Raw genomic sequence first — 72089 nt, forward strand, 5'->3', positions numbered from 1 at the left:
TCATTTTCATTCAATTCAAAATATTTTAAACTACCCTGTTATATCCTCTTTGGCCTTCATTACCCATAGGAATTGTATTAGTTTCAAAATATTTGGGTAATTTCTTCCTATTTTTTGCTCTTGACTTATAATAATTAATTATAATTATTATAATTATTAATTAATAGATTAATTATTAATTAATCTATTATTGCATATTTTGCATAAATCAACTCTTTACTGTTGTTATTGAGGGACTTTTTTGGCTTAGACTATGGTTTCTCTGGGAAAGTCTTTCCTATGCATTTGAAAATAATATATATTCTGCTGTTTGTTAGTAGATTGCTCTAAAATAAGTCGAGTTGATTAATAACGTTGTTCAGGGCTTCTTTGTCGTTACTGAATTTCCGCTACTCATTCAATCAGTTACTGAGAGAATAGTGTCGAAGTCTCCAACTGTAGAATTTCTATTTCTCCTTTTTAGTTTCATCAATTTTGCCTCATGGATTATAAGGCTCTGTTTTTAGATCTGTATATATTTGGGACTATTTCATCTTCTTGGATATTTTTGTCTTATAAATATGACCATTTCATCTTCATTTTGATGTGTTTGCATGACATATCATTTCCCATACTTTCATTGTGTTATCAATGTGGTTGGATTAAACTCTACCATTCTTTCAACAATTTTCTATTAGTTTTGTCTGAATACTTGTTTCTTTCCTGGCTTCTTTTGGGTTAAATATTTTTATGATTCCATTTTACTGTATTATTATCTTACTTTTCATATGTCTTTTATGTTTTCCCAGAGGTTACCTTCAAATTAACAGCAGGCATCATTTATCAAATTCTATCTTCAAATAGTACACCACTTCATATGTAGTATAAGGACAACAAAAGAGGCTACTCTAAATTTCTTCCTCTTTCCATTATGCTATAATTGTAGGAAATTGTACTTAAGTTATAATGCAAAATACAGTGCTCTTGTTTTCACTTTGGTTAGTAATTTATATTTTAGAACAATTAAACAAAAAAGTGTATATTTAATAGCTTTATTTATGACAGTTCCAATATGTATATCCAATATATGTTTATGACATTCTAGTATGTATGTGTATATATATATAACATTTCCAGCATATGTGTGTGTGTCTATATATAAATATATTTTATACTGTTTATATATATGCATATTTATATAAATATATAAGTATTTTTATATAAACAGTATAAAATATATTTATATTATATATACATATATATATATATGTATATATATATAAAATCTCCTCACCCAGGGATGTGTTCATTGATTTGAGAGAGAAGGAAATGAGAGAGAAACACTGATCGGTTGCTTCCCATAGGCGCCCTGTCTGAGGATCAAACCCACAACCTAAGTGTATGCCCTGACTTGGGATCAAATCCTCAACCTCTTGGTGTACTCCAAGAATACTCCAACCAACAGAGCCACCCAGCTAGGGACCTTTCTTTTCTTTTGTTTCCTAAATAAGTATTTTATTTATTTATTTTTAGAGAGAGGGGAAGGGAGGGAGAAAGAGGGAGAGGAACACTGATGTGTCAGAGATACATCAATCAGTTGCCTCTTGCACGCCTCCAGCTGGGGACCTGACCCACAACCCAGGCATGTGCCCTGATCCGGAATGAACTGGTGCCACTTCGGTTTGCAGTATGATGTCCAACCCACTGTACCACACCGGTCAGGGAAATGGCTCTTTATTTCTTGATGTAGATCTTAGTTTCTATCATATTTCTTCTGTCTGGAACATATCCTTTAACCTTTAACCTTTGTTATGATACAGATTATCTGGCAGTAAGTTCTCTAAGTTCTTCCTTCTCTGATAAAGTCTTCATGTTTTATTTTGAAATGTATTTTCAAAGTATAGTATATTCAGGTAGCAGTTTTTTTCTTTTTTTCAGCACTTTAAAGATGCTACTAAGTTGTTTTCTGGCTACATGGTTTACAGTAAAAAGTTTGCTGTAATTCTCATCTTTGTGCCTTTGTATGTTACATGCCTTTTATCTTTGGCTTTTGCAAGATATTGTCCTCTTCACTTTGAGTTGTTTGATTATGATGTGTGTGTGTGTTATATTTATCTTGCCTAATGTATATTGAGATTATTGGATCTGTTTTGAAAAATTGTCAGCCATTAAATCTTCTAATAGGTGCTTTTCCTACTGATACAGGAGGACTCACTTTTTCACTTTGGTTAGTAATTTATATTTAATCAGTAAAAATGTTTGAAAACAAAAATAAGTCTTGTCATGACTTAAACATTGCTTGCAGATATGTATTGATATGTACATATAATTTGGATCTATGAATTGACCCAATCAAAAAATTGGTAAAATTGGGACAAAGATTAAGAACTTCTAAAATGGCAAGAGGAAAAATTATGTATTCAGTAGTCTTTTAACAGCAATTATGTCATATAAATAAATGAATGGGTAAATAAATGACTCAGGAACACCCTTTAATGATTAATGAATGATCTCTATATTGGCTACCCCTAAATGCTACTAAAATTTTTTTTTTGATGTATCACTAAACCATTGGCCTCAAAACTATGTTGGCTTAATTGTAAAGGCTAATACAGGGGTGGACAAATGTAGGTTTACTCTTGTGAGTATGGAAAACAGAGTTTATTCTTGTATCATTTATTCATTAGTATTATTTGTCATTATTATTTCATATCCTTACTTATGATTTATCTTTTAGGTAGTGAAGGCTGATAATTTAACCTACTTTTGCCCACCCCTGTATGTGGGTTATATAATTTTTGAAGGTATCTAAATGATAGTTGTCTTCTTGGAAATAAAAAATAGCCTTAGTGAGTTTTTCCAAATGTTATGTTAACCGGTGTGACATTTCGAATAGAGAAAAGTTTAATGTATGAGGTCTAACTGATAGCTTATCATTTTTATTATCTTCGTGCATCCACAATTGCCTTATGAAAGGTGCATTTTTGCCGTATTTGGAATAGAACTTACTAGGATTTGTGTTAGATGTTATGGAGTGTTTAAAAAGAGTAAATTTTGAATGTCACTTTACAAAATATGAAACTCCTTTACAACATTATTAAGGACATGATTACACCTTTATATTAAACTATAATATGAATATTATATAAATTTTAAGCAAATAGCTGATATGTAATAGGCAATGTTTATAGTAACATTCTTCCCAAAGTCAATTAAAAGGCTCTGTTTTTGTATTAGAATATGAAAGGTGATGAGAAAAGTGGTTAATTGGATGTATGGCTTAGAAGTTGAAACACATATATACCATCCCACCAAAACAATTTCATCTGATTTAGTTGCTAATAGCACAGCTTAAAATACAGGGTCTGGCAGAAGTAAGGCCTGCTCCAGTGTGGTTGGTAGGGTAATAATATGGGTGTAATAATTTATAGTTTTAATTTGAACATTTCACCTAAAATGTCATATGGTGTGCTTGAGTGTGATATTGTTATGTTACAGAACTACATGCTTATGATTTTGTAATAAAAGATTTTGTAATACATAGGGGTATTATTTGTGCCGAGCCCTGTGTAATTCACTACGTAATGTGTCTGCAAAACCACTGACTACAGACATTGTCCTATGTAAAGCGTATGGTAACTAATGCTCTTCAGAAGTCTAGTAGCCTTTGCAAATTGTTTGGAATTAATTTGTTTTGAGTAAATGAACATTAGTCTGTTAAATGAAGCTGATAAAAAGAGCACTACAAGAAGTAGGAGACCATCTCACCAGGGTAGCTTTTAAACCACACATTCATATGAGTCAGGAGAAATACCGTCCTTTAAAAATGATCTTATTCCTTCCAGTTGCTTGAGTTTTGTGCCTCCTGAGGTGATCCGGAGATCTGGCAAATAGCTTGTGTTTAGAATCTTACTCATTTGAATACCGAACTCACCCGTCGGCAGGATTGACAAGGTCTGAGACAAAGCATTTGGCCTGGCACACAACCTGTACTGATATTTCCCTGTGGCTATAATGCAGCACACCTGACGGATGTTGGAGTCATTTAGCACAGCAGGAGGCACTCATAAACACCACAGACTGGCACTCAACATGATAGGGGTTATTTTTCTTTTGTCTGCCTGAAGTTACATGGCCTATAATCAACAAAGGGTTTAGGCACAACCGGCTAAAAAACACAGGGTGAAATATCGTTTATATGCAATATTTCTGTTGCTTATAAAGTTTACAGAAGCTGAGATACTTTTTTGACACAAATGAAACTCATTCTATGTGTTTACCTTTCATAATCAGAAATGCTTTACAAAAGAAAAGCATGAAGAGTGTCATTGCTCATTAAGTAGAGATGATATATCTCCTATTTAATTTCCTGATGGTTCCTTAAAGATGTAATGGGCTTTACTAAATCCAGGTTAATTTTTGCATTTGTTAATGAAATAGAGAAAATGCAGTGTCACTATTTAGGAAGTCCCAATGACAATGTGTCTGAGTCAGAAAAAGAGAGGCAGAAGTACCTATACTCTGTAAATTCTAAAAATTATACTAGCTGTCCTATGGGATGGAGATAGATGCTGTTAATATATATGTCCTGCTTGCATAGAATAAAGCATAGCAATTTTAAATTTGGCTTTATTAAAGTTTCCTTTTCAGCTCAAGTTCCTCATTTGGTAAGTAGCAATTGGAGGAAAGGCTCATTGATAAAGTTTAGGTAGGTCCTTTGCGGAGGAGTAACAGGTAGTGGGCCATGATGTTTTCAAAGTATCAGTTTATTTCATTTACAAATTATCACACAATTAAAATCATCTTACAGTCAACAACTATATAGTGACTTCAAACATAGGAAAATTAACAACACCTTAGAGGAACAAGTGCAACAACGGAACCATGGTGCCCCACTGACACACTTAACACGTATTAGAAGGGTTTTTTTTTTTTTTTTGTAAGCATAAGTTTGTTGGAAAAAATTCCACTTTTGTTTTGTATACGTCATGACTTTCTTCCAGTCTGCTTTAGGGTTCCATGATTTGCCAGATATAGCTGCATGTGTTGATGTAAAAACTGCTTTATCCGAGGAAATAACCACAGTTTAACATATGTGTCAGGGTAAGTTGTAGAAGTTAATGAAAACATTCTTCAGGGCTGTGCCCTAACACAAGGAGGAGATGGAATTCAGAAAAACACACATGTTTCAGAAAAGTTGGAATTTTAGTCGAACAAATCATCTTGCCACTGTTTCCTTTACTCCTGCTGCCAGCTACAGCGTGCTGACCGCTTTCCTAAAACTCAGGCTCTAATTCCTACATGTTCAGGCTGATGACTCGTCCTCACATTGGGTTTTTGGTCCATTTGAGCATTTTGGTATTTTGATATTTCCTTAGCTAATGTCAGGATTCCACGTTTTGCCCTGCTAGCTACTTTGGAAAGGAGTTTAAGTCCACCGTATCAACATATGTGGATCTGCTTTCATTTTGAACAAATTCATAATCAAGACGGGAGAGCAGAGCTTTGAAATGATTTAAATGAGATCTACACTGTAGGCACTGGGTATATGCTACCCCTTTAATGGGAAAGATTTTGCTTCAGATTTAGGCTGTTCCCATTTCTTTAGTGAAGCCTTCCTTGACCTTTCTGCCCAGCCCAAGTGACCCTAGTATAGGCTTTCAAAGTGTCACATAGCACTCCTTTTAAATGAGTGTCAGTGCTGCAGTTTCACATTTATTTTTCGTTATTTGATTAACATTTATCTTCCTACTAAAGTCCCAGCTGCATAGCAATAGGGATTGTGTCTGTTTTTTTTCTTTTCTTGTTTTCCTGTCTTATATCCTCGGTGCCTAGCAGCTGGTGAAAACTCAGTAAATGGTTGTCAGATGAATGCATTTTATAAAGCACTGCTTTATATTATTTATGTAATTTGTAATGTAGAATTATAATTTTGAAACATTCATAAAACATACATTAGTGTTTTGCTGTGTATATGTGGTATGGCAATAAATCACACCCCGTCTGCCTCCCTACTGTGGAATCAAAGGAGAGATGGATTGTCTCAAAAGTCAGACATAGATTGTAGGATGTGTCTTCAACATCTGGTAGTGCTTTTAGTAATTGTTATCCTTACTCATTTTAATCTTACCAATTGTTATCTTTACTCATTTTAATCTTACCAGTCATTATCCTTACTCATTTTAATCTTACCAAAGTCAGGTGCCTACTTAGGAGCAAAGTGGAGTATAAAGTACCTTCCATCAATGGTTACTTGAGACATGGAATCACCTCAAAAGGGAAAGGCTGGGAAAGGCTTTGCAGATGTCTGAGGAGACCTTGAAGACAGAAGAAATAAATGTGGTGAGAACAGTAAGCCTCAGCAATCATTTATTGCTTTCTTTTTACCTGAAAAAAAAAAAAGGACTATTGAGCAAGAAGAAAACTTTAGGTGTCAGTTCCATCTCCTTATGTTCAGGCATGAAGTGAAAAGACTGACCTATATGTGAACTTTTATGAGTCTCTGTATGCTGACCCCACCCTTCTCCATCTGCTCCTCTCAGACTCAGCTCCCACCTTTGACTTCCACTAAAGCCACACACCACCCACCCACTTCCCCCAACCCTCCCCGACAAGTTCAGGTGACCCACCTATATTTCACCCAGGAGGTTGGATGGAATGATCTAGTTCTTCTTCTAGTCTTCAAATTTGTTACAGACTGTGAAAGCTCCTTCTTTTCTGCCTCCATGCCCTCCTGCTCCTGTTTTTCCTCCACCTCTTTTCTTTTCCTCCCCACGCCTTTATTCTAAAAAGCTTGTTCCAGCCCTGACCACTGTGGCTCAGTTGGTTGGGCTTTGGCAAAGTGAAAGGTCACTGGTTGGATTCCGGGTCAGGGCACGTGCCTGGGTTGTGGGTCCAGGTGCACTCGGAACACAACCAATTGATGCTTCTCTCTCACATCAATGTTTCCCTCTCCTTCTACCTCCCTCCCCTTCTTGTTAAAAAAGTAAATTAAATAAATAAAAAATAAGAAGCCTGTCCTGAAAGTAAGAATATAACTAACACAACATTGATTATTTCTTGATCCTTCCCCCGCTCCCCTTTATAATAGCAATCAGTCTTCTCTCTAAAGCAATGGTGAAGCCTTGTACCATCTGGGGGAAAAATCATCTGTTAGAAAAGTGGAAAAAATAAAATAACATGGGAAAAATAAAGTATCCAAGATACTATTTTGCTACACTATTTTTTACTTTCAAAATAACACTATCAAATAAGCACACTTACCCCCATTTTATCAACAAAACACTAGTACACTGACCATGGGAGTATCTTGCTCACTGCCACAGCTGGAACAAAGCTCGGGAACTGCGGGGGCAGAGCTTGTGATAGACTGCCCATCCGTGCAAGACACACTGAATGTTCTCTCTTGCCTCAGAACCTTGGCAAATACTAGTTTCTTTGCTCATTCCCTGGCTAACCCCTACTTTAGGGGCCTCCAAAATGTGCTGATGTGATTTGTATTTTGGGGTTTGCACAGAATGATCCATTGAGATGTGGGGGAAAAATATTACAGCTTCAGATGCTGTGTGTCTAACTTTGGGGATGCAGACTGATCTCCATGTAAACTTCCTCTTCTTCCCAATGATGTCTCTCCCCATTTAGGTTTGCCAGGCAGGGGCTGGGCACAGTCCATCACATTTCTGAAGGGGAGGGGTATATGTCAATCTCCTGAGAGTTCCTGCGGAAACTTCTCTCATTAGATTTTGGCTTAGGAAGTATTTCTCCCATTTCTCCTGCTTCTCCAAAACAGGCCTTTTCAAGTTGTCATTCTTTTCCATGTAGATAAAGGAGAAGGGGAAGGGTGAAGTCAAGGAACATGTATGGAGGACCCATGTACAGGAGCAGTGGGGAGGGGATTGTCTTCAGGAGCAGGTTTGGGTGGGGCAGGGGAGAGCAATGGGGGAAAATGGGGACAAATATAATTGAACAACAACAAAAAAGACATAGTATTGTATATGTGGCTTTTGACTGCTGGTCTACAATCTTTACCCACAATCCTGAAGTCTAAAAATCTAATGTCTATAAAAGCTAGAAATCTATATCTGGCTTTCTCTCTATATATCTCCATATGTCTTATATATTTATTTGGCAGCAATACCTGACTTAAACTAACATGAGGCTATTTATAATATTTATAACCTTAAAAAATCCCAGTTGGTAGGAACATGCATAAATTTTCCTGCAAACATATTAATATATAATATTCATTGAAGTTGTATAATATGCAGTACTATCTTTCTAAAATGAAAAAATTAAATTATGAAATATATGATAGTTAATTTTATGTGTTAGTGTGACTGGACCATGGAGCATCCAGATATTTGGCTATGATTACTTCTGGGAGTGTCTGCAAGGACGTTTTTTAGCATTTGAATTGGTAGACTGGGTGAAGCAGATGCCCTTCCCAATGTGGGAGGGCATCATACAATCCACTGAGGGCTTGAATAGAACAAAAATGTAGAGGAGAAGAGAATTTTTTCCACTCGATCTGATTACTGAGCTAGGACCAATATTTTTCTAAACTTAGACCAAGATTCATACTGTTGGCTCCCTGCTTCTCAGACCTGCAGGCTTGAGCTGAGACTACACCATGGGCTTTTCTGGCCCTCCAGCTCAGCCTCCGTAACTGCACAGAAAATTCTGTATATTAAATCAATCAAAGTCTCTCTCTCTACCTCTCTCTGCCCCTTTCTTCTGTCTCTCTGTCTCTCTGTCTCTCTCCTACTAGTTCTCTTTCTCCAGAGTACCCTGGATAATGCAACGTCTTCCCTCAAAGATTTCAAGAAAGAGGCTCTAGAGCCCTGCAGAGGCTCCTTTTCTGTTTTTGAAGATTTGTTTCCTGAAGAAATACCTCATTTTGATATTGTATATCTATTATCTTATCATTTTAGTCAAAATGCCCATTTTAACATTTTATTACCTGTTGATTAACATTTTTCTTAAAGTTGTTAGAATTGGATTTATATTCTTTTAGAAGAGTTACGGTGCATCAGGCTGGATGCAGAAGAATCCGTCTTATTAGACATTATGAAGACACGATTCATTTTCACAAAGGAATCACTTCCTCAGGGACTGTTGCACTTCTAAGGCAAAGCTAGAAGTCAGTGCTTCCAGTATTATTATGTAAATTTGCAAAGCATAATCTCTTTTATCCTAAAAGGTTCCTGTTTCACTTATTTCTTTTGTGCCTGAGATGATGAAGTTGGTGACAAAGAAGTTGTCATTAAAATAAAATTGTATTTGATTTATGAATTTTTATATAAACATTTAAAAAATTCATATACTAGAATATGTATTCTCTAAATATTTTCTCTACCTGACTAGTGGGGTTGAAATTTAAATTTAGTAGATATAGAAAACATGTAATTTTATAAAACAAGTAGAATGGTTTTGTGTGAATCCTTTAAAAAATAGAGGGATATGTTTAAAAATCTTAGAAAATCTTGAAATATCAAAACATGCTGTAATTTCTAATTTTGCCACAAGATGGTGGCAAAAGCCTTTGTTTATTTAAAAAATTGCTATCCCTTTCCCAGGTTAAAAAATCAAATCAGTTCGTGTTTCCTGCACACTGCTGCAGTAGAAAGGAGCTGGCAGGAGACCTCAAATTCAGATTTAACATTCCTTCCTCCAGCCAGAATTCCCCCCTTTATTGTCATCTGTACCAACAACCTCACAATTCCCCTCTGTAGTGGAAACACGGGCAGCATTTTATTTTCATTCTTTTTCCAAATGTTTCTCTAAGCCTTACCCTCAAGCAAATTCTTTGTTTTTTTTGTTTTTAATATTAAACAGATTAACCTCCTTCTTTTCTCTGCCTGTTTCGTAGAATTTGTTTTTAACTGGGCTTTGATGATTACTTGGTTAGTATAGCATCTACCTAGTTTCTGGGCTCCAAAACCTTCAAAATATAACAGGGAAAACATTATTACATAGCAGTGAAGAATTAAGGATTACTGTACTTGTATCACTGCCTTGACTCAACTTGTTACCATCTCCAAACTCAAGGCCTTCCATCCTCCTTTCCTCCAACTTTTCTCCAAGCAAAATTCCCAACTCGTCCTCTTCATCTCAGCTGAGGTAAGTTTTGTCGCTGTTCTCAGCATGCTGCTCATCAACTCTGGTGACCGCCCTCATGCGTAGTTTGTAGCAGTCATGTATTCCTACCATCATCACTTTGCCTTTTCATCGTTCTTACAAATTTGTTAAACACTTGACTATTTAGGATGCACCTTACCTTAGGGTAGCTCAGAGTCAGCTGATCACCTGGTTCAGCCTCCCTAGAACTAGTTTACTTGTGCATCTCCTTTTTTTCATATCTTTAAATTAGTGTTATTTTTACTTTTCAGAGGCACCGACTCATCAGAGAAAAAAGTTTAAAATTCTATTGAATATCACTTAATTTGTTCCCCAGGTACATCTATAGTGTGAAATGTAAGTTACTCGATATTTATTTTGATATATTTATATGTATCAGAATATAATACAATCTTTGTATTATATTACATCTCAATGATTAAAGATTCAATACAATTTATATTATGATTGTTACTTTGTAACAAAACGATAAAACCAAACTAATTATACTTTTATAACTTGACCTATAACGTGAATTAGTCCACTAATATCATAGGAATACATAGGACTTTAAAAGATTACCTCATGAACCTACCACAGAAAATCATATCCAAACTTTCCACAAAATATATGCCTTCATTAGTTTCTACTGAGAACACAGAGAATTCTATAGTGTCCCTCAGTTATTATTTCTTTATATCCATCAACAGTTGCTGGTTAGATGTTCTTGGTTTTTGCCCCAGGCAGATGTTTCAGATTATTTAATAATGTGTGAGAATTCACCCAGGGCTAGATGTAGCCCTGCCTTATCCTAACATGGCATTTGATCCAACCCCTCAACAACTGATCTATTTTAATCCTAGGGACATTTTGATTTGTGTGATGGATAATGCTTCCCTCTTTGCTTTTTCTCCTTTCGCAATAGCAAATTTGGTTCATCTCTTGTGACCATACTGCATAACATGGTACTGTCCCGACATGTTTATTTTATCCTTGGACTTACTATTTTTCTACCCAATTCTTTCTGTCTTCCTGACCTTTCAAAGTTACCTAGTTAGCTGTCCCTTCATATGTGTATTCTCTTTTTTTTCACTGGAACATTTTATTAAAATATTTTTATTGTGGAATAATTGACACACAACGCTACGCTAGCCCCAGGGATACAATACATGGAACTACACAATGTTTGCACGTGTTGTGAGATGGTCACCACGGTAAGTCTAGTTAATATGTGTCACCAGGAAGAGAGGCATTATTTTTCTTGTGGTGAGAACATTTAAGATCTACTTCCTAGGGTATATAGTGGAGTCTTGTAACTATCGTCATTGTGCTGTACTTTACATCTTCATAACTTACTTACTTTATAACTGGAAGTTTGTACCTTTTGACCATTTTCACTTATTTCACAGCCCCCACCCCCAGCTTCTGGCAATCAGCGATCTGTTCTCTAAGAGTTTCTTTCTTTCTTTTCTTCTTTTTAGATACCACATATAAGTGAGACCATATGACATTTTCCCCTCTAACTTACTTCATATATGAATAATTAATGTATACGTCAAGGTCTATCTATGTGGGTAAGATGTCCTTTTTATGGCTGAAAGAGAAAGATGTATACACATATATCTCAGCCATATAACATAGGAATGTATATATCTTTTTAAATTACTATTTTTGTTTCCTTTGGATAAATACCCAGAAGTGGGATTGCTGGATCATATGGTGGTTCTATTTTTAATTTTTTGAGGAACCTCTATACTAATTTCTACAGCGGCTGCACTAATTTACACTCCCACCAAGAATACAAGGGTTCCCTTTCCTCCACATCCTCACCAATGCTTACTATTTCTTGTCTTTTTGATGGTAGCTATTCTAACAAGTTTCAATGTGGTTTTGATTTGCATTTCCCTGATGACTAGAAATATTGGATACCTTTTTATGTATATACATTTTCTTTGGAATAATGTCTATTCAGATCCTCTGTCCATTTTTCAATGGAATTGTTGCTTTTTAAATCTTGCTTTTGTGTTGTATTAGTTCTCTGTAAGTTTTGGACATTAACCTTTTGCTCTCATATCTTGCCATTTGGAGTCTGTCAGATCCAAAGGATCTCCACTGAGCCTGATTGTCAAGGTGCTTTCAGCTTATATTTTCTTCTCAAGTTTCATGGTTTTAGGTTGTACATTAAGTCTTTAATCCAATTTCTGTTCATTTTTATGTCTGGTGTAAGACAGAGGTTCAGTTTTATTCTTTTGCATGTGGCTGTCCCATTTCCCAGTCCCATTTATTGAAAAAACTGTCCCTTCCCCACTGTATATTCTTGGCTCCTTTGTCATAACTGGATTGACCATATATGTGTGGGTTTATCATCGGGGTCTGTGTTCTGTGCCATTGATCTATAAGTCTGTTTTTATGGCAGTACCATGCTGTTTTGATTATCATAGCTTTGTAATATAGTTTGAAATGAGAGCGTATGACACCTTCAGTTTTGTTGTTCTTTCTCAAGCTTTCTTTGGCTATTCAGGGTCTTTTCTGGTTCCATATAAATTTTAGGATTGTTTTTCATATTTCTGTAAAAAAAAAAAAAGCCACTGGAATGATAGGGATTGCAATGAATTTGTAGATTACTTCAAGTAATATAGATATTTTAACAATATTAATTCTTCCAATCCATGAGTACAGAATAACTTTTTATTTATTTGTGTGTTCAATATTTTTTTATCAGTGTCTTATAGTTTTCAATGTACAGGTTTTTCACCTCTTGGTTACATTTATTCCTAGGTGTTTTATTCTTTTTGATACAATTGTAAATGGGATTGCTTTCTTAATATAAATTTCTGATAGTTTGTTTTTAGTGTATAGAAACACAACAAATATTTTAATATTAATTTTGATTTCTGCACCTTTACTGAAAATATGTATTTTATTCTACTGTTGTTCAAGTACAGTTATCTGCATTTCCCCCCCACCACTCCACTCCCACCCAGCCATCCCCATCTCCCTCTCCTGATTCCACTCACCCTTGGTTTTGTTGGTTTTGTCCATGTGTCCTTTATAGTTGTTCCTGAAATCCCTTCCCCTCTTTCCCCCTACTATCCCTTCCCACCTCCTCTTTTGTTACTGTCAGATTGTTCTTAATTTCAAAGTCTCTGGTTATATTTTGCTTGCTTGTTGTTTTGTTGATTAGATTACACTTAAAGGGGAGATCATGTGGTATTTGTCTTTTACTGCCTGGTTTATTTCAGTTAGCATAATGCTCTCCAGATCCATCCATGCTGTTGCCAAGGGTAGGAGCTCCTTCTTTCTTTCTGTTGCATAGTATTCCATTGTGTAAATGTACCATAGTTTCTTGATCCATTCATTTACTGATGGGCACTTAGGATGGTTTGTGCTGCTATGAACATTGGGTGCATAGGTTCTTTTGGATTGGTGTTTCAGGGTTCTTAGGATATAATCCTAGCAGTGGAATTGCCAGGTCAAAAGGCAGTTCCATTTTTAGTTGAAATATGTATGTTTTATAAGTAATTTTAAGTCTTCTGTCTAATGAGATAAATCATGAATAAATAAGTTTTTTGACATGTAAACATGACATTCTATGGCACTAGGGAGGACTGTCCAGGCCCGAGAGTCTAAGATGCTTTATAGATGTAATGGTAACTCTATGGAAGAGCCAAGAGAATCAGGATCATCTGTGAGCTATGCTAAAACAGATGCAATGCCCTGCACGAAGACACTGTTGGTAAACAATATTCCCCCAAGAGGTGTATTGACAAAGCAGAAAGAGCTAATACTGGGAAAAGTCATGCCCTTACACCCTCCTCACACTGCAACATGTAAATGAACACCCATCTTCAGACTTTTGTTTCTGGCAATGTGCTTGACTAGATAGTCTAAAACTTCCCCCCACAGCACCTTAAAAATGTATAATTTAGCTTATTAGAAAGTACGGGATCGCAAGCCCTTAAAATAAACAAACAAACAAAAACCCCTAAAAACAAACATAATACGCTCTCCCTAGTGCATAGATTGTCTTCCAAGTATTGTCAGTCCTGAGGTGACGGGGTTTTGGTTGCTGCATTGAAAAAGGGAGTCAAGGACGTCCGCTCAAGTAAGGAGACACTGGGACCAAGTTTCCTGAGAGAGCAGGTGCCCTCAGGGTGCTAAATTCTTGAGAAAAAAGCTTTTTAAAATTTTGTTTTAAATTTAACCTATGGGGAAAGAAATCTTTATCTTTGGAAATAACACAGTTCTATATAAGTCAAAGAAGAACTCATAATGGAAATTAGACAACATAAATTGAAAAAAGATAACTTACTAAATGTTATGCATTATGGCTGAAACAATGCTCAGAAAGAAATTTATTGCAAAAAAGGCAGAGAAATATGAGTTTAGTGTCCAACTTAGGTTAGAAAAAGAACAAATTAAATCTGAAGTAAATATAAAGAAGCCAGATTGGCAAAGAGAAAAGGCATGAATAAATAAATAAATAACCGAGATGAGTGACATCATCACACACAAAGCAGACATTAAAAATTGGGTGACTTTATCGACAATAATTTTTAAAACTTAGGTGAGAGGCACAATTCATTAGGAAAATATAACTGGCCAAAATCTGACTTAAGAAGTAGAAAACATGAAAAGCTCTCTAACTTTTTAATAAATTAATACAGTATCAAAAATCTTCCACTAATTAACTCTACCTACCCCCCTAGTACCCTTTCCTCCTGACACATACCTCTGCCAAGCAAACCGGATTCACAAACAGGTTCTATCAAATATTCAAGTAACACATAACTCTAGTATTGCTGTATACAGACTGTTTCAGAAAATAGAAGAAAAAAAATATGGCCCAACTTTTTAAATAAAATAGTTTAATCAAAATCAAATAAACTGGTAAGTGAAGATTATGAGCCAGGCAATTGGATCAACTTAGAAGCAAAATATCCTAAACCAATCAATTAAAAACCAAAATCCACAATGTCTAAAAAATACATCATACTCATAGAGGTTTTATCCGGGGAATGCAGGGATAATGCACTATTGGAAAAACCATCAATGAAATTCATCACATTAACAGGTTGATGAAGAAAGATCACAGGATTAGCTCAATAGAAAAAGAAAGAAACATCAACAAAGTTCAATATTCTTTTATGATAAACCTTCTTTAGGAATAGAGGAAAACTTAGAGGAGAAAAATAAAGGAGTACCAAATGGCACTCATAGAGGTGAAGCATTGGAGCCATTCCCTTTGGGACCAGGTGTGAGGAGAACGGGCTCTGTTTTCCGTGTACTGGCCAGCTCAGGAAGCCGGAAAATGAAGTACATATAAGGATTGAGAAGGAAGAAACAATACTCTCCATACTTGAGGGTTATAGGCGCCCCAAGAGAATTTACTAGTAACTTGTTAAAAGTAATCAGAAATCTGAACATATTTGTTAGGTATAACATCCAGCAAAAAAATGAAAATCTAATTTTAAAAGGATAGCAACTAAAATGCAGCAGTAGGAATAAATCTAACAAAATAAGTGCAAGACTTATGGAGAAAATTATAAAACTTTATTGGAGGTCATGAAAGAAGAACTAAATAAATGAAAAAAGATAGTGTGTGTAATAGAAAAAGTCAAAATACTAAAGATGCAAGTCATCTCCAAATTGTATATAAATTCAAAGTAATATTTCAATAAAAATCTCATCAGTACTTTCATGAAACTTGAAAAGATGATTCTAAAATCATTTAGAAAAGCAAAGGAAAAAGAAGCTGAGTCAGCTATTAAAAAAATCATGGGGAAACATCCTACCAATATATCAAGACATTTTCAAGTATAATTGTAATTAAGAAAAGACAGTGGTGATAAGAGTGCAGATTAATGGGTCAATGGAAATACATAGAAAGTCCTGATCCAGAACTTGTGTGTGTGTGTGTGTGAGTGTGTGTGTGAAGCTGATACATGTGAGAGGATGCTCTGCAAATCAGTGAGGAAGGATAGACTTTTTATAAATTATCCGTAGGAGAAAAAATAGGATCCTTATCTTTCATTGTAAAGAACAACAAAAAAACTTATCTCTTGAATAAAATATCAAATAAAACAAAACTTTAAGACTTTGTGAGGAAAACAAAGGAAGATTCCTGTTTATTTTGGAGTCATAAAAAATATGATCTCACCTGTAAGTGGAATGTAATCAACAAAACAAACAGGCAAGCAAAATACAACCAGAGACATTGAAATAGAGAACAAACTGACAGTAACCAGAGAAAAGAGGGGAGAGTGATAATAGGGGAACGGCCATCAAGGAACATGTATAAAGGACACATGGACAAAGCCAAAGGGGGTATGTTTGAGGGTGGGAGGTGGAGATGGATGGGGTGGGCGTGCAGGGGTGAAAATGGAGACAACTGTACTTGAACAACAATAAGAAAAAGAACTTTAACAAGAAACAAGAAACAAAAGCCTTGAACATATAGGACATAGCTGGTGAAATGGACTGTGGCAAAAATCAAACATTTCTGTTAATTAAAAGACTTTGTGAAAAAGAAAAAAAAGAGAGTGAGGAGACCAGATGAAGATATTTGTAGTACACAGAGTTGACAAGGATTATTATCAAGAATATGTCAATACTCTCTATGAATAACAGTGAAACAGTCCAACACTCGGGTGGGAAGTGGAGAAAGGATGTGAGAAATGAGAAGATGACATCTCACTGGTCAGTAAGAATGTGAAATGATAAGCAACTTAGTAATGAAGAAAACGCTGATTATAATCAGAGTAAGGTGCACATTATGGTTTAGCCTAAAGTTAAAAGCCTATGCTGCAAAGGAAATTTGTACTCAGTACTCTGTAAATTATAAATAATTTTAGGGAGAGCACTTGGTATAATTTTAGGGAGAGCACTTGGTTATCACCTAATAAACTTGACAATGCACAGACATTCAACCTAGAAATGCTTAGTCATTTATCTCACTGATAACATTGTGTGTACACAAAGAGATATGTATAAGAATGTTCATAGCTCATTGAAACAGGAAAAAAATCTGAGGTAATGTAGATACCACAGTTTACTTGTTCAGTAGCATGAACAAGTAAACTGTGAAAAAGTCATATGTAGGAATACATTAAAGCAATGAAAATGAATGAGCTAGACTTAGGGGGGCATTTTTATCATTATAGGTAAATCTTGCAAACAGAATGCTGAGCAAACTTGTTGGAAAAGAGTATACATAGTATTGTTCCAAGTATTTAATTTTAAGAATATAAATAGTGACAATATAAAGGTATACATGGAAAGGTGGGGGAGGGAGGTGGGTTCAGCTGGGGTGGGGTGGAGGGATGGGGAGAAAAGGCATACAATTGTAACTGAATAACAATAAAAATTAAAACAAACAAACAAAAAAAAACAATTCAGAATCATATTTACTTCTGAAGTAAAGGAAGGGAAATACAATTTGGAAGAGGGATGGAAGGCATTTCAACTGTATTTATATTTCATTTCTTAAGATGTATGTTGGGGTCTTCATAAGTGTTTATTTGCTATTTTCATAATTTGGGATTTGTCTGAATTATTTAAGAAAGTCCTTAAAATAAAAACAACCAAAATTGACTCTAGTTACAATGTGCCTATCAAGTATATCCATCTATTCTGAATGGTGCTTATTTTTATTTATCATTACCAAATTAAGATAAAATTATGTAACTAGGAAAAGACAAATTCCCTAAACTCATGAATGCCAACTGCCTTTGTGATGAGAAATGTAATACTGATAAGTCTATTTGAAGCAAAGCAGAGGCTACAGATGCTGAGCACCTTGGGGGGTGTGTGTGGAGACAGAGAGAGAATAGGAGAATTAGCTATGGATGGATGAACACCACAATCATAGGCAGAGCTTTTATTTATAAAAGACTCGTATTCACCAACAAATGTCACCAACAAATAACAATTTATATTGCATTTCCACCTGCCTCTTTCTTTTTCTCTTTCTCCTCTGTCCTTGATCAGCTCAACCAATAATTTTCAAATATCTATCCAAGGTTTCATGTAAAAATTATTGCTAGAGCCTGCACTGCTCAAGGAAAATGCTACAAATCCTCTTTTCATTAGCTCTTTAAATTAAATAGTATATATAAACATAAATGACATATAACTAAGAACACAAATGACTACTTTGCAATTTTCAAATTTCTTTTTATTGCCAGATCCATTATTTTTCCTCTAATGTAGATTTTAAAAATCCACTTATTGAACAAAAAAGGCATATAGCAAAAACATATCTTTTTTTTTTAAGAGTAGAGCTGATTGTAATTCAGCTAGGAACCTTTGTGAAGATTAGCTCTATTCCTGAAGCTACAATTTTCCCAGCAAATGCTTTCTTATTCTTAAGAATAATTTATCCAACTTCTGTTATAAATGATATTTCTTTTCTTATATGTGTGCCAAGAGCTTAACAAAAGCTTTTATTATCAGTTATTTTATCTAGATTCAAAGCCTTTAAAGGAATCCTTGATGCTAATTACTTTATATGAGACTTCCCATATGCTAAAACATTTTCATCTTTGTGAAGGTTAGACAGCCGAACTGATTACAATCTGTATTGATATTCTTCTGACTTACTAGAAACTATTTACCAAGGACTAACTTCACTGTATCATTTCAGTATAAATAAGAGCTGTTTTGTAATTTATATATTAATGATAATATTAATGACCAAATAATCCTTTTTAGATTTATTATTAATCACCAAGGTGAAAGTACATATGAAGCTCACTGAAGAGGCAAATTTGCCTCTGTATTTTCACTTTCAAAACTTTGCAGGACATTTCTTTGCAGAATTTTCTAGTTCACCCACTGGTGCAATGTTTAAAACTCACTGTGCATATCAAAATCTGCTTTTTCAGTGACTGTGTAGGTCCTTCCTCCCGAGGGTCCTGAAACAAGCACATGGAAATATCTCAAACTTTTATTCTCAAACCTATATGAACAGGTGGGGACTTCATGCTATTATGATTGGGGGCTGCTGTTCTTCTACATCCCTTCCCTTTTTGGGGAGCACTGGAAACCTCACTTTCCTCTTTGGTAACAAACACTTCAGCTCTTTGGCAAACCTGTCACAGGTTTTTTTTTTTTTTTTTAAGATTTTATTTATTTATTTTGAGAGAGGAGAAGGGAAGGAGAAAGAGAGGGAGAGAAACATCAATGTGTGGTTGCCTCTCACATGCCCCATACTGGGGACCTGGCCCACAACCCAGGAATGTGCCCTGACTTGGAACGGAACCAACAACCCTTTGGTTTGCAGGCTGGCACTCAAGCCACTGAGCCACAAGAGCCAGGGCTCAAAGTTGTCTTTGAACTACAGCCCAAGGTAGCTATTTCCTTCTCAATCCTCTTGAGATTATTTATAAAGTAGTTTCATTGCAACCAACAGCCATAGCTCGTAGATAGGGAGAGTATAGTTTGTACATCCCCTGTGCTGGTAACCAGTGAGCCCCTGTTGCCTTTCCAGTAAACTCGTGTGTGGACTCTTGTGGCTGTTAGGAGGTAGACTGGTGGCCTAGATGTACTTCCAAATTTGTTACATGCTTATTACGCTACAGGAACTGTCTAAAACAGATGACTGTTGAAACACACACCTTGGACAGAACTCCTTCATGTTAGAGTATTCTGTTGATCACAGCACAGAGTTACAGGCCACTTCCAGCTCTCTAGATTTAGCAAGTTTATGTGGTCAAGAGGAAAAGCAGCCTGGAAATCATCTTGCCAAGAATGACCCAACAACAAAAAAAGAATAAGTAACCTAATTTAGATATATGTAAAAAGAAGTCAAGAAAATAATGAGAAAGTAAAAACCACACACAATAGACAGCAAGGTCGTGACTAAAGTATTCAGCAGCTAGTGATTTCAAAACTGGCATCGCAGTAAAGGGAGACTTAATTTCTCTATAATTTAATTTCTTCTTCATTAGCTATGGGCTTATTCCGGGAAAACATTCTTTTAAAATCCTGTCAAGCCTTAGTAGTATACATGTGTGTTGACTACTAAAAAATAAAATAAAAAATAAATGCCACATGGCTGATACTCATATATATTGTATTTTTAAGGAGCAGAACCAAGAGAAATGAATTACTATTCTGTAGAAATAATGAATTTTAGACCACAAACTCAGTCAAGGAAGAACTTTTCTCATTTTCTTTAAACAACTTAAATCTTTTCTGAGGGTAATTTCACTTCAGCTCTTATTGAGATTCCCTCTCCGGTGTGAAGTTGTACAGATGCCCTGGTTTCTATGAAATACTTAAACACGTAGAATCTCATCCTGCTGTAGATGCCCATTGATCACGTCCGGGTTGCCAAAGGCTGCAGTCCACAGGCCCCTTTCCCGCACGCCCCTCTCAGACCTCCCGGTGTTACTTCTCAGGTTCTCGGGGCCACGCTGACAGCAGGGTAACTCTGTTGTGTGCACCACACAGCTCTCACCTGCGGAAAACTGCTACCTCCCTGAAGCACTGGCACGGGCTTTCCAGGCGACTATACATTTCTTACCATCTCCTAATTCCAGGGCCATCTTTTTCTCGCCTCTTGAAGCCCTCAGAAGAATCAATTTTCTCTCTTCCCTGTCTAGCACACTTGGGGTAATCTCTTCAAGACTTTTACAGAAGGCAGTAAAAAGTGTTTATTCTTAGAAAAGCTTCTGCATTCAGCCCAACAAAACTCCCTAAGTGAAAAAAAAGTAACCTCACTGAAAAGAAAGAAAAAAAATAGGAACACCAAGTACAATTGAATATTTTAATAAACTGACCAGCTATAAGATTATCTGGGATTCGTAATTATATTTAGTGAAATTCCCTAATGAACTGCTTTGTAAAACGCAGCCAAGTATTTATCAAAGGTGGTGATGGGCCTTGGTCAGTGTGGCTTAGTTGGTTGGAGCGTCACCCTAGAAACTGAAATGTTGTGGGTTCAATTCCCGTTCAGGGCACATACCTGGGTTGTGGACCAGGTCCCCAGTTGGGGGGGTGTGTGAGGCAACATATCAATGGCTGTCTCTTACATCAATATTTCTCCCCCTTTCTTTCCTTCCCTTCACCTCTCTCCAGAATCAACAAGCATGCCCTCAGGTGAGGATAAAAAACAAGTGGCGATGGTTTCAAGGTGTTGATGTGAATCTTCCTGAGGGTGGTGTATGGATTAAAATCCTCTGAACCCTATGAAACTGCAACAATGGACTCAAGTTACCATTTATTTATCTTCTGTATTAGACTGTAAAGTCTTTGAAGGTAGAGTCAGGGAAGGGTCAGTACAACTATGTACTGCAGGCACCAGCGCAGACAGAGCCTGAGACAGAGCAGGCCTTAAATGAACCTTTGTTGAAAGAGTAAGCTAATGGCGCTAAATGTGGTACCTGCCAGTATTGGTTCTCAGTGCACAGCAAGCTCTAATGATGCTCCTATGGACTTTCAAGATGATGAACCATCTTCAGAATCACCAGACAGTTTCAACTATGAGCAGTTTTTCATAGGTTGTATATATTCTCCATTTAATTCTAATTCCTTAACACTAATAATTGGTATTTGGTGGAGTTTTATAAATTTTTGCCGGGACATTCAGTTAATATTTCATGAACTAGAATGTTCCTGTGACCTAACTATGCTTTTTTTAGTGTGGTTTGAATTCACCAATGTTTGTAGTTCTCTCTCAGTAGAATTGAAAATATTTAAATGCAATGGTGAAGTGACATTTGCATTTACGGTAGCTATTTTGAATTAACATTTTTTAAAGTTTAGTTTAAGTCTTATGATTAGCAATGAATTGGCTTATACCTAACCACTAAACATCATAATAGTTAATTTAAATTACCCCAATGGTTCAAATCTCTAAAGCAAAAATATATATATCTTTGCAAAATATAACCAGAGACATTGAAATAAAGAACAAACTGAGAGTAACCAGAGGGGAGGTGGGAGGGGATAATGGGAGGGAAGAGGGAAGGATCATCAAAGAACATGTATAAAGGACATAAGAACAAAGCCAAAGGGGGTTAGAATTGAGGGTGAGAGGTGGGAATGTCTGGGATGGGTGAGAGGGGTGGGGGGCGGGGAATGGAGACAACTGTACTTGAACAACAATAAAACAAAAGAGAGAGAGAGAGAAAAAAAAGACCATCTTCACAGGGGGAAAGAAATTTGGTTATTAACACTTCTGCCTCTTTTCCCTAGTCTTCCTTACAGAAGACGTATGTTCGCTCTATAGCCTTGTTCCCCAAATCATGAAGGGCCTTTTATTATGAAATTATTTACTCCTTTTTAACTGTAAGCATCCTCAGTTTAATCAAAGTAAGAACTATAAGTAGTTTTACAAAATCAATGCTGTTTTATTAAGGGAAAATACCAACATGAAATGAGTTAGATAAATGAAAATATCCAAGCAGATATGAACAATCACATGTTTCATATACTCTCCAATAGTGTTATTGATACCATTAACTTTATGATGGGTTGGACTCAGTTGACTTCTAGATTCTGTTAACATGCTCTTAAGTAAATTTAATTCTCTAAGCAGAACACTTGTGCTTTAGGTGGATCATTGTTATTTTTAGAGGTTGGTCTTGTTTTCCCAAATGTCATTATATATGAATAGCATACAAATCAATGATGGGTTAGTTGGAGTCATTCAAGTATCCAAGATGTCTTTTGGTCTCTTTTGCAGGCATGGGTTATAAATGTGGGTTCTCTGTTTTCATTCCTGATTTCCTTTCATAAATTATTTAATTTGAATGTGGTATGTGTCTTCCACCAGGCCCACATAGAAAGCAGTGTTTAGTATTCCAGGCATGCTTTTCCATTAGCAAATATGAGAACATCCCAAGTGAAAGGTGGAGCTTCTCAATACAGTTTGGTTGCTGTGAACATTAATGTGCTCATGTTTTAAAATCACATTTACGTGTTTGGTACGTATTTAGATTTAAAATATTTCTCGTGCAGGTTAAAACTTGGGTGTCCCCAGACTTTCAGAAGTGTGATTCTCATTCCTTACTCTCTAAGTGTCTATTAATTACTCTCTATATTTTGAGGACATTATTTTTTTTCTTGAGAAAGAAACTCTGATGAAAACTACATCTTTTTCTAAATAAACATTAAAAAAAGGGAGATTGAATTGCAGGCTACTTTTTGTTTTCTACTCTTATTAATCAAATTATAGTACTTTTATTTCTTTTATCACCTATGCAGGACTGCGAAAGAATGATAGTTACACACACCCCTAACCCAAGGAGTAGGCCAGGCCCTTGATGAGTGGCGTGGGTGCCCCTGTGCTACATAATGTGCTGCTTCCTACGTGGAAGGAGACGGAAGGTATTGCCATTCGGTGGCATCACTCAGCAGGTGCAAATGAAGTATGAAATGAAAAATCCCAGCCCACGCAATGCACAGAGAAAAAGCTGACAGCACTTTGTAGTCGCTGCTGTGCCAGGCTATTTACTGTCGTAGACAACTCAGCTCCAGCCAGGCAGGCACCCCAAATCTCTCCAACTCTGACACCTGCGAGAGAAATTGCGCTTCACTCCATGCCACTCTGGTTATGCTGATTGCCCTCCAGGAGTCCCGGTCCTTCCAGAAGATAAACAGTTAAAGTGTTTAGGAGCTGATTACTTTCTTACCAGGGAAGAGCGATGTGAGGGTGAAGGCAGGTGCTATTTGAAAAGAGTGGGTGACTCTCAACATGGATAATAAGGGGATTCTAAAATTAGTTTCTATGCGGAATTATCATGCCTTTCATTTTAGCTTGTGAGGAACTATCATAGCTAACATTTTTGCCGATTTTGTTGTTTAGAGGTCTCTAGGGACCCTACCATCCATCACTGTTGATATCTGAAGTAAGGATGAGTAAAATGTTTGGATAATAAAATTATCTTAATTCTGATAAATTAATATCACCATGCTTTCATATTTTCATATATCTATTGATCTATATAATTGACATCAGTCTAACCAATATTATCTTTTAGCGCTAATAATGAATAATTTTCAAAAGCTCAAATGTAAGTACCTTCTAGGGTCAAGCCTGGATTTTTGTGACAGTATATTGAAAGAGACAATGTCTTTGCTTATTTAGAGTCTATATTCTATGAATAAAAAAACAGAGTGGCACAGAAATATATAGTAATTTTGATAATTTTAAAAATGAAGAGGAAATAAAGGAGACAACTAAGAAATTAAAAGTTAGTCTGTTTTAATCAAAGTAAGAACTATAAGTAGTTTTACAAAATCAATGCTATTTTATTAGTGGAAAATGCCAACATGAAATGAGTTAGATAAATGAAAATATCCAAGCAGATATGAACAACATTGTAGATGCAGAATTGTTACAAGTTCAAATTGAATAAATATTGGAAAAGTCTCTGGCTTTCTCTCTAAGCCTAAGTTTCTTCATCTTTACGAGAGAATAACAGTAAAAACAATAACTACCTGACAAGGGTTTGTAGAGTTTAAGGAAAACAGTCCATGTATAGCAAAGTGCCTGGTACATATTAGGATTAGCTTATTAGAAAGTTTCAGAAAAAAAGTACATACGTTTAAACTTTATATTGGCTACAATTATCATATGTTATAAGTCTGAATAAGTTGGTATTTACAGATTTTATGCATATACAAATCTAATTGGAAAAATATTTGGAATAAGATCTTCAAAAGGCTAAAACAGGAATTAGATACTGACATTATTTAGTTTTTATATACAAAATGAAGAAAAATCAAGTTCCCTCATTTTATATGACTTCAGGGACTGCCAAATTCCTTTTATTTACAAAGATACACAATACCCCAGAAATGCAGTTTATGCCCATTGCTTTCACTATAATCTGGAATCTGACTTCATCAGTCAGTCAACCAAAGAATTTCTCTTGGTGACCCCTTTTCTGCCAAACCCAATGGCTCCTTGTTACACACTGATTAATATTTTTAAACAATGGCTTTCTTGGAATCTAAGGTGGTAGTTCTTACATTTTGGGTAGACAAACAAAACTAGCCCATGTTTAGCATAATCAAATATATGAGATACTAAGGAAGTCTAATCAACTAGACTTGAGACTGGTTAGAAGTGTAGAGGGAGAAGAGAGTAGGATTCTAGATTGACTCCCAAGTTTTTAATTTTTAGTTCCTGGTGGTCCATTTACTGAGCCAGAGCATGCAAGAGGAAGAAAGATTTGGTTGAAAATTCATGAGGTCAGTTTGGAAATACTGTTTTTGAGGCAACTATGGAATGTACATATATAGGTCAGATCCAGGTTATAGTAATCAAGTTAAAATTATGAGTGTGGGTTTGTTTACTTTTTGCAGGATGATTGTGTACCATATCTTTGGTAACTATTAAGAACCTATACAGGACAGGTTGTAGATTTATGTGCAATTTCTAGACAGCAGCTTTAACTTCATTGAAAGTTAGAACTGCTAGAAGCAGCTTCTAACTTGTTTGAAAACTCTTCCATGACACATCTTCGTGTCTTGGACACCACAGTGTCATTCAGAAAGAACTTTTTTAAATAATAAGAAGCAGAACTCTGGTAATTGTCAATAGTAAAGAACAAGTAGAGAAAGATAAATCAGCAAAGGGACCTAAGTAGGGACTGTCAGCAATGGAAGTGAACCAGGAGACAGCAGCATCACAGAAGCCAACTGAAGTAGAATTTTAAGAATAGGGTATTTTACCGTCAAATGCACCATAAGGTCAAGAGACCTATGTGAAAGATATGTGTATTTTTTTAAGTCAGGAAATCTTTGGCGATTTTGTTGGAGCAGTTCTGTGAAACTGTTCTGGGAGGAACCTCACTGCAGTGCTTTGAAGAGCAACAGGTAATCAGTAATCAGGAAGTAGGTGGAATGATCCTAAGGTGTTCTAAAGAGGAGTGGTGCAGTGGAAATAACAAAAGCTGGATGAAGGGGAGTTGCAAGCAGAAATTATTTTAAGATGAGAAAGAGTTGGCATGTTTTTAATCTTTGTTGAAGGACCAAGAGGAGAGTAAGAGGCTAGAAAGAGAGATTGGGTGAGAGGGGCAGGGGCGGCAATGAAGTCTTAGAGAACATAAAGAACACATATGAGGAGAGTGAGGAATTAAGCTTAAGAAGAAAAACACTTTCTTTAGGAGTAAAATAGGTGAAAATGTAAATAATATAGTGAAGTGGGAACTTCAGAGGATTTGCATCTAATAGCTCTGGTCTCTGAAGTGTTGACATGATCATATCTTGAGAAGGAGGCAGCATCAAAAAATTTTATGAATTTTATTCCAGCCTGGCTAATGAGGGAAGACAAACTTGATAGAGACATGCAAATAAATACATGAAGGTAGGTGCTATGAAGGAAATGAGTGGAGTATATACTTTGAAAGAGAATAACAAGTTGCATATTCAGATTGAGGTTTGGGGAAGACTTTCAATTTAACTGATACCTAAAGAATAAGTAGGAATTAGGGGAAAATGACAAGGGGAACATATCACATCATTAGAAGGGATGGCGTCACTTGGTTGTTAACAATTATTTTCACTGGCATTCACTTCTGTATCGGGAGAGTTGGGACAAAGTCTTGTTCTTGCAACTTTAGGATCAAGAGACATTATGCTCAATGAAAAGGGAATACAAGTCTAAACACTGCTAAACAGATGCTATTAGGTCCATTTTCTATGGAGACTGAACCGCAGAAAGGTCCCTTCTTCTCCAAAGTCTCAGAACTAAGGAGCATTAGGATTCAACACCCAGGTCTGTCTGATGCCACAGCTGGGCTTGACCCTTTTTCCTAGGCTGCCTCACAAGCCCCTTGTTCTAGGACACTTAATTCAATGACTGCTATAACAAAATACATAGACTGGGCAACTTGTAAACAACAAAAGCTATTGTTCACAGTGTTGGAATCTAGAAGTGTAAGATCATGATGCTAGTATCCTTAAGTTCTGGCGAGGGACCCCGACTGGCTTGCAGACCGTGAGCTTCTTGTATCCTCATGTGGCAAACACAAGGAGGGGAAACAGGCTCTCCCATAACTCCCATAAGGACCCTACTAATCCCATCCACAGAAGCTTCACCCTCACAACCTCATCTAACCCTAACGATCTCCCAAGACCCACCTCCCAATACTATCACATTAGTGGGTAGGGTTTCCACATAGGAATTTTGGAGGAATACAAATATTCAGTCCATAACAGATAATTTCTTCCCTTTCGTAATTTTGTCACTTTTCTTTGTTTCCAATTCTAAAGCTGGGTGTCACTGAGACCTCTGTCTATGTATTTATTCTCTCCCTCTATTTTACTTACTCCAATGACACCTGTGCCCAACACCAATTATCACACCCAGGCTTCTGATTCCTTCCTTTATATCTTCAGCTCTGTGCCATGCTTCAATTCCATTTGTCTAAATGTTTTTAGGAAAAAAATCCAAGTAAATAATCTGAAATCACCTCCAATTCCTTTAATTCAGAAATTAAATTTGACATCTCTGCACATGCCCAAATGGCTCTCTTAATTTCTCATCATTTTATCTATCTTAAAACCATTTTCATTTCTTTTTTATAAAAAAAATTCAAATCTGCCATAAAGTTTCCCAGTGAAATGAAGATCACACTTCTTTCTTCATGCATTGCTCAGGCTAAAGGAATCGCATGCTGTGACAACTCTCTGTTGCTCTGGAGTTGTCATTTTCAAGTACAAAATTCTTTGCCTTTCATGGAAATTCATCATATTGGTGCCTTCCTTGCAGTTATTTTCATATTTCTTGCCACACAGACTTTCATCAAAATTGTATATTCATATCAACAGCTTACATAAAATCCATTTTAATAGATTTCCGATACAGTCTATGTAAATGGCAGTCTTTGTAATTATTCCATGCCCTTGCTGAAGTTTCCCTGTGGGTAGAGCATACTTCCTTACCCCATTGGCTATACGCTTAGCCACATGACATAATTTGTCCAGTAAAATATGGGGCAAAGTTCAGTGTGTTGGTGCTGAGTGGAGTTGAAGAGCATTGCGTGTTTCTGCTCATTGTGCTCTTTTCATGATGTCCTGCATCATGAAAAGAGCAATGTCCTATGTAATTGTGTTTCTTTGGCCAGGCTCCCAGAATTAGAGACACTTGGAGCAGACTTGAACTAGACCTCTCGAAGCAGAGCTGCTCCAGAAAATCTGAGCTATATGAGCAAGATCTACATGCCTGCTGTTTGTGATACATTGAAACTTAAGGTGGTTAAAGATCATCATCATAGAAAGAGCTGACTAATATATAATCATTCTGGCAATTAAATCTATAATAACCAACCAAATCATGACTCTGAGCTTTAGCTTCTTCCTGGATATTGAGCTTTGGGCTAAATGTTTTGAAGTGTTTTGATCACAGTTACAAAAACTTTGTTTTATGTGTTGGAAAAGCTGGAAATGTTTAGTTAAATGTCAAAATCATTTCAGGCTTGTTTTTGGAGGCATATATACAATTATTCTTAGAATTTAAATTAGCATAAATAACGTATTAGAAATAAAGTCTTTTCATAGAAATTTAGTAAAAGTAGTAGAAATTAATTTAATAGAAATTAAGACTTTTCTGAAAAGTTTCTCTGAAAAGACTTTTCTAAATAGGCTTTTGGGAGAGCCAATTTGAGATGTATAGAAATTCCTTACTGACTCTAAAAACTGGTTCTTTAGTGTTGACCTTCTAAATATGAGGAATAGATTACACTGGTGTCCTCAACTCTTTTGAGTCTGTCAGAGCCATATTTAAGTATTCACAGAATTTATATTCTTTATAAAATAAACTTAGTTCCTTGAAGATTTTTGCAAATCAGCTACTTTTCAAGACTTTTTAGAAGGTACTGTTTCTTGTCTCTTCTGTAATCTTTCTAGCAACCTTTGTAAGGCCTGATTACCAATGCTCCAGAACAGATGTTGACATGTTTTTATGTATCCCTTCAAAGGTCCATGAAACGGTGTCACTTTTTATCTCTAATGTGTGATTATAAATTTCTAGAGCATTTTTCCAGGGTATTGCCCTTATAAGTAATTCTCTTGAGTCAGTTGAGTTTCTGCAAATATGGGGGTTTCTGCCACCCAAATCCCCACCAGGAAAATGGACACGGAAGAGCCAAGGTTCCATGTTTGTGGATGCCTTTTAGTATTGTTTATTTTCACAGTGTACTGAGTTGCTCCAAGTCATATGCTACATACCATAGAATTAACCAAGTTTGATAATGTTAGAGTTGGGAACCCCTGAGGGCCTGGTGGAGGTAACATCATTAACTGTGGAATGCTGATAAGAATCAATTGAAAGAGAAAGAATAATATGAAGTAGATTAAAGAAATGAATTGGAAATCAGTAATCCAAAGAATTGTCAGTAGGGAAAAGGAGGAATTATTTCAGAAATCTTTTGGAGCCTGGTGTGAAATACTGTGTCAGAAAAGGTACAATAGAAAATAAGGGGTAGAGAGCACATTAGGACACTGCTAAAAATGTCATATCCTGTCCCCATTTGTTCAAATGAGAATCACTCTATAACTGATAGGGCAGTTGTGTGTGTGTGTGTGTGTGTATGTGTGAAGTAAATACCTATTTTTTTCTCACTTATAGAGGATCTAAGTGGAAAAATCCTCATCTCTTTTGATCTTCTAGCCTGTGGGCCAAACCGACTGTCTGCCTGTTTTTGTAAAAAATGTGTTATTGGAACACAGCTACATCTGTTTGTTTATGTGTTGTCTATGGATGCTTTCATACTAGAAAAGCAGAGTTGAGTTGTGAAACAGAGATTGTAGTCCAAAAAATATAACATTTTTACTATCTGGGATTTTACAGAAAAAATTGTGCTTACCCTTGGTTGAGGCCAGGGCTTTCACACTTTGTTTTATTATGTTCTAAGGAAATAGATACATTTTGCATCCCTACCAACATACATGAGTGCATACAGATGGGAATATATCTGGGAAAATATTTTATGCAATAATTTTTCTTGATGTACTTTTTTTCCTATTGTATCCTATTCTCTTTCAGCTTTTGAAGAAAGTTGTTTCAATTTTAAATGCTTAACATTATCCTGCTCTCATACACAGGACTATGAAAGCAAATATCAATGGCACTCATCTGCTCAGAATTTTCCGTTAGTTTAGCAATACAGTTAATGTAAAATAGAAATGTTGTTATCTTTGCTTCTATTAGCAAGCAATGGGAAAAAAAGTCAGCCACCTGATATACTACCATAGGGGAAAAGATTGAAAGACACAACACGTAACCTGTAGGAACATCAGGATGCTACTAACTTAATGACTGTTTACACTTCCTCAGTATTTAATTAATTTCAAGTAGGTATCTTACAGTCCTGAGAATTTGGCTCAATTCCATTTGTTATTGTTAAATTTTTCATTTGTTAGCATATATAATACATAAAGAAAATAATCCAAATAAAATATAAACTTGAATCACTGTCAAATACATTCTTTACATTTTTTCACTTATTCCTTAATTTATTCACTTATTGAACATCTGTCCAATACCATTTTTTAAATTCTATATATGATGTTGGCATTCAAAATAAAATAGTATCTTTATGAAGCCTAGTGCTCAATCTGAGAGACAGAAATTAATCAAATAATCACACAAAAGGGCATTTGTGGTGAAAGCTATGAGGTTGAGATAAATGTGTTAGGAAGCATATCATAGGGCAGTTTGACCTAGTCTGAGATGCCTTTTGAGACTTCCGTGAGGAAGTAATGACTGAGCTGATATGAGAAGAAACTCATAAGCTCTAGAGGGCAGGGAGGAGCCGACCCTCATAGTACGAGAGGGTCTGTGTGGAAATCTGCACGGAAATGCACACCAACTCCCTGCTTGACCACTGACTGCTGTTGTCCCATTTCTTCAATCTTCATCTCAGGTTTTATTATAAATTAGTTGTTTATCTTTTTGTCCACTGCTTTTTCTTCACAAAAATGAGAAGAATGTAGCTTAAAATCTCTATTATGTATTTATGTATTTTCATGTAAGATACACTTGCATTTGTGGAAATTGTTCTTGTTCATTGGGATTAAGTCCTAGATGGTTTCCTTAAATAGCTCTGAAAATTGTTATGAAGATCTGACCTTGGTTTTCAATCAGCCTCTATTTATGGTTTGGAAATATTTCCTTGTGAAGCTGATAGGTTCACAGTCACTGGCCAAGGATTTATGGTTGCATTTATTATGACAGGCTTGGGCTCTAGAATGATAGCAACATAAAGCCACTGCAAGAATGGATTTTTTTGTTGAGAGCTAAAACTTTCTGGTTTTGCCCATCTATAGAAGTTTGCTTTGGAAAAGCAACTGAAAAACAAGTAACTTTTATTTTTTAACACTATAGTAGGACTCTCAGTTCAGAACTGACTATGTAGGCAGTAGGATAAAATACTAAAAAAAAAAAAAGAAAAGAAAAGACGTACCAGTATGACTGCATTCAGAATTAGTAGTTAAAAGGATTAAGTGAAGACTAGGCTCCAGGTGTGAGGGTTATTAATATCCACTTACATAGGAAATAGGTTCAGCAATTTTTTTCCTTTTCTCTTGTACCCTGACTGCCTACTCTTCAAAGAAAATGCAGAGACAGTGGTTAAATAAATTCAACTTCCAAATACCTGAACAGGATTAGAATAAATTCAGTCATCTAAAAATGTGCTTTTTCTTGGGTCCATTGCACTTAGTGTGTTACTGTACTCAAATATGAGGTGAGCGTTCAGAAATTTTTTTCTTACACAAGTCGAAACTGGTCTCTGCCAGTAAAAAGAATCCAAGAAAGCATTACAGCCCTTTAATTCCTCTCTGAACTGCTTGCTGCCCAGTATGTCATGAAGGTCTGAAACCAGCAGATGGCGCTCAGCTTCTGTCTCAAAAAAGAAGTGAGTTGCTTGTGCTTCAGCCTCTACTCATTACCATTTATTTTAAAGGGGTGAAAAGCAGTGTTCAGAGAAAAATCTTTGTTAGCAAAAAGCCTCTGTATTTGTGAGAGATAAAATTACATTTCTAATTTATTCAAATACTAACTGGTAATCTCTGAATTTTGCAAGTAAATGTTACAAGTTAACTCATCGGACACTGGGGAAAAAAACCCTACCTGTATTGGTTAACGAGGTAAACTCATTTTGCTCAATATCAGCCCTTGATGTTCTATATGGGAGCATGGAAAAGGCAGCTGATATTTTCATGCATTTTGAAGGAAGAATAAAATGGCTGTTTCTCTCTGCTTTGGTTGTTCACAGGTTTTGTAAGGCGAGGAAATGGATACTACGGTTGTTTTGTTGTTTGTAAAACTGGATCCAAACAAAGAAGAAAGCCAGGATGCTTCCCTATAACACTGACACATACCACGCTCTAGAAAAAGGATGAAGCTGCAAAATAAGGTTTTAGCTTAGCATTTCAATTCTAAAATGGATGGCCCTATTTAATTTTCCACACACAGTATCTTGCCTCGCCAAAGAATAGATTAATATTACTAATCTCACTTATGTAGCAGCTTTAAAAGGCCATGGCAACAAGGATATTTCTAAAGCAGATTGTAGTCATTTCTGCGGGTATAGAAAAAGTCTCTTCCCACACGGAAAGTAATTGTGCGGCTAATCTCATGCTACTGCTTTAGTGGGAGCCTGCGTCCTTCTTTGCTCCATGTGTGCTATCCAGGCAGGCATAATGGATGGAGTGAGGAGAGAGTGCAGTGATGAATTAATATCCCAGAGGTCTGAAACTAATAACAATAAAGGCTTTTCTGTGGCCACTGGATTCCTGGAGTTGCGTTACGAAATATGATTCTGGAATTGTCTGCTGACTGGTTGTCCGCACAAGGTTAGAAGGAAGAGTTCCCTCAACATCAGGGTTAAAGTAACAAGAAAAAAAGCAAGACATATATTTGCTTGCATTATAGTGAAATAAAGTCAAGAACCAAATATATACTTAATTTCTGCACAGATAAATGGGTTTTTTTTCCTCAAGCATCGCACTTTATAAAGCATCTACACTGTTGCAGTGTAGTCTTTACTTTTGGTTTGCATTTTGGTATAAAAAGTGTATATAATTGTGGTTTATTAAGTTGCTTCTTCCAACATGTGTGGATTAAGCATCAGAAGTGGCCCGAAAAAGTGCTTTTCTATTCCTTCCAATCCTTGCAGGTGTTCTTGGGAAAAATGACCCAAAGTAGACATGATGAACATTATTGTACTTTTTCTTTTATGAACTTTCAAAATCTCATTCAGTGCCATCTTTCACAATTTATAATGGAGAGTACCAAGGATAACGGCAGGGACGATATGGCAGTCCCGTCCCCTCAAGATGCAGGTCTCACAAAGATCTGACAAAACCATGAATATTACTAGTAGTCGTACAATGTGACATATATTGAAACAGAACTGGAACAAAGGTCTTTAGCTCAACATTGCTATTATCTCAGGAAATTTGAATTCAAGACACCCTAACCACCAAAAACATGTAGAAACCATTTCCTCTACAGGGAAGGTATAAAGGAAGAAACTCGAAAGCTTAGAAGAGAAGAGGGATGGGTGTTTTGTTGTGGGTTTTTTGTTTGTTTTTGTGCAAGAGATGACTCCACTTTTGCCAGCAGAGAGATAAGGAACTGTCTGCACTAAGAGAAGCTGACTGGCGTGCTAACATTCTCACACTGTGTCTTTACAATGTTTTTACAATTTAGTTTGACTAATACTGTCTTTCCAGAATGCAAATGTTTTCACATCCACACACTAAAATGTATTTAAAGGTTTTAAGGGAAATATCAATATTTAAAAGAGTTGACAGTTTAGACAACCCATGTACCTTCTTTTCTCCACTCAGACAGGTCTTTGAGAATTCACTCTATCTTACAACCGGTTTTCATTTTCTATACCCTGAAACAGAATCATACATATTTTTAATGAAATGTTACTATAAAGGACACATGGACAAAATCAAGCAGGAGGGTGGAGGTGGGGGGGGGAGGTGGGTTCAGCTGGGGTGGGGTGGAGGGATGGGGAGAAAAAGCATACAACTGTAATTGAATAACAATAAAAATTTTTAAAAAAATGGAGTAATGTGTGGTTTTTACAGTGGATAAGTAACAATATGCTATAATTATATGATACATCAATATAAATAGGCCTTTTCTTTTTTTTTACAAGAGAGAGAGCTTAGTTCATGAGCTACTTTGAAATTTATTCCATGATTTTGATAAGTCACTTGGATTTGCTCTTGTGTGAACACTTTCAATAACCCTTATTGGTAAAGCACTTGGAGATCATCGGTTGAAAAGTGCAATTGACTGTGAGTTCAGGCTTCAGAGCCTTACAATTAAGAGTCATCATAAATTTTATCTTTGCTGGCATAACTACAGAGATTATTTTTATTCAGAGATGTGGCTTTTTCATTTTGTAAACACTTTAAGCTAGGTGCTTCAGCAATGAATTTTTAGATCGGTAGAAAAATAGGTAGCAATAACAACATACATACCAATCACTGTTGGAATGCTCTCAGAGCTTTCTTCACTGCCCTTGGAATAGGAAAACACAAATATTTTGATATAATTCTTTATATTTTATCTTCTATATGTATGGCAGATTATAGGAGATAAAACCATGCAGGTTTATTTTGAGGGGAAAAAAGGTATTTATTTGAGAGATCTTCCTAATAGTATAGGTTTCTATTACCTTTTTAATATTAAACAGGTATTCTGGGTTGATGCTAAATTTATCACAGAAAGCAAAGCTTTATAGTTGTGGGAATGTTGTTTTATCATCTATCGGGCAGGAAGAAAAGAAATCTTAAATGAAAAAATGTAGAAGTAAATTAAGCTTCCCTTGATATCAATTTAGCTTTTCCAATCAGAGGAAGTTCTCTGAGCAGGTAAAGAAAAGACCCTGAAAGAATTGGAATCTGAAGAAAGGACACTGATGAAAAATACATCACAAAAGACTAAGAAATTGTAAATGAAGATTGGGTGACTTTCAGGTGGGAGCTGCTAACAGGCTCTGAAGCAGCATTTGACCTCTTTTAATGAAAGTTTTAAGAGAAGACTAGAGGTGATGCAGGGTCATTCCGCCGATGTCAATGATTCCGAGTAGTCCTGGTGGGCGACTGGATCTTGTTGAAGGATGTAGAGAAGGCGCATCAATCAGCAGGGCAGGAGCAACTCCCTAGCCAGTTTTCTTTCTTTTTTTTCTGGAGCAGTTCAGAAACTGCATGAAGTACAGGGAGTCAGATCCCTTATTTCACTTGTTTTTTCCGTTAAGATAAAATAATAGGATCTTATATATTTTTAGTGCACTACATTTCAAAGCCATTTGCCACATTAATCCACTAAGAATATCAAAATAAAATTGTTTTTTATCTTAAAATATTTTTATATGCTTGATGTGATAAAAAATTTACTTACAAGTCACCTGGGATCAGAGCAATAATAGAACCAACTTTTGCATATGTACTTTGTTCTTATGTACCGGAAACCTTGGAGAGAATAATAGCCACTAAGACTGTGTGTGAAGGATACGTTAGAGTTACACTTATATCATTAATTATACTGTTTCTCAATTACATAGTTTGGAAAAAAACATAAGCAGTTAATCACGGTAGATTACACTCATTTTGTATTTGGCGAGGAATAGCAAGTGGTTATTAAGAAGTCTGAGTTCCTATTGTTTCTCGAAATAATACTTTAATATGTTTTGCCTATGTGATTTTTATAATACCCTGTGGTAAATGTGATTATTTATACCTAGGAATGATTTTAAAATAGCTCTCATTCCCTTTTTATAATTATGCTTTAAAATAGATTTTTAAATATACATGTATTCTTAATGTGATGTCATTACTGGCCCTGCCATTGGTCTTGTTGAATCTGCATATGCATAATAGGAATGATACCTGCCTCATCAATCCGGTAAATATATTTATTAGTAAAAGCAGGATTAAAATATTCAGATAAAATAATTACACCCCTAGTTTATTTAAAACAACATAAAAACTGGAAACTATTAAAAATTAATTTATGGAAGAATTTTAGTTATATATAAATAATATAATTCAGTACTGGTAAAAAACAAACATTCTATAAACAACTTAGTTTCTCAGATGGGATTTTTTTAGCAATGGGAAATATTAAAAATAACAACTTATTTGAGATATTGACAAGACATGTAGGTTTGAAATGGCCCACTGACCGCAAAAGAAGGTATAGTATTGTGGCTTTTGTAAGAAATTAATATACTAATGCCTTCCTATACTCTATATAAATTCAACAGAAAATAAGAAATTGAAAATAATTAGCATGGCCAGACATTATTTTAGATGAAGCAAATTGAAGTAAATATGTTTGTGTCAAAAACTGTAAACCATTGAGAGATATGGCATCAAATGCCTGATTCATAATGAAACATTTCCATCCATGTTTCCATATCCAGGAAACAAAATCGAGCCATACATCTCTGTACTGACTGCAGACTTCATCTAACTGGAGTCCTTCAGATGCTATCCTGATTTGCCCAGCCTTATCTGTTGCTTGTGCTATTTGCACAACCATATCTCTCTGATAATTTAAACAGTGTTTGAGAAAAATGGGATATCCTGCAATAGACTGAGCTTCTCAGAGTAACTTTGTATTTCAGGTAACTTAGTGTAATGGCTGACATATGCAAGAAGTTCTGAATACATGTTCATCGAATGACTATTTAAATGTATTAAAATAATTTTACTTAAATTCAAATAACCAAAGAAACAGATTGAGATTAATGGTAAATGTTAGTAAAAATTACTCTCATCAGAAAAGGAATGGGGATGGGAAGGAGGAAGGGAGGACAAAAGAAGAGAGAAAAGAGAAAGGAACAAGGACAGGTGAGCAGGTCCACTGGGAGAAGTTGGACATACCCTTTATTCAGGTGATGGCCAGTGACCAGGTTAAAATTGGTGAGCTGGTTGTCAGAAGTTTTTAGAATGAGTTCACAATATATTTAGTGGGTGTTCTCTGAAGGAGAAACTTCCCTAATTAATGAAAGGCATTCAATAAATTTTTGTTTAGTTTTAATTTGAAATGTGCCAATAGCCACTTGTCTTGAAAAGTCCTTGGCTTACATTCATCCATATTTCATGTCCATAGACTTAAACAAATAGAACAAAACAGATTTTGAATGCTAGAACTTACTGAGAATCACTGTAAATATCAGGTCAAGAAAAATAGATAACAATTAAACATTTTAGAAAACATAAGCAATTTTTTGTTCATTCAGTTTCTTGATTTTCATCTGCCGATTTCTATTTTTTTCCAGTGCTGGGAACATGGAACTGCAAACTGACAGTGAGAATTCAGGATTATGTCTTTCTATTTGATTTAATCTTTTGCTCTTGCTGCTGAATGGTGGTATTCTTTGAACCTTAGTCCAAGCACTTTTGCACTCATCTCTCTTTGTAGTTTCCCTTCTCACAGCATCACTTCTCAACTCTATACAGTCTACAGCTGTATATATTCTTTCCAAGGTTTCCAAGTCTACAGCTCAAATATATTCTTCTGATCTCCTAGTCTATATTTGAAAAGTGCTTGCTCTGTACAAGGTCTGTCCAGAATGTATCCAGCCACATACTATGAAAAATAGAGTCATTTATTGAAGAACATACAAGATACAAGAAACATTGTACACAGGACAATGATGCCTCAGTCCCCTTCAAAGTAGGTGCCTTGGGACCTCACACAGTTCCCCCAATTGTCATCAGCTGCCCTCTCGTATTTTCCTCAATCTCATCGATGGTCTGAATTCTCTTCCCTTTCAAAGGTGATTTCAGTATTGGGAAAAGCCAGAAGTCACAGGGTGCCAAATCTGGGCTGTAGGGGCCTGAGTCACCTGGGTGATTTGACATTTCACCAAAATACTCTTCAGGAGCAGTGATGCATCAGTGGGTGGGCGTTGCAGTGATGAAGCTGCCAATCAGCAATTGCCCATAGCTGTGGCCTTCTGAATCATCCAAATAGTTTCCATGGAAGAATTTTCAAGCTTAATGCAACATTTCATACAGATTTGTTGCTCTACTCACTCACTCATTTTGAATGTGATGGCCACACAGTACACATGCTCACTCAATGGCATCTGCCACCCCCACTGACTAGTACAGTGAAGCTGTCATTGTTCATGCATGTGCATTCCAGACCACTCTCCTTGGCTGCCTTGTTAAGTTAGCAACAGATGGACTTTTTCCAGACAGACCTTGTATTTACAGATAGACATCATAAGGATATAAAATTAGATATTTATAAATGGAATTCATTTTTGTAACTAAAAATCTCTTATTTTTAATTTTCCTAATTTTATCTTTCCAGCTCCTTAGACTCAAACCTCAGATTCATATTTGATTCAATTAATTCTTTTGATAGGTACCATTTCTTTTATTCTCTTATTCACTCATGCCTGGTTAGTTAGAACAATCTTACCTTGCTATCTTACCTTTTTTAATATCATTTTGTGTATCATAGACAATTAGTTCTCCAGCAGCTTTCATTAGGACATTCAAAGTTATCTTCACTTTGACTCCAACTTATTTTTCTAGTCTTAAAATATATTTTAAAGTCTTTGCTCCTGAGAGAGTAGCCCATTTACTTAGTGCATTTTGCCTCCATATGGTTTTTTATTTATTTTTATTTTTTGCATCATTCCTTCTGGGTATATGTCCTGACAACCCTACTCTGCCACTGATTTTTAAGTCTAACCCATTTGAACTCTTCTTGAGTTTTTCTATGTTCAGTGTAGAGTTCTGCACACTCCATATTTTAACACATTTGTCATTAGGCAAGTTGGTCTACTTACTGTTCTCCAACTACTATTGTGTTAGCAATCTCCACAAAATTTTCCAAACTCTTCTTCCTGTCTTTACATTTTCTCCAATCTACCAAAATTTTAGGTTCATATATGAAGCACTCAGTCAGGGACTGAGTTGTTTATCTTCAGATCTCTAGCTTTTATTATAGCCACTGGCATATCAAAGGTGTTTAATAAATACAGGGTGGGGCAAAAGTAGGTTTACAGTTGTGAGTACACAAAGCAGTTTATTTGTATATTATTATTTATTACTTATTGTATTATTTTCCATATGAACAATTGTAAATCTACTTTTGCCCCAACCTGTGTTTGTAAAATAAATGAACAAATGAGCCTTCACAAGAAAACCTTCTAGAATACTCTTGATCCCAAACATCTTTCTATTTTCACTGATAATATGACTTCTTTAGCTTTCAACATCTATAAGTAACTAGATAGAATTATTTCTCCTTTCCTTTAAACATTATTTTTTTACTAAATTGGAGGAACTTGAGGCTAATGCTCCATTGTGCATGCTTTGCACAGAGTAAGCTTACAATATTATTTTGAAAAAATTAATTTTTCATGATATATTTCATTTATTGGGTATATATCCACATTAAGACTTCAATATGTCCAGAATTTAGAGACACAATTATCCATATTTATTTATTTTAAAGCTTCTAATTCATGAAAATTATAGTCGTACTTTCTAAATTAATAAGACAAAATGATTTTGAAAATTTAAGAAATCAAACCAATTCTAAAAAGCAGAGGAGAGCTACTATTGGCCAGTAATTACAGTATGAGATCTGAATTTAAGTTTGATTCACAGCATACAGTAAAAGGAGAACTAGAAGGCATATAGTTATTTTTTTCTGATAAAGCAACTTTAAAGATACTTTATCTGACAAAATAAAGTATACATGTTTTTCTGGGTATTGAATTTGTTAAATCTGTTATTGATTTCTGGAAGGTATTCATGTATCTTTATAAAGGCAAAATGGATAATGTAATGGATAATATTGTTTCCAACTATAGTTTGGAGAAACATACAAGTGCTGTGTTGGTCCTGTAGAAAACTTCAGGGCTACTGTAAATGTGGGAAGATCACTGACCGGGCTGGGGAAGAGGCACTGACCCAGGTAACTCCAGAGAGGAGTGGAGGCTGTAAGGCTCTTGGCAAAAGCACTATCAAGACTTTATATGCCCATAAGCATTATACTCTAGTTGATGGAGTTGTTTTCTATGGGATTATCAGTTGATAATTCTGAACCACTATCAATGTATACTGGCACTGAAAAATTAAGGAATGGGTGGCTGAAGGTGGGAGCTGGATTTCTCACTGTTGGAGTGAAAGATGTAGACCAGAGGAGGAGGCTACAATGATCCATGAGGCGATGGGTTAGACTTGGAGACATCAATATGAACTCATTATTAGTTTATATAGATACAAATGGATGCACATAGAAATATTTATAGATATATGTATATAAACTGTTTATTACACACCCATGTTCTTTTGCTGTCATCTGAGTAGCAACAAGCACACTAGGGCCAATACATTAGTTTTTAATACCATCTGCCAATCAAAGTAACCAGGACTTCTTAGAGAAATAGCTGGTCCGGGGGCAGGGAATATATAAGATGAGCCTGGAGTATTCATAGTGCTGGAGGTCAAGGAAGTGCTGGATAATACTTAGGAATGCACCATACAAACATGATGATGAGGGTATGTCAAAGGGACACAGGAGCCTCTGAAAGCTCTCTCAATGGCCAAAGCTGGAACAATTAGAGGAAGAAAATAAATGAAGTATTATTGAACCACCAACCAGAGTATAAAATAAGTATGTGTGAGTTCATTCTGATATAAATAAATAATTGAATAAGTAAACTAATGGAGGAGAATAGATAAAAAATTATCTTGTAGAAGAATCCCAAATAATTTATTTAGACATTCTGTTCTTTTTTTAATTCTTGTTTTCATTTACAGCTCACATTCAATATTACGTTATATGAGTGTCAGCTGTATATTGTGGTGGTTAGACAATTATGTAACTCATAAGGTGGCCCCCCAGGTAAGTCTAACACCCATCTTGCACCATACAGAGTTATTCTGATATTGTTGACTATATTCCCTATGGTGCATTTTACATCCCCATGGATATTCTGTAGCTACCAGTTTGTACTTCTTAATTGCTTCATCTTTATCACCTGGCCCCCTAAACCCCCTCTTCTGACAACCATCAGTTGGTTCTCTATAGATATTCTGTTCTTGAAGAGCTGCGACATAACTTTATGCTCCTTACCCACGGATTGCACAGGGGTGACTTCCTTCCTAAGAATATGGTAGGGGGGGGCGGAATAACTTCCTAATGGAGAAACCTGGCAAATGCCACCTCAGCTGGATGCTCAAGGTGAAAACGTCAACAGTGGTCAGCTGTGTTGATGGTCTATATCCTTAACGTGATATGATAAGTGAGGCACGTCACCTCTGTGGTCTTTCTCCCCAGCACCCATATCCTCAGTCTAATCATGGAAAACATTAGACAAAAGACCAGTTGAGCGACATTCTACAAAATACTTGACCGGCACTCCTCAAAACGGTGAAAGTCATCCAAAACAAGGAAAGTCTGGGAAACAGTAACAGACATGGCTCTAAGGAACCGTGATGACAAAATGCAGTGAGTTCTCCTGATGGGATCCTAGGACAGAAGAGTAACAGGTCAAAACTAAGGAAATCTGAATAAACTATAGACTTTAGTTAATTGTAGTGTATCAGCATTGATTCATTACTTATGACAAATGTAGCAAGCTATAAAGTAAGATGTTAATAACAAGGGAAACAAAGAGATTATTAAAAAATAAACCTTAAAATGTGAAAACAGAAAATCTTAAAACATTGAACTCAAGAACTCAGAGAAATCCTGGGTTATGATTTGGTTTGCTAATTTATGATTATCTTATTTTAGCATATCTAGCATATCCATAAGACATACTAAAATAGTACAAGCATTAAGAGATATTTTTGGCTAGATAGGGGTTTCAGTCAATTCATAGTAAGTTTCAATGTTGAATTTCCCCAAAGACCTTATGTTCTACATTGACATAAAAAAGAATATATAAAGGAGATAGATACAATTATGTAAAAGACTTTTAAAAGTAACATAGGATCATAAACAAAATGCTAATGCAAAATGAAAGCTGGTACAACAAATGAGAACATGTGAGATGTAAGAACAATTAAAATGCTTAACTTATGCAATGTTCATAAAATTAATATGAAGATTCTGTTAGAGAACGTGTGTAGAATATGATCAGACAATTCATAAAATAATATAGTCAAAAACATAGAATATGTTTAACTTTGCCAGAAATTTAATAAATATGAATAAGAAAACACAAATACAGTTACTCACATTTAAATAAGGACTTAAACTCAATACTGATAAGCATATATTGAAATGTAAATTCTTATCATTCTAGGTAACTCTAGGAGGCCTGCAATTGATTCCACTATAGAAACAACTGCTACACTACTGCCACTAGTACGGCTAGTACGTTCCTGAGTTCCGTCATTCTTTACTTGCCTTAGCTTTTAAGTGTTGCAAAGCACACACAACCATTTGGGATTTTCAGCATGTAGTTAGGGGAGTTTTTGTGTCTCTTGTTAGGCTCTTTGACACAGAATCTAGACTCCCCTAAAATCTTATAAGCCATTTTAGTATGAACCACACATCTCAGAATGTGAAGCATTGCCCAGTCATTTCCAACTCCAGCTCTCGCTTTCTGGGAGACTCAGTGTATGTATGGCACCTAGCTTTCTTTATCAAGGGATGATAGTTGAACTGGCTTCCTCCCTTTTTCCAGGTTTTCATTAATGTTTCATTAAATAAAAACCGGATAAAATTTTTAATCTAAATAAACTACTTTAGGCTTTTTCCATATTTTATCTTTGGCCTGTTTCTCAAGCATACATTTTAATTTGAGTGTTGAGTTTTTGTATTTTTCTGAGTCATCAGAGGCATCTTGATGGGGAGTTGGAGAGGCCACGTGCTATAGATTGCATGGTTCTGCTACATAGTTTTATCTGATCGTGTGGATGCTTCTCCCTACAATCTATCCAAAATAGTGCATAGAGGAAATCTAACTCCAAATTCATCTCCTGCACCCTTGCCAAACACTTTAAAAACATAAAGTCTTTAAGCTCCAGACTGTATTTCCCTTATTGTGGGTTGACCCTAGCTTCACCTTAATAATCTCTCTTTGGCGCCTTTCCCAGACCTATTTTCCTTTTGCCAGTTTGGCTTGCGATAGATCTTAACTTCGTAATCCACTCCAAGAACTGTTCCATCAGTCTTTGAAAGTTGCTCAGGCTGCACTTTTCCCCAGGCCTGTTTCATTGCATATTCCCGCCAGGCTGTGCTTTCCGCCCATCTTTTGGGAAAAACCTATTGAATTAAATAGCAAATGTCATTTGCAAGGATTTAGGCCCCTCTGAGGTACATGTAGTCTCCCTTCCCATGCCAGTTTGCTACAGTGCCAAGAACAGAAATTAGTGGAACTCCATAGATATATTAAAATCAAATGGCAATTTTTTTATTAAAAAATACTCCATAAACTAATTTCTAAGATATTTTACTGCTTTATTCTGCTAACTTTAGTACTGCACTAAAAGAAAACCAAAAGATAGTATATATTTTTTAATTTTCAAAAAAATCACTTTGGGAAATGTCAGGTCTATAGTTTCTTACTGGAAACCCACTTAAACATATTTTTTTCTCTCTGAATATTTAAAAATATAAATAATAGAGAGAAAAAATCATTTCAACTAACCACAATGTTTTCTGCCCCCAAAGAAGATGATTGAATTCTATAGCAAAATATCTTGATGGTTTGTGTTTGTGGTAAAAGATAATATACCAATGGAATTATCTCTAAGGTTACTACAAACAATGAAAAAGGTAAATTGACTGCCTAAAAAACAAATTATTTTTTTGGAGAGTTTGAGCATTACAAGAAGAGGACAAATATGAGAAAACTCTGGAGAGATCAAGAGGCTTCAGGAGATTGGAGAACATCAGGAGAGAAGTAGGCTTATTGGAAAATGTCCACATTGGCTATGGCTGATGGGATTTTGTTTTGAGACCAAGAGTGTGTCACATTCCATGTTAACTTGTCCTCTGTGTTGTGGTGACTTTTTCTACCCCTGAAGTTGAAGGAAAGGTGTACTAAACATAATGCTTTGTGTGAGTATTGCAGGGAATTTAGAGTAAAAGGTGACTATCAAAATGTAATCCCAGATATTTTCAGGAATATTGTAGAGGATATATAATTTTATTAATATTTTTGGTTCTTTTTCAGAATTTTTATTTATTCTGTTATAGTTGTTCCAATTTTTCCCCCTTTGCCCTCCTCCTCCCAGCTCACCCCCTGCTCCCACAGTCCACCCCACACCATTATCCATGTCCATGGGCCATTCATACATGTTCTTTGACTAGTCCCTTCTTCTTCTTTCCACCCTTCCTCCTCCCTACTTTTCTCCTGGCAGCTGTCAGTTGGTTCCTTGTTTCCATGTCTCTGGTTATCTTTTACTCACTAGTTTCTTTTGTGCATTAGATTCCTCTTATAAGTGAGATCATATGGTATTTGTCTTTCTCCAACTGGCTGTTTTAACTTAGCATAATAGTCTACAGTTTTATCTATGCTGTTGAAAAGTGTAGGAATTCCCTTTTCTTTCTTTTTGTTACATTGTATTCCATTCTGTATATGTACCACAGTTTTTTTTACTGTTGTTGAATTACAGTTGTCCCCATTTCACCCCCATTACTCTCCCCTGCTCTACCCACCCCCCACCTCCAACCTCCCACATTCTTGGTCCACAGTTTTTTGATCCACTCATCTACTGATGGGCACTTAGGCTGTTTCTGACACTTGGCTATTGTAAATAGTGCTGCTATGAACATCAGTCTCCAGAAGTTCTTTTGAATTGGCGTTTTGGGATTCTTAGGGTATATTCCTAGAAGTGGAATTGCTGGGTCAAAAGGCAGTTCCCTTTTTAATTTTTCAGGAAATTCCATATTGTCTTCCACAGTGGCTGTACCAGTCTGCATTCTCACCAACAGTGAGGGAATATTTTATTTTTATGTCTTATTAATATTTGAAAGGACTAAAGTGAGCATGAAGACTCCTTCAAATGCCAATGCTAGAGCAATTTTAGCAACAAAATAAATATTGATTATATTAGTTGTAACTCATTTGAGAATACCATGCTAAATGAAATAATTCCAACAAAATATCAAAACCATATGATTTCTCTCATATGTGGGATATAAAACTGAAAACAGCAAATGAACAAACAAGAAAAACAAGCAAATAAAAACTCATAGACACAGACAACAGTAAGGTAGTCACCAGAGGAACAGGGTGGGGGGAGAGTCCGTAAAGGATTAAGGGTGTCAAATATATGATAATAGAAGATTTGACTGAGTACACAATGCAATATACAGATGATGTGCTATAGAATTGTATACCTGAAACCTCTATAACTTTATTAACCAATGTCACCTTATATATTCCATGGAAATAATGATTTAGAGAAATAAAAACCCCAAAATATGAAAAAATATCTATGTTTTTGTATTTATGTAAATAGTACATAAATAGGGAAGAAGGAGCCCATTTCCTTAAAGAAGTATTCCAAATAATATGTGTAGATACTCATAGAAAGAAAGCAATGATCAGTTTCCCTCCCTTTGAGTGGGAGCTAGACCTAATGGATTGCTTACACAGCATAAAGTATGGAAAGTAAAAAAAAAAGAACAGTAACTTCACAGTGTAGAAACCTGGCAGATATATGAATCCAGTGATCAAAGCTGGCATTGCTGGTGACGAATCATGTATCCACTGACATGATGAGAAGGGGGCCTCACCTCTGTGGTGTTGTTTCCCAAAACCAATAAGGCTGGTCCAGTCATGGAAGACCCCAAAACAACTCAAACTGAGCATCTTTCACAAAATATTTGGCCAGCACCCTTCAGAAATATCAAGGTGGTTAAAGATCAGAAAAGACTGAGAAACTCATAGACTGGAGGAGACAATTTGACATGATGGCTAACTGCAGTATGGTATCCTGGTTTGGAGCGCTGAAGAGAAAAGAGAGACTAATGAAAAAAATTGGTAAAATCTGAATGAAGTCAATACAGTTCAGTGGCATTGAACTAATGTTAATTTCTTAGTTTTGACAAATGTACCATGGTTACGTAAAACACAAACAATAAACAAAGCTATGTGAAGTGTTTATGGGAACTTTTTATACTATATAAGATGATCTAAAATTATTCCCAATTAAAAAGTTTATTTAAAAATTAAAGGAACATGTTGATTAGCATAAACTGCATTAGATTCACTTCAATAAAACAATTTCAATTCAACATCCAAGGAAATAAATATTAACTGAGTGACTACTATAAACCTGGAACATGAGTGAAGAAAAGGCAAAAATCACTGCCTTCATGGAACTTATAGTCTAGTGAGAGAAAGACAATAAGCAACAAAAATAACAAGTATAAATTTTATTGTATGTTAAATGGATAGTCCCCCCGCCAAAGTAATAATTAAGCAGGGAAAAGAGGTCTTTGTAGTAAGCAGGGTAGAATTCAAATTTTGTAAAACCTATTTTCACTAAAAGGTGATATGTAAGCAAAGCCTTAAAGAGTGTGAGGCAATTAAATATACCAATATCTGGGAGAAGAGAGTTCCAGGGAGAGGAACAGGCAGTGCGAAGGCCGGAGGGGAGAGACTTCTTGAAGAGAGAGCGAAGTGCCCAGGGTGTTTGTAGCCAGCGAGGGGAGAAGAATGTCTCAGATGACTGTGAGGTGGGAGGGATTGCAGAGGTGTGTTGTGATGGGACTACTGTGTTGAGGGTAGAGACTCCATACGGGAGACACCAATGGATGCTCCTCTTTCCCACTGATATTTCTCTCCCTTCCTCTCTCTAAAAAAGCAGTAAAAAAAGTGTCCTCATGTAAGGATTAAAAAAAAAGATATATCAGTTCTTAATTTTTCTTACACTCAGTTTTGACTGTTTTAGTCTGTCAAGCTCGAACTTAAAATTTAAGACTAAATGTATGTGTTATTTATTAATTTAGTTTTATTTTTATTGTTTATGCTGTCACAGTTGTTCCCATTTTTTCTCTCTTTCCCCACCTCCACCCAGCCCCACCCTCTCCCCACCCCAAGCCAATTCCCATATTATTGTTCACGTCCATGGGTTGTGCATAAATGTTCTTTCATTTTTTAACTTATTTATTGCATATTGACACAATTTTTTCTTTAGGGCTCTGGGAAATTAATAAACATAATTTTTGCTTAAGGCAGAGGTCATCATCAACAAATTATTTTTACCCAGATTTTGAGGTATATCTTATAATTGACCAATAAAATTATAAGATATTTAAAGTGTATAACATGATGATTTGATAAACATATACATTATGAAAGGCTTTTCCCACTGAGTTAATTAACAATTTTTCTTTATAAAAACTTAAAATCAAGAGAGATGGTCTAACATTGTCAGAACTTAAATTTTGCATTTGATCCAGAGAACAAACTCTAGATCCATTTTTTGGATCTAGATGAGAGAGGGAGAGAAAGGGAGAGAGGGAAAAGAGAGGGAGAGAGAGGGAGAGGGAGAGAGAGGGACAGGGAGAGGGAGGGAGAGGGAGAGAGAGGGAGAGGGACAGAGAGGGAGAGGGAGAGAGAGGGCGAGGGAGAAAGGAAAGATTTAATATCATGCATCTGTTCAATTTGCAGTGTGTCAAATACAAGAATAGAAATATGTAATTTACTAGGCATACCTGGGTAGTGCCATAAGTCTGGCTATCATTCATTGTTGGGATCAGACATTAAAATAACCTCACTTCTTTTTAGACTGAAACTTTACACTGAATGCTGGGGCATTATATTAATTATGAAATAAAAATTTGATTACTATTTCATAGATTCAGAAATTAGTGAGAAGAAAACAAACATGAATTTCTTATTTTTTAAGGTAAGTATGAGATCAGCATAGTTTAAGTTCTGTGGTAGCTTGATAAAACAATTTGACCTTAAAATTCCAATGATAACTTGATTGACAGGTAAAAAATAATCAGAATGAAATTAAAGTTATGCTCTTTTGCCTTACCAAAGAACATTACATTGTTCTCTCACTTTCCTTTGCCTTTAAAAATCTGTATCAAATTCATTGCCTAGATAATAAAGAATATGTTAGTGTATTAATGACTGAAAATTTTTCCCCAGTGATAATATCAGCAATGGAATAATTTAGTACAATTGTGAAAAATATTCAACTGTGTGCCAAAATGAAATATGGGTGAACTGAAACTTACTTTTGTGTGTGGTTGTCTCTTGCGCACTCCCTACTGTAGACCTGGCCCACAACTCAGGCATGCGCCCTGACTGGGAATCGAACCAGTGACCCTTTGGTTCACAGGCCAGTGCTCAATCCACTGAGCTACCACAGACAGGGCTGAAACTTACTTTTGAATGGTCAATATTATAGAAATATCTGTGTTTATCATTGACTTTTTGATAAGGATTTTTATATTAATAAAATGCATTTGGGCTGCTACTTAACTGATTTTGAGTGAACGGTATTTTTTTGCTATAGAAAGAATCCAAAAAGCAAATGTTTTTGTGTTCTACTTTCAAATGAAACATCAAAATACAGGATATTTTGACAGAAAAAATAATCTTGTTCAACTCTTGTCAGCATCAGTCAACTTCATTTGTAGAACCTCAGGAATGCTTACTAAAATGCCAATAAGTGGACTTCAGAATATATCTAATTAGAACTTCTTTTTCTTCCTTGTGTTTGTAGAGAAGGAAAGGTAATTATAGAAACTGAGAGTTTAGTCCTCAAAATGCAGCCCAGCATAAATGTAGTTTAAAGCCTTTATCCTTTTAAAGCTCACCTCTCTTACTGCCTTTTGATTTTGTGGTGGTTCATCCATATTAATGTACTTAATGACAGACACCCTGAAAAGGTGAAAATGAATGCTTTTCCTCTGACATATGAGCAGAGGATGATGGTATAAAGCATGTCTCAGTGTGTATCTGCATGGACTCTGGGTCTGAGAAATGATATATACTTCTACCTATGCCTGCAAGATTCAAGAGGCCTTTTCAAATATTCATGTCCTCCCCCCCCCCACCTTTTTATTCTCTACCAGTAAAGCAAATGATGAGCAGAATGTCAAATTCTCTGGAGTTTTATTTTTAAGTTTTAGTCTTGCCTGAGGAAGGAAATATATTGAAAATTTACTGGTCACGCTGTTCATACTTTCCCAGAACATGTCTAATAATTGCAAAGCAGGATGTTGAAATAATTTAGGGAGGTCTTGCACAGTTATCACGTTAGGCTCTGAGGTGAGTTATTGCAGAGTGCCAGGCATTCTATTGGTGACACCTGGGGATAACTTTCCCTTTGTGTTGCCCCTTATAACCAACGGCAAAGGAAGGGTTTTTTTTGTTGTTGTTTGTTTTTTAAAAGCTGAATTCTGATCATTCTTCCTTAATCTTGTTTCAACTTGGGTTATAACTTCCTCATGTATGAGCATCAAGTTAATAAGATTTGTATTGCCTTAGGCACTGTTGCCATTTCATATGCTGCAGCAGGTAGGTGGAAGTACTGACTAGAAACAGGGCAGTCTGACCCCTTGACCTGTTAGACCTAACCTTGGAGGGGAAGGGTGGGACGTTTGTGGTTTTATCATTGTACCTGTTGGTTGTTGCTGTTGTTTGTTCTTTTCCCCATGGGTTTGAAATCAAAGTGCACATTCACATTTTAGTATATCATTTAGTTCTTTTTTCCATCAGGTTTTTGGACCCATTTATTTTTGAAGATTTTGCTTTTAATTTTCATTAACTTCTGAGCCTCACCTTTCTCCATTACCAACCAGGAGGAAAAAAAAAAGAATAAAATCACCAGCTGGTGGGAAAGTCATTTGGAGGATGTAAGCCAGATTAACCTTTATATAATAATTATGAATTAATCACTTTTTTCCTTCTCAATAAAATCCATGTATTTAGCTTCAGGGAAAATAGAAGAGGAGAAAGAAGTAAAATCATAGTGAGATGATTCATCATGTTATAATAAAACAGAGTCTTGGCTTCAAGGACTCCTAGTCTTTAAAAACTACCCAACACAAAGGGAAGAGGGAATTAAAACTATAATTTCCCATGTATTAAAAATAGAAGCTACATTCAGAATGAAGTAAATAACTTGTCAACTCCCTCTTTACTGTGGGAACAACCACACTGGGATATAACATGTGTAGGAAAAAGTGATTAAAAATGATCCAAACCAGTGCACTAAAATTTTAAACAAGATTTCACTATCGGCACAGAAAGAGCATTCACTGGGAATAGCAATAACATCCACTTATGCAAAACTATCTTTTGACATGCGATGAAAACATAACCTCTGGATACACATTCTCTCTTTTAGGTTTTCAGTGGGAATTATGCCTAAGTGATTAGGGCAGGATATGGTCCAATAAATAAACTGAAAATTTTGTAACAAGTGGTGAAGTAATACATATTAATTCTGAACAGATTGACACTGTAATTTGGGATAAAAACCATAATGATTACAGAACGCAGTCAGTGTAAGTCAAGTCTGATGGACTGGAACAGATGTGTCCACCTGTTTAGAGCCCAGCTCTGCATCACTTGGGATGCACAATGTGACTGAGGTCTGCAATGTTAGCTATTTGGAAAGGTATACAGGTTAGGAAAAAGGAGAAATGTCAAATTCTGGATCATTCCTTTGTTCTCCTATGTTGAGGTCAAAAAGATAGCACGCTCAGTTCTAAATAATAGGAAAAGTCCAGACGAGATGTAAGCATTGTAGCATGCTTTCATTGCAGAGAATTTGGATAGTTTCATAAAGGGCATTTCAAGGACGGGGGGATGGAATAGATTCAAGGAGTTTTTGTTTTCCTAAAATCGATGAATTCTGTGTAAATTAACTCAGTCTGAGGGGTTTTTTTTTAATGCTAAAACAAATGAAGAAAGATGGAGAGAGACTCTGACATTACAACATCCATGCCTAGGGCATCTCGTATGAATAATACCAAGAAAGATTAGGCTTTTGTGAATATTTATCATTTGAAACCATAGGAAAAATATTTTTTCTTGACAGAATATGCTAGATCTAAAGAATGTTCTACATGTCACGAAGGGGTAATTTTATTTTTCTTAAGGTAGACAGAAATGTCTCTACTATGATACATGTCTTTTTATTATAAGAAAGTTTTAATGTGTGGTCATAAACAATGTTCCTTTTAAAAACTCAATGTTACAGATATTGCTATTAAAATATTCGTTCTGTCTGTACTATTCAATCTTTCTCATTTAAATTTATTAACAAAATTAAGTGCATGTGTATTATTCTCTGTTTCTCTCTTTTCTCTGCCACCCTCTAGGTATTGAATCAATCTTAAATCTATAGAGTCCTATTATTATAAGGATGAAATAGAAGCTGGTCTTTTGGCTCATTCACAAGCTTCAGCTGTGTTGGTTGAAGATGTATTGTATTAAGAAATGAGGATTGACTTTCAGTATCATGATTTCCCTTGGAATAAGGCATCCAAATTTTGTAACACCAAAGATCCAAGTAGTTTCGAACACTGAAGGTATATTCTTGGCAAAATAGAATCAACTGGGTAAAACATATCAGAAACACCCAAGAATCTTTTAAAATTTTACCTTCCCTGCCTGCCCCTTCCTATACATGGAAAAACTAGAGAAAGATCTTTTCAATGTAGTCCGTATGCATTACCATACTAGATAGAAACTGTAACAATTCAAAGATCCCACTGGCTAAATGGCATTATGGGATTTTAAAGAAAATAGTTTGAACTACTCCTGGCACTCAAGGAGGTATATAAAATTTAGTGGGTATACAGAAAGAAGGAGATTCACTAATATGAAATGAGGAGGCATATGCAAATATTCCATTTCAAGTGGCAACACAGTGGTTGATTTTGGGTACAATTAACTATTTGATAGGGATTCCTACTTTAAGGTTAAAAGTTAAGTGTTTAAAGTATTGATGTGTTTTGTGAAATTCTGCACATAGTACATTTTATTATTTTATAAAAAGTGTTTCTATCTGATTCTATACTATTTAAGAAATAAGTAGAGACAAGTAAATGCTAATGATCATGACCTAATGATCATGGCACTATTAAGTCACACACGCACCACATTCCAGTGGAAGATGGCTACAGTCCTGTGTATGTAGGTCAGTAGTCTTCAGTTCTGGCTGTGCGTCAGCCGCGAAGTTTCAAAATGATACTGAGGTCTCAGTCACCGGCATCCATTCTGAGATTGTGATTTAATTGACATGAGATGGGGCCCTGACATTGAATTTTTAGGATCTTCCTGGGTCGTTTTATTTTGCAGTATTGGGAAACATTAATCTTATCTGTTATCTGAATTCTTGTGAGAAAAAAAAGTAAATAAAATAGTACCTTCACATATAATTGTGTAACATTTTATAGATCTAAGGAAGACCTTAAAATCTACCAATGGCATGCTGACTAAGGATTAAAATAAAGATAAAATTTTAGGGGTATTATTTTACCTCTTATTTATCAATACCAGTAATAAGATTTTGGGGGGATCATTTTGGGGTGTCATGGAATGCTTCTTGGGAAAAAATCTTCAAATTTTTGGAATGAAACATAAGTAAGACTTTAAGCCTCACACATGTTATAGCATGTGTCAGTACTTTATTCTTTTTTTATGGCCAAATAATATTTCATGGCAAGGATATACCACAAGAAGCCAGTAAGCAAAGACCACATATTATATGATTCCACTTCAATGAAATATCAAGACTGGGCAAATCCACAGAGACAGAAAGCAGATTAGCAGTTGCCTAGGACTGGGTTAGGGGGAGTATGAAGCGACTGGAGAGTGATAAAAAAGGATACAGGGTTTCACTTTGTAGTATTGGAAAATGTTCTAAAATTGACTGTGGTAATGGTTGTACTTATCTGTAAATATACTAAAACCCATTGAATTATAATTATACCATTTAAATGGATAAATTGTATGGCACGTGAAATGTATCTGAATAAAGTTGTTTTAGGTAAATAAGTAGGCTTGCCAAGTTGTGGGTGGGAGCAATGTGTCTAGAGGGAGACATGGCAGAGAGCATGGAGAGTTTGCTTGAAGGCAAGTAGCTAATGATGGTGGCCTATGGGATCCAGGGAAGGGGGCCCCAGGGGTGGTTAGAACTGAAGCTGGAGATATAGGCTGGGTAAGATCATAAAGGATGTAGCAAGCCTTTCTTTTTTTCTTTTTTATTGTGGTAAAATACACATAACATAAATTTATCATCTTAACCCTTTTTAAGTGTCTGGTTCAACAGTATTAAATCTATTCACATTATTGTGTAACCAATTTTCAGAACTTTCTCATTTTGCAAAACTGAAAACTACTCATTAAACAGTCCCCTATTTCCCACTCATCCCTAGACCCCGACAATCCTTGTTCCGTTTCCTGATTCTATGAGTTTGACCACTCTAGATGTCTCACAGGAGTAGACGCATGCAGTACTTGTCTCTTTATGTCGGGCTTATTTCATTTAACCAAATGTATTTAAGGTTCATCAGCATTTCCTTCCCTTTTAAGGCTGAATAATATTCATATATGCATATACGAATATACATGTGACAAAACATTTATGTCACATTTTGTTTATTTACTGATCATGAACATTTGATTGTTTCCATCTTTTGACTGATGAGAAAAATGCTGCTATGAACATGGGCGCACAGATATCTTCTTGAGACTCTGCTTTCCATTCCTTTGGTTTGATGACTGGAACTAGTAAGCCTTTTTCAGGCAGATGAAAATGTTCTGAGAGCAATTAACAGCAACTAATTTTTAAAAGCAGGGAAGTCACACAATTGGAGAACACTAGAGGAGGAATAATTGTGGGGATATTTTAATATTATAGACACACAAGTTAAGATTGAAGAGACCTACATTCCAGTCTCCTGGTATTGTATGTGATAATAGAGAGAACCAGGAATAGAGGCAGACAAGAGTCCTCCTGGGGTCCCAATCAACCCTAGGGGTTGGGGGAGTTATATGCATGTGCTAGACTATTCCCACTCAGGAGAAATTGGAGGCGTATCTCAGGGATGGCTTGAAAGCATTCTCCAAGCTGCAGAAGGATCCATTAACATAGGGTAGAAGCCTCACTGGCCCAAGAAGCTGAAGCTAACCTCTGACCAAACACTCACTGAACATTAAGCTACTCTTACCCAAGGGAAATTCATAGTAAGCCAGGCTTACAAGTAATATAAGGGTCATCCCTGTCAACCTGAAAGCTTCTGTGTCTGCCCAAGCCTGTGTCCTCTCCTGGTTCCAACTTTAACTTGAGGCAAAAATGTAAACTACCTGTATTGTAACATCAGTCTCCAAGCCACACAGATGTCCAAAGGTAAAGGGTAAAATGTAACAGGCTGTGAAGGTCTAAGAACCAACAATAATCAGTAAGTGGTTTATGCAGGCAAATGGGTGACCACCATGTAGCCGGGAAAAAAATCTGAGCAGACACAGCACAAGTAAACATTGGAAAAATTTTGCAGAATTGGTTCAGACAATTAACAAGTTAGTGAATCATCAAGCAAAGAAAAGCAACTCTTAGGGGGGAGGAAATCAGTGTCTATAGTTGCTACAGTGTATTATCTAAAATATCGAGTTATCAATTTAAAAAATGAGACATGGAAAGAAACAAAAAAAGGGTGACCAATCCATAGGAAACATAGTAGGCAATAAAAACTGCATTTGAAGAGATCAGGACAATGCACAGAGCAAAGAGTTCAAAGTAGCGAATATAAACATGTTCAAAGAAGGAAACCTGATTCAAATAAAAGGAAGTATAATGGCCATATATCATCAAGTAGAGAATATTAATAAAGAGATGGAAATTGTTTAAAGGAACCATATGGAAGTTTGGGAGTTCATAAGCAGAATAGTTGTGATGAAAACAATCACTAGATAAGAACAAAAATGAATCAGTGAATTTGAAGATATGTCATTAGAAATTATATGATGTGAAAAACAGAAAAAAAGAATGAAAATTATTAACAGAATCAGAGAAGTCTGGGACACCATTAAGTGCATCAATATAGGTGTGGAATCCAAAAGCAAAAGGATCAGGAAAAAATATTCAAAGAAATAATGGCTGAAAAATTCTCAAATGTAAAGAAAACCATAATCTATACATCCAAGAAACTAAAACACTGTAAGTATGACAAATGTAAAGAAGTCCACATCCAGACATAGCATAGTCAACATACCAAAAACCAAAGAAAAAGAGAATATTGTGAAAGCTGTAGGAGAAAACAACTCATCATATACAAGAAAAACCACAATAAGATTAATGCCAACTTCTCATCAAAGTGATGAGGCCAGAAAGCAGTGAGATGACTGGAAGTGCTTATGTAAAACACTGTCAGCCAGGAATCTTGTATCAGGAAATACGGCTTTCACAATTCAATGTGAAATAAACACATCCCAAAATTTAAAAAAAGGAGAGAGAGAATTTGTTACTAGGAGATATGTTTTTTGCAAATACAATAGTATTCTTATCAGGCTGAAAGCAAGAGACACTAAGCAGCAATTTGAATCCACAAGCAAAAACATAATTATCTTGTTTAAAATGTAATTATGTAAGAAATTTTAAAAGGTAGTATAATTGCATATTTCTTTTACATTTTTCCACTGATTGAAAATATGAACAGACCTGAAAGAAGTAAAGAGATCAAAATAGTAATTTTAAAACTTTCTGCAAAGAAAAGCTAAAGCCCAGATAGCTTCACTGGTGAATTCTAACAAACATTCAAAGAATAATTGATACCAATTCTTTACAGATTCTTCCAAATTATAAAAAAGGGTGAATGTTTCCTAATTTATCACATAGGCCATTTTTACTAATATACCAAAACAAAAGACATCACATGAAAAGGAAACTATAGGCAAATATCCCATGTGAATATTAAGATATACTAAAAATTCCTCAACAAAAATACTATCAATGTCAATCCAGCAACATGAAAGAATAGTTTTATACCACAGCCAAGTGGGGTTTATCTTAGGGATGCAAGGTTTGTATAAGATCTGACAATTAGTTGGTGTTACATACCATATTAATTAATAAATAATAAAACCCATCTTATCATCTAAATATATTCAGAAACTTTGAAAAATTCAACACATTTTATAATAAAACTGCTCAACATCTAGGAATAAAAGACACCTTTCTCAACCATCTCGAAAAATAGGCCATCTACGAAGTGTCCACAGCTAACATTAAACTGAATGTTAAAGGTCTGAGTGCTGTATTTTAAGTTCGGGAACGAGGCAGGACCTCTTTTCCTGCCACCTCTATTTAATATTAACAGGATGTCCTGGCCAGGGTAATTAGGCAGAATGACTTGGTCATGTATGTACAACATCCTAAGGAATACACCCACATACATTATTAGAATGAATAAGCAAATTTAGCAATGCTGTAGTAGATATATTTACAAACAAAAATCAATTTTACTTCTATAAAATAACATTAAATGTCCTGAAGATAAAATTAGGAAAACAATCCCATTTACAATAACATGAAAAAGAATAAAATATTTGAGTATAAAATTTAACAAAGGAGATGTAAAGCTTATACACTGAAAATTATAAAACACAACCAGAAATTAAACCTCTAAATTACTTGTAAGACATCTCACATTTATGGGGTGGAATAAATTGTTGAGATGGCACTACTTGCCCAAACTGAACTACCAATGCGATGTAGTCCCAATCCAAACCCCTGCTGGCTTTTTTTTTTTTTTACAGGAATTTATTTTCACATCTGATATATCCAGAATACAGTAAGAGCTCCTATAACTCAACTATGTAAAGACAAATATTCTGATTTAAAAAATGAGTGAAGCATTTAATAGAAATCTCTCCAAAGAAGATGTATAAATTTCCAGTAAGCATGTGAGAAGGTGCTGAGAATATTAGGCATTAGGAAAATAAAAATAAAAACTATAAAGAGATCCCATTTCACATCCAGTATGATGGAAATAATGAAGAACATGTATTAAATGTTGGTGATGATATGAAGAAATTGGGAACCTTATGCAAGTACATTGCTGGTGGGAATATAAAATGGTGCAGCCACCTTGGAAAACCATTTGGCAACCTCTCAAAAAATTAATGGAGTTATCTGATTACCCAGCAATTCCATTTCTGCCCAAGAGAAATGAGAACACATCCAGATGAAAGCTTACACACAAATGTTCCTCGCAGCATTATTCATAATAGTTGAAAGGTGGAGACAACCGAATGTTCAAAAATAACATGAAGCATATCCACACAATAAAACACTGTTTGGCAACAAAACAGAAAAGAAGCACTGATGCACGCTACAACATGGATAAACTTTGACAACAATACACAAGGTGAAAAAAAGAGTCACAAAACACCACTTACTGTGATTCCATTTTTATGAAATATCCAGAATAGATGAATCTATACAGAGAGGAAATGACCTGCTTAGGGCTCAGGAGATGTATGGGAGGTGGTGGCTAATGGCACCAGCTTTCTTTTAGGAGGAACTGAAGTGTTCTATTGGATGGTGGTGATGGGGATGCAACTAAGTGTGCAAATGAGAAACTTTAAAGGGGTTAGTGGTATGGTATGTGAGTTATGTCTCAATAAAGTTGTTAAAAAGATAATTGTTTATACAAATAAAATAATATAATAGTATAAATATGCATAATGTGTGAAAACAGTTTTCAACATATTATAAAATACTCAGATTTTATAATTTCTGATAAAAATACTCAGATAATCGAAAAGTTATCAGATAAGTAAACAATAGAAAAAAAGAACAGATAGTACAAAGAGATAACTAATAACAAGATGTACTACTTGATTTCCTGACTTATTATAAAGCTCAGTAATCCAGACAGTAGGAGATTGGCATTAAGATAAATGCATCAGTGAAACAGAACAGAGCACAGAATCAACCTACACAAACTGTGCAACTGATTTTTGACAAAGGTGAAAACAGTTGTGTGGGCAGATGACAGTTTAAGACAAAGAGTGGTATGGGGAAATTGGATATACATATGCAAAAAACCCTGCAACTGATTGATACGTTGCATCACATGTAAAAAGTAGCTCAAATGGATGATAGGCAAATATAAAACCTGATGTTATAAAATTTCTAAAAGACACCATAGGAAAAAATCTTTGTGATCTGTATATGGTATAAATTTCTAAAACACTACAATAAAAAATCACAACCAAAAAGTTCATCAAAATTTTAAAAAAACTTTTATTTGAAAGAGATTATGAGGAAATTGAAAAGACAAGCTACAGACTAGAGAGAAATATTTGCAGAGTGTACTTGTATATCGGATAGAAAACTTTTACCCAAAATATATAAAGATCTCTCAAAACCCAGTAATAATGAAACATCTGAATAGAAAGCAGGCAAAATATTTCAGCACACACTTTGGTGAAAATATTATTGCTACAAACATACACATATAGCAATAAGCAAGAAAGATGCTCAACATCCTTAGTAATTGGGAAAGTGCTAAGCAAAATTATGAGATACCTCTTCATACCTATCAGATTTGCTAAAATCATAAAGGCTGATCTTATATGACATGTTGGCAGGAATGTGGAAAAACTGGATGTTTGTTTCCTACGTTGCTTGGATAGAATGAGAAACGGTATACAAGCATTCTGGAAAAGTTTGGCAATGTCTTAGAAAGTTCAGCATAGACCTAACATATGATCTAGGCTTTTCAATACCATTTGTCACAGAGGAATGAAAGAATATGTTCATGAACAACTTGTATGTTGATGTTTATAATATTGTTATAGCAACTATTTTTAAATAGCTAACAATGAGAAAAATGCAAATGTCCTTCAACAAATGAATTGATAAAGATTGTAGGTTATCTATGCAATGCTACTTAGTAATAAAGAAAAATGAACTATTACATGAAACAATGTTGATAAATCTCAATGATTTTCTTAAGTAATAAAACCAGAAAAAAGTAATAATCAGGATATACTCATCTAATAGTAATAGGTTAAACTCAGTACTTTATGAATGTTTGTAAAGTATTCTCAATATTGAGAATATAGTATAGATTATTCTTAATTTAGAATAACTAAACCTACAGTATAATATAAAGGTTTTGCTATTTCTTTACTTAAATTAATAACTCAATTTTGAAATTTCACTTACCTTTTTCCATGTATACAAAAACCTTAAAGGTAAGTACTGCAAATATTGGAATATTTTCTTTTCAATGCAAGCCTTTCAGTAGGTCTATAATGTGCATTAGTTAGAAATCGTCTGTGTTAAGTAATGAAAAATGAAGTTGAGTTAAATGAAGTTACACAGCAAACAAAAATCTATGTTTCAGAAGTTATAGGACCAAACTAAAGAAGGAAAGAACAAAATATACCAGCAGATTCTCATGAATGATTTAGAGTAATAGGATTACCAGAGTTCCCGCAGACTCTGCACTTGGGGATTGGCTTTCTTTCGCAGTCTTAAAGAACAGCACTGTGATGGCAGCAGGCTCTCACTACTCCGTCTGGCTTGGGAGGCAGAATGGAATTACGTGGTGAGGAAAAATATTTTTCAGAATAGTGTTGAGATTTAAAAAATTGAAGTAACTATGGTCAGAAACAGAAAGGAAGGAAGAAGATGGCATGATTATTGTTGTGTCTCCATATCCCTTTGCAAAGTGTGTGAGGACTTGAAATAGAGAATAGAGTTATTTTGAATTTACTCTGACATTAAAATTATGCTTCTTTAGTGTAACAACCTGAATGGTATTCTTCCCTTCTGAATCACAAAGAAAAATTATCTGTATGAGTATTTTGTTAGTCCTCCCAAGGATAATACATGCCAAATTCCATTCTAGATGCAGAAGAGAAAGAAGTTAATTCATATGTAAAAATGGGGGCCTTTGGCATTGACTGGGGCTTCATTCTTTCATAAAATACCAGTAGAGAATGGTCTAGAGTGAATAACAAGCCTTATACAAGATAATTTCACAGAAACCAAGGGCAAAAGCATAGCCAGGTCTTTTGGAATCTGACATTTCCTGGGAAAAGAATCAGATTGATCAAGTTTGAATTAGGCTTATTTCAAAGAATCTGTACCATGTAGCAAAAAGTGGCTATTGTCATTAACCTGTGAAAGGAACAAGGGGCAAGTAAGACCATTGTGAGGTACCCAGTGTCCCAGAAAGTCACATGAGAGAGCAGTGTGTGTGCCCATTTGAGGGTGCTAGAAGGCTTGCCTCATTTTGCCTCTTCTTAAGTCATACATTTGTTACTCATCCTCTTTATTTATGTCCTATGTTCAACCTTATCCCATGTGGCTCTGAACTTACATGACACTTTCCCTCTTCAAGATCCACATTTTCAAACTGCTCACATACCCTTAGAAAATTTGCTTTTTTTTTTCATTATACTCTACAAAAGAAGTACCAACTTTCCTTATAATTCAAAAATGATGAATTTCTTCCACTTTATAGCCCTACAGTCTTCTAATTTGAGACATTGATTCCAGTTCTGTAGTCCTTTTATTAAGAAGTTCATATTTTAAATTTACTTTTGAATAGATAATTCATGAACAAATGAAAAATTTAAAAGTTGCAAACAAAATTTCATGGAATTTAAGTCTCTCCCTTATTTATATTTCCTAACTACTCAGCAATTCTTCCTAGAGGTAATCAGCATCACTAATTTCTTATGTAAACTTTCAAATATGTTATTTATGTGAAGGTCATTTTTCCATGATAATCTTCTTTAAAAAATGTTAGCTACAATAAATAATACTTTGTACACTACTCCCCCCCACAGTACAGAACACTTTAATCTTAATTTCTGCAATAAAATTGTCTTCCTGTATGCAATATAAATGGGAAAAAATGAGAAGAAAACTTGATTTCTTTGTCACTAAATAGCTTTCCTGGCTTCCACATGTTTTGGCTTACCCACCGAAGAAAATATGTGTATAGTAGGTAACCTGACAACTTGTTTATTAAATAAATGCACTGTCTAAAGAAGATAGTTCATCATAAAACTTGAAAAAAATTCTTGAAAACATGTTTGAATGCATCTTTTTCGGCTTTCAGTTTGTTGTAAACAAGACTTTAGAATAGTGCTAAACTGTATTAAGGGATCAGATGTGTTTCATGAGATATTAGTTCAAGTACACTTTATTTACACAGAGTTTGTATGATTTATAGCTCAAGGTTTATTTTTTTTGCCAGCTAAGAGTTTCAGTGGTTTTTAGCATAATCATTTGCTAAATGATTATTGGTTTTAGTTAGTGATTTTGGTTTCTACAAGTTCCTCATTTATGACACAACAAGGTGAGAACATAAAACAGCTCATTTGCTAATTGGAACATAGTTCAGAATTGAAAACTATTTGTATCATTGCAATATTAAAATAAGACATATCATTTTGGGGATAAAGTACTAAGTTCATAATAGAAGGCTTTTATATTATTTTGGGGGAGAAAAAGTACTAAGTTGTAGAAACTATAGTTGTTCTTATCTTAGCCTCTTAGAATCTAATGTTCTTTTTTTTTTTTTTTTTGTGAGGAATAACCTAGGAAAGATGGCTTTATAGTACTGGCACTTGAAAAATAGGATATATAATTAGCTTGAGGTTAGTAAATGACTTTGTTTTTTTGATAAATCCAATATTATGCCAAATAATACCTTATAGGAATGTTTCTAAGTCATTGTATTTTATATTTAGTTTTATAATATTTACTTTTAAATTAAATTATACTTCTTAAGTGAAATAATTTTCTAAATGAGAAGAAAATACAGCCTGTGGTTGTTTCTAATTTCATTTTCTGCTACCATAGCTGTTGGCACTAAAAACACAGTACAATTTTCAGAGAGTACTGTCAACCATGTAATTTCTTGGCAAATGTATGACAATTACTGTCCATGTAATTACAGTTGGCTCTCATTCCATTAGATCCTATAGCTTAGTCAAGACAAGATTTACCAGGTCATCTTGTCCATCATTCTACTTGTAGTTGTTTCCTGGTGTCAGTGGCCTGGACACATCATAAGTTGTCACTCCCCTTGCTACTGCAGTCAGGTCAAAGCCTTAGAATTTAGTACAGGCAACTGATAATGTGATACTGGATTATTTCTTTGCATTACAACTAAGGTCTACTTTGGGGATTCCTTTTATTACTCATTAACCCGTCGGTGGCATGTACTAATGAGTGTTAAGGAGTATCTTCAAAGAAGTACATAGAAGTTTTAAACCAAAAAAATTAACATAAAAAGAAAATAACAAAAACCCAAGACATTAAAAAGGGGTAATAATTTTAACTTTAGAAAAGTTATATTTGACACTGAAAACTCTTCCAAATTTAATGTACTTTTCCCCCCACATATTTCCCATTTAATAAATGTCTGAAAAATCACCACTCAATTTCTCAAAAGTAACAACAAAAGGAAATACATAGTTCTTCACACTCACAATCTACAAGGAATTTTAAATAGGAGAACAGAGAAGTAGAAAAATATGTTGACATTTTCAGTTTGATGAAAACATTTTTGGCTTAGTTTGGATTAATTATATAAATCATGAAATTCCTGGATGAAAAATGTTGATAACGTAAGCTTAAATAGAATTTTATATAATTTTAAGATGGTCTTCCTTATAAATATAGAGATTACATTGATGTTAATAATTTGTTTCTAGGAGTGAGGACTTGGTCTGTCTGACCCACTCATACTTTATAGACATTTAAATTTACTTAAATGATTTAAGTATTATGGAAAGCATTTTAATTATGATGCTGAAAGTAATACAGTGATTTGATTGATTTACTATATTCGAATATATTGACAAAGTTTCCATAATATGAAGAAAAATGAGGGAGAACAGGGAAGTTCAAACTAATATATAGAGATTTTTAATCAGCATTTATTGAACAATCTCATTAGTTATGAACGTCTCCACTTAATTTTGCCAGAATGTAGACCCTAAAGGAAAAAAGTCTTCAATTTTTAGAAATACTCACTGCTTAGAATACATTTGATATGTATTTTATAAGACCATTTTTTATTTTTTTTAAAGATTTTATTTATTTGTAGAGAGAGGAGAAAGGAGGGAGAAAGAGAAGGAAACATCAATGTGTGGTTGCCTCTCACATGCCCCCTACTGGGGACCTGGCTTGCAACCCAGGCATGTGCCCTGACTGGGAATCAAACACACAGCCCTTGGTCTGCAGGCCGGCACTCAATCGCCTGAGCCACACCAGCCAGGGCACATTTGACTTATTTTATTTTAAAATACAGTTTGTTCTTACTAAGTGACTATCAAAAACTACTTTCATATGTAGTGGGTGCTGGAGCCAGCTCCCCTGGCTGCACAGGGGCCCATTGTGAACACCTCCTTCGAAAACCACCTGCAATGACATCCTGCTGCTATCTTAAAACTGGTGGTAGTAAAAAGTATAGGCAGAGTGAAAATGAACAAATATTAAAGGACAGATTTTTATTTTCTTTCCCTCCCCCTTCTTCTCACAGGAGTCAGGAGCCAGTTTTAATGTTTTCTAGAACACAATTGGGTAAATGGTCCAGACTCTGCAATCAGACATACCTGATCAGCCCTGTTCCATGCTGTGAAAACTTAGACAATTTACTTAACCTTGCTTAGACTCTTCCCTCATCAGTAAGGTGCAATTCATATTATCACAAACATCACATGTTTGTGGTGAGGATTAAATGTAATACCTGTAAAGTACTTAGTGTGGTTCATAATAAACTAATTATTTTTTTTAGTCACACACCTTGCCCTCACAGCATATGGATGCATGTTATGATACAAAAGAGTAGGTTGAATAGATAAGTATTATTGAAGTACCTTACAATTGTTATGTAGAAAGTATTAACAATATAAAGAAGGGCATGCTAAATTCTACCAAGGAAACCGAGAAGGACAAATAGAAAGGTAAAGCTTGGATGGGATTGTGAGAGATACTCCAGAGTTTTAGAAGCAAAAAAATGTAGACAGTGTGAGGAGAATCCTAGGCAATGGAGAAAGTGTGTGAATGTACAGACGTAGCATAGAAGTATATTTGCTAAAATGGATAGTACTGTCAGAGGTACATGTGTGTGGTATGATTTTAACAAAACTCTAGACTACATGAGTACCCTTTGAGGAAGGTGGCTGACAGTAAATACCATCTCACACATAATTTTGTATGAAACATGATATTGTTTTAGTTTTCTTTCTGCTCCTCAATTCCTAGAATTAAGAGTGAAAGATTTCCCATTGGACACTGACAGCCAGGGTCATATGGATAATTACACATTGAAGCACTAAATAAGTTATGTCTTCAAAGTGATTTATAAACATTAACTAACCTACTAATTTATATGTCAGAGTAAGTAGTTAAGCATTTATATTCACTTTTATCATTGAGAATTTTGAAAAAAAGAGTAATATATAGTCACTTAAATTCAAAAGCCAGTATTTCAAACATGTATATAGCAAATACAACCTATTCCTAAATTGAGTATTTTATTACATGGAGTTGAGGAATAATATTGTGTAAACATTATATTTATTGCTTTTTTAATCTACATGTATTGTTTGTTTTAAATATTTATAAGTTTTGAGGTTACAATGTTATTTTATTCTGATAATAATAAAATCATACTACATAATGCCATCATTAGTCATTGTTTAGAAGAACTTGGTATATTCTATTGGGTAGTTCCAACCTCTTCCTTCATATTATTAATTCAAAAAATAATAATCAAAGGAAATTTTTATCCTCTTAAATCAGAGAAAGTGGAAAATAAATAAATACTAGCAAACAGTGGACCACATGTTTTTAATGCTTGAAGTCTTGCTGAGATATCCTTGGGACAATCTTCCTTTGGACTGTTTTCTCCCCCCAAAATAGTACTCAGTTAAGAAAAGTTTGTGGTTTAGTACTAAAATAGTTGAAGTACTTAAATACTAGAGTAGTACTTAAAGTACTATAAGGTAAAGACTACAGGCCCTATATACAAAGTGATTGGATTGTAACATTACCGTTTGCATTGATTCCTGCTGCAATGGGGTAAAATGTATGGGGGTGGTGGGTTTCAAGCTACATGTTAGGAAAGGTCTGGTGGTTTGTCTTTACTGTGGAGCTCTAGTCCCTGAATATCGGGTGGTCGCAGTTGGAGTGCTAACTCCTTGCTTACTGAGAACATGATTCAACTCCACTGTCCCTTCTCTCCTGACTATTCTCACTAAAAATAAGTCTTTACTCAGCTGTTCCATTGAGAGTAATGACTCATTCAGTTGTCCTTCCAGGACACTAGACCAACAGGGCAGGTCCCCAACCCATAACAACCATACTTCCATACACAGTAAAGAGTATTACCTCTATTCTGGTTGGCTTTCACCTCTCCATCCCCCTTCTATGCTACACCAAGCTCTCTTTGGAAGGGTGAGAAATCGAAACCCTTAACTCCTTTCTCCGTTTTGGGAGGCTTTTTATTTTTCTTTTTTTCCTGCAAGGTATTTTTATAGACACATTTCTCAATAAAACAACACTTATCTCAGGGAAAATAATCTGGTCCAGTTCAAGTTCTGGAATCAGAATTAGTCCTTCATCAATTTACAACATGAGTTGCAAATTTAGAATCTGTAAGCAAAGGGACTTGTGTCGATATAAACAAGGGAACTAATAATGGATAAATAAAATAGCCAACATTAAAAAAAATAATTTTAACTTCACATACCAGAATCCACATAGCAAAAAATTTTCCAAGTAAAATCAAGGTTATTCCAAAACTGAGCTAAGGCAATAGAAGCAATTTATCAAAATCAAACAATTTAAGAAAGTTATAAAGAAAGTACTCCTAGTTCTGACCTTTAGGACCTGTCATTACTTTGAGAGGCTGTAAAAAAGGTGTGGAAGAAAGGTATTGAAGGAGAAGAGGTTGATAAGGTAGAAGTCTTCCTGGCTGTTATAAAAGTAAATCTTCCTAAACTGGAGCTGACTGTAAATGAGGAAGATTTACTGCAGGCTGTCTCTGTCTCTGCTGCTGTAATGGGCACCATTAGCTATGTGTTGTGAAAGCAGCCGCTGGGGAAGATGGGAGACATTACTTTTTAGATTGATTTTGGAATTCTCAGGGCTATTGTTCTACATTCTTGAGAAAGTTTCATGAAAAGAGCAGAGAGCTTTAGACTGAGCTTTCGTGATTTTATCATTTAGGCGTATGGTGTGGCAGTCTGTGGTTTCAGATGCATCTGTGTTAGAATGCGAGTTCTACTAATTGCATTGTGAGTTTTTGGAGAGGTTGCATTACATTAAAAATTTCAATTTTATAATTGAGAAAATGATACTGATGATGATAACAATAATAATGAATACTTATATTATTGTGAGGATTAGCATATTAGCATATAACTTCCTAAAACTCTTAGTGAAGTGCTTGGTATATATTTTACTATGAACATTAACTTAAAATATGAGTCACACATGGACTCTCATTGCTGGCTGTACTAACTGGCTTTTCTATTGTCACAGTGTAAAGAAATTAGTCTCATTTTATATACATTTGAAAAATGATCAGTCTGTAGGTCTCATTTTAAAATTAGTCTCATTTTAAACTAAAAAGGACAATAAGGAAAAGTAATTCATGGTATTTAGCAATTCATGGTATTTAGCAATTCATGGTATTTCTATATCATCCCACAGCATTCAATGCAGGTTGCCTCTAACCATCATTCACTGAATATGCAGAAAGAAACAGCAACTTAAATAGAAACAAAAACTTAGTTTTGATCAAGGAAAGAGAGATTCAAGGAGAAAGATGAGAGCAAGTGGAAACAGCAACAAAATAAACAATAAAAGTTCATTCATACAATAAGACTACTTAAGATTGCAACATTCAATCATTCTCAATAAAAGAAACAGGAAGTAAAGTAACAGATTATGGGCTGTGCCCTTAACATACATTATCTCACTTAATTCACACAGAAATTCCATGAGGGAAAGACTACTTTCTAATTTTACTAACAAGAAAACAAACTCAAGGATGTTCATGTACTAAAGTTCTACAGAAGCAGAGATGAGATGCATTTCACTGGCTTTCTGACATAATTCTTTGGCTCTATGGTAATAATTTAGGTCAAGGCCAAGTGGTTCCTAGCCTTGGTTGAAGTTGAAGCCATGGAGGAAGGTTGTATAGAAATGGTCATTTTCTCTTTCTGGAAAAGCCCAAGGAAATCTTGTGAGTCCTCTCTCTCTAAAACTCAGATGTGACTTCAATGATCTGCCCAGCCAATTAGAATACAAAAAGATACAATATCATATATTATCATCTTTCAAACTCTTTCAAACCTTAAAGTGTCAAGCAGTGTGTGTGGGGGGCAGGGGACATGAGGGGAGCAATCCCTTTTAACTGTCATTTTGTTCTCCTTATTATCCATATATTCTATAGAGTAATACAATATGTTCTTCATCTTAATTTTCTTACTTTGATGCTTTTCTTCTTACTGTTTTCTCTTACAGGGCTAACTGGGCAGATTAGTGCTATGGGGTGTTGTTAGGTGAGGCGGGGTAGGTTTGGGTCTCTTGTGCTAAGGAATATCTTCCAATCAGGGGGCTGAACACTTTTTGTGTTTATGAGACAAAAATATGATTATCAATTTATCATGTTATAATGATTGATCTCATGACAATTCACATTACAGAGAAAACAAAATATTATGGCTCCCTCTTTGGCAGAAGGTGTAGTGCTTCTTATCACTGTATATGAGGTCTGTCCAGAAAAAGTCCAACCATTGTTAATATAACAAGAATGGTTTGTATAACATTGATGTAACCCGGCAGCCAAGGAGAGTGGACTGGAATGCACATGCATGAACAATGACGACTTCACCGTACTAGTCAGTGGGCATGGTAGACACCACTGAGTGAGCATGTGTACTGTATGGCCGTCACATTCAAAATGACCAAGCAAGTAGAGCAATGAATCTGCATCAAATTTTATGTTAAGTTTGAACATTCCTCAAAGGACACTATTTGGATGCTTCAGAGGGCTGTATTGGCAGTTTCATCATGACAACACCCACCTGCTCATGCTTTACGTCTCCTGCAGAGTATTTCAGCGAAATATCAAATCACCCAGGTGACTCAGCCTCCTCACAGGCTATATTTAGCACCCCGGGGCTTCTGGCTTTTCCCAAAACTAAAATCGCCTTTGAAAGGGGAGAGATTTCAGACTGTCAGTGAGATTCAGGAAAATATGACAGGGCAGCTGATGGTGATTAGGAGAACTGTGTGAGGTCCTGAGCCTACTTTGAAGAAGACTGAGGTGCCATTGTATGTGCAAAGTTTTTTGTGTCTTATATCTTGTGTCTTCAATAAATACCTCTATTTTTCATATTAAATGGATGGATACCTTCTGGACAGACCTCATATACTAGAAAAACAGAATCTTGAGTGATCAGTTCTGAACTTTACAAAATTAATATATAATGTATTCTAAACAGTAAAGAAAAGACATCTTGTGGTCATTATTCTTGGTCAATGAGGAAGTCTCCTTATAGTAAACACTATAATGGACACTTTTTCTAGCTTTTCATCATCTCTAAATGTTCTTCCTATATTTATAAATTTCCCATTATTAAAGTTCCTGCTTCTCTGTTGAAAGCCAGAAAAAATTCTCAGCTTCCCTACTTGTATGACCTAGGTTCCATCAATCAGAAGCACCTGATTCAGGAGTGACCAAAAGATGCAGTTTCTATACTGAGTTCATTCTGGCAAGATAGGCAGATGATATATGCAGTTTCCAGGGTCAACAGTGGTGGACATTCACAGGTGTCCAGTGCCTGGAGTCTGCAGAGTTTTGCTGTAACATAGACTATACCTAATGGTGTCAACTGTGTTAGCCCTTCTTGATACTTTTAAATACATTGAATTTGTATTAAACTTAGAGACTTTAATAATGATACAAATAGATACTTCCTATATAGGTTATACATTACAATGACTATGTGACCATCTAGGAACCCCCATTTTCTGGCTATACAAAATAACAATTTTTAGAGCCTAAGAGCCCTCATCGTCTGTAGAATTCTACTGTGAATGGTCATTTTCCCAACCAGTGATCATTTACTTTGAGATTTTTACCTCTTAGTTTTATTAGTAGACATATCATATTACATAAATATATATTGTCAACATTTCTGACTATTAATCTTGACCTTGATCACCTGACTGAAGGTCATTGTTAGGTTTCTCCATGTAGAGTTACTCCTGTACTGTACTCGTTTTAATTTTCTTTGGAAGAAAGTCACTATGCACAGTATACTTACAAGGAGTGGGAGCTCATGTTTTCCCTCCATTGGAGTTTCTACACAATTTATTTGGCATTCCTTTGCATGGAACACCATTTATTAATTTATTCAATCATTTATTTATATCAGTATAGGCTTGTGTGTATTTATTTTATATTTTAAATTTTAATACAATACTACCTTATTTTATTGTTCAAAGTGTTCCAGTTTAGTCCATCAGGAGTTCTTCCAGTTGGTTCTTGTGTCCCTTTGACATACTTCCAATTAGTGTGCGTGCTGAAGCACTTTCTTAACTTCTGGCACTGCGAGATACTCCAGGTTCACCTTTTATATTCCCTACAGCAGGGGTGTCCAAACTTTTGGTGTCTCTGGGCCACACTGGAAGAAGAAGAGTTGTCTCGGGCAACACATTATATACACAAACACTTACAAAAAAAAAAAAAACTATCTAATAAGGTTTTAAGTAAATTTAGAATTTTGTGTTGGGCTGCATTCATAGCCATCCTAGACTGCATGCGGTCTGCAGGCTGCAGGTTGGACAGCCCCATTGGAGTGAGCCATTTCCCCAAAGATCCACAATCCCTTCAATAGATCGTGTACACATTGAAAGCGTATATATACCCTGTGTGTTAGGAGCCAAGGTCTGGATGCTAAGCATGCTTTTATGCTAATTTTGTTTCTTTCAGGCCTCTCAAGAAACAAAGCAAAGAAATATTGTGTGTGTATATTAACCCATGCCTACACACAAATGTATAAGTATTTCTATGTGTAACCATCTGTGTCTATATTAACTTAAATGAGAGTTCTTACTGATGTCTACAATTCTAATTCATTAGTTCATGGATGATTCTCATACCCTCCCCTTGCTCATCTGTAAGTTTCCACTCCAACAGTGAAAAGTATGGCTCCCACAATTTGGAATACATTAGCTTAATTGTTCAGTTCCAGTATATATGTACAGTACCAGAATTGTTAACTATACCCACGTGGAAAAATTTTATTTACTAAAGTGTAGGACTTATATATAGTTTCTTTTGCCTTTGGTTTCGCAGACTTCATTCCTATCCCTAGTTAATTAGGTCAGCACCTTGCCCCGGCCCGTTACTGCCCCGCACCCCTCAGTAAAACTCTTTTATATATTTATAGTAGTTAGACTCTCTTATCAGAGTCTAACATTCTTTCTTGGGATCCTTGACCATCTAAATGATTTATTTTAAATTTACATAGATCCAGGTTCATCGTTTGTGTTGTAAAACTTTAATAGTTTTTGACAAATGCATAAAATCATATATCTAGCATCACAGTGTCATAAACAATAGTTTTATCACCCTAAAAATGCCTTGCCCTGTACTTCACCTCTTCATTCCTTCCTCTTCCCTCAAACTCTGGCTCCACTTATTTTTCACTATCTCTAGTTTAGTCTTTTCTAGAATGCCAGATAGTTGGAATCACAAAGTATGCATCCTTTGAACATCAGCTTCTTTCACTTAGCAGTATGAGTGGTATTTGTTTAAGGTTTTGCCATTTTGGGGGACTGATGGTTCATTTGTTTATATAACCAAATAATATTCAACTGCACAAATTTACACAACTTATTCACACATTTACTTATTGAAGGATAGGTTTTGGTTGTTTCCTGTTTTGGACAATTATGAATAAAGCTGCTCTAAACGTTTTTGTGCAAGTTTAAAAAATTTTTTTGTGGACATAAAGTTTCAACTCAGTTAGGTAAATACCCAGAAGTGTGGTTGATGAACTATATGGCAAGACTATGTTTAGCTTCCTAACAACTGTCAAATGATCTTCCAGAGTGCTTTTTCTCCAGTGATGAATGACAATTTCTGCTGCTTTGCATCCTCTCCAGCATTTGGTATTGTCAGATTTTTGGATTTTCACCATTTTAATAGGTATGTAGTGGTATCTCATTGTTTTAAGTTGCAATGCCTAATAACAAAAAATGTTGAGCATCTTTTCTTATGCTTATATGATAACTGTATATATTCTTTGTTGAGGTGTCTGTTCAGATCTCTTGCCCACTTTTAAATGGGGATGTTTGTTTTCTCATTGTTTATTTTAAAAGGTCTTTGTATGTTTGGATGCCAGTTCTTTATCACATGTGTCTTGCAAAGATTTTTCTCCCACTCTGTGGCTTATCATTCTCTTAACAATGTCTTTCACAGCACAAAAGTTTTTAATTTTGCAATTTCCAACTTAGCTGATTTTTTTCTTTCTTTTTTTTTCCTTCAAGGTGTGCACTTTATTGAATTGGTCTCAAGTCAGTGTACAGGTAAGCCCTGGCTGCCTCCACACCTCAGCCTACTCCTGGGGGACCAAAAAGCCTTCATACATCTCAAGTTGAGGACAAAAAGGGTGGCCATAATGGCTGACCATTTGAAATTAGAAGAACAAGTATTAAGGTGAAGATTTAAAAATTTGGATTACATAATTCACACAAAAGATTTTTTTTCCATGTAATGTGCTTTTGGCTCTGTATTTAAAAAGTAATTGCTGAACCTAAAGTCACTAGATTTTCTTACATGTTATCTTCTAGAAGTTTATACATTTTTCATTTTGGTTTATGACCCATTTTGAGTTAATTTTTGTGACAGATGTAATGTCCATGTGTGTGTGTATGTATGTATATATATGTATATGTATACATATGTGTGTGTATATCTATCTATATATATATAGATATATTTAGATATTCAATTGTTCCAGTATTTT

Source organism: Desmodus rotundus, chromosome 7 (assembly GCF_022682495.2).
Source record: "Desmodus rotundus isolate HL8 chromosome 7, HLdesRot8A.1, whole genome shotgun sequence".
Lineage (NCBI taxonomy): Eukaryota > Metazoa > Chordata > Mammalia > Chiroptera > Phyllostomidae > Desmodus > Desmodus rotundus.